Source organism: Diabrotica virgifera, chromosome 2 (genome assembly GCF_917563875.1).
Source record: "Diabrotica virgifera virgifera chromosome 2, PGI_DIABVI_V3a".
Taxonomy (NCBI): domain Eukaryota; kingdom Metazoa; phylum Arthropoda; class Insecta; order Coleoptera; family Chrysomelidae; genus Diabrotica; species Diabrotica virgifera.
Genome location: NC_065444.1, coordinates 77,451,997 through 77,524,085, shown reverse-complemented (window position 1 = coordinate 77,524,085; position 72,089 = coordinate 77,451,997). Strand labels below are relative to the sequence as shown.

The following is a 72,089-nucleotide window of genomic DNA, read 5'->3' as shown; positions in this document are numbered from 1 at the left end:
CAGAACAACCAATCGATTTGTTACCCTATCATTAAACTCTCATTCAAAAATCAGACTGCTATTACTAACCAACATGATTCCTGTTATTTGGCATGTTCTTCCTGTTTCACTCATTAAAATGCCCAGTTAGTGATAAACACCAGTCTAATTTTTCCATGAGGGTTTAATGAAATGGTAACAAATCAATTGGAAGTTCTGTCCGACAAAATATATGGAACGTTTTTGTAGTCTGACGTTCCAAATTTTTAACCTGTTCCACAATTAAAACTTCCCCTGTTTCAGTGTTCCCGTACATCAAAGTTTGTCTGACGAGACACCGTTAAGCTATTAACAAATTTTCAGCTTGCTATTAATCAACTTTTTGTTGGTACGCGGGATCCAGGCCTAGAAATACAATGCCACAAATGATGGCGTAATCCCTTTTCTATAGGTATAAAAATTTTGTAAATATCATTCATTTCTTAAATCTACACAACATTATCATTAAAAACCGTTAAGCATAGCTGTGAATATCGCACAACCCTCAAATAAAATGTATCATCATACCGGGCTTGTTCATGCTTAAAAATAAAATATGTAGACAAGATATAAATATATGTAATAGGTAAGCAGTTTTTGCAACGACAATCCAATCACAATCAGTGTTGTTTATAATAATAGTAATTCCGAACGAGTTCTATTAGCTTTTCTACGTCCATCTCGAAAACAAAACCGCAACTGAGAATTGAGTCACGCGTCCCACGACACCAGAAAACTGTACGCCGATGACAAACGTTCGCATGCTAGACCTGGCACTGTATTCACTGATATTAGGATGCGCAGAACTCTCTACGCACCTCGCCGGTGCCAGGTTGTGTTCACTTAGGATCAATTTCATCATCATCATCCAACCAATTCACGTCGACTGCTGGACATAGGTCTCCCCCAATTGTTTCCACACTTCACGGTTTTGTGCTGATTTTTGCCAGTTTTTACTAATCCGCCTGATATCATCTGTCCATCGTGTAGGCGGCCTTCCTCTACTTCGTTTATCTTCTCTTGGTCTCCACTCCATCAGCTTTCGTGCCCATCTTGAATCTTTCAGCCTGGCGACGTGTCCTGCCCAGTTCCATTTGAGCCTGGTGATACGTTCTACAACATCTGCGATACCGGTTGTTTGTCTGAGATCTTCATTTCTTATTTTATCCCGTAGAGTTACGCCCAGCATGGATCTTTCCATGCGCCTTTGAGCAACCCGCATTTTCGACGCTGTTGCCTTGGTTAGAGTCAGTGTCTCTGCTCCATATGTCATTACCGGTAGCACACATTGGTCAAACACTTGTCTTTTTAAACCGATCGGTACACTGCTCCTAAATATGTCTCTCAGAGCTCCGTAGGCTGCCCAAGCAAGAGTTAATCTTCTTTTTATTTCGCATGTTTGGTTATGTTAGGATCAATTTGCGCCGGCACTTATCGTCTTTTTGTTCTCAGTCATAATGTGATAAGGAAACGAGGTTTTAATGTGTTTATTATTTCAAAAGTCCAGGTTTAATCTAATTATATTGGTTTCATTTCGAATAAAATTAGTGAAAATACAAGGAAATCAGGTGAGCTCCTTTATATTTTTCCCTTTCCAATCTGCGAAAGGGTCTGTAAGTACTCTTGATATTGTGTTGTAGTTTTGGTATCCAGGACTACGCACATCATGAACAACTCTCAACCAACCACATCTACATTAAACAACTCCAATTCCAACCTAAAATCTTATGTCGCTGCCGCACTCTCCAGGCCTCCTCCCCCTTCATTCCCGAAACGGGAACAAGCAATTGTAATGCACTCCATTCCAAATACCGTTTTATTTAAATTTATTTAAGCGATTGGTGAAATAGTTCAACCAAAAAATATTTTTTTTCAAAAAATATTTCTTTTGCGTCTCGTATATCGAATAATCGAATATGGTTTTCCTCACATCGACCGAAATCGTTGATCAACTTCTGAAAACTACTTCTCACGTCACAATTAATTCCACCGTCGTACCTATCCGCAGGCTTATTTCTCCGGCCAAAAGAATTCTCATTTCAAATGTATGTCCTTCCATCCCGCATTCACTAATCGAACAGCATCTAAAAGATATTGGCTTACAGCTAGTCGCACCTGTTACTTATGTAAAATGCGGAACAACGGATGATCAATATGCACATATCATGAGTTTTCGTAGGGTTACATTTGTTATTCTCGACAAGGAGGACTTTGAAGTGCAATCTTCACTGCTAATAAACCATGAAAATGCTTCAAATAAAATATTTTTATCCACCGACAGATTGGAGTGTTTTCTTTGTAAACTTACGGGACATACTGCGGAGTCTTGCCCTAAAGTCCCCAGTGAAATAGACCATATACTTATTTCAGTTAATGCTCCTACCAATTCTTCACTTTCAGCTGACTCCCTAACTTCAGCAAAAGAACTTCCATCTTCAGAAAGTGAGTCCATCTCCGCTAACGACACACCTACCTCGGCTACCATTACGGATCTATCTATCCCTCCTCCAACTAATACTGAGCCCATTTTGACAGTAGGATAAAAAAGAGGACACCCTACTGACAGTCCACTTGATACTCCTACCATGCTCTCTCCTTCCATTATTCCCGAGCAATCAACTTCTCAAGACCTTTCGACATTCATGATGCCACCAAAACAGGCAAAAAAAAAGCCAAATCTGATCCTCCACCGAATTATTCAATGGGGCCTAATGGTATCTCCGATATAGAATCGGCTTACAAAGAAAATCCGGGTAATTTTACACTCAATTCTACTCAACTCATTGCTTTCCTTGAGAACTCTTTTGGATGCCCCAACCCTCTAGTAGAAGCCCAAAAATTCTCCTCCGACATAGATGGTATTCTGAAGGACTTATCACAGAATCACACAGGTACTAAGGAAAGGTCACTAAAAAACCGTATCACTAGAATCTCGAAAAAATTAAAACAGCAGCCTACTTCCGATGATACACAAGATTATATATTATAAGTGCCTCCTCCGATAACCCCTCTGATGTCGAATCTAATCACAGCACACATAATAAATAGTTCTCTTCGTATATTGTTTCTTTTTTGTATTCAAGTTAATTCAGTGGAATTGCGATGGGTCCTTCCCTCGGCTGGAGAGAATCCAACACTTAATATCACAATTTAATCCAAACATTACAGGCCTGCAAGAAACCAACGCAACAAATTCCAAACTTCCTCATTTAAAACACTTCGAGGGATACCATTATATAAGGACCAATTTGATCAAGATTTTTACACCAATGCTTCCTAAAGTGACTTGGGCGTTGGCTGTACAGTCACCTCTGAAAACAATCTCATTTGTGCTTCTTTTATTCCTTTTTTTGTAGCCTACATAATGGAGAATTATATAGTATCTTACAGGCTGTTAAGCACATTAACCCCCCGAACATAAATGTTGCCATTTGTACAGACTCTCTAGCTTCCTTATTATGCATTCAGGAATTATTTACCGATCATCCCCTTGTCCAAAATATCCATCACTGTTACCACCACCTTTCTACATTAAACACTAAGCTCACCTTCATATGGATTCCGTCTCACATTTGGATACCTGGCAGTGAACTCGCAGATCAACATGCTAAAAATGCTTCAACAGATACCACGTCAACAACGCATATATCCAGATTACCAAAGATTTAAAAACAGAAGCGTACAGATTCACCAGGAAATTATGGCAAACCCACTGGAGCTCTTTAAATACTTCATTACGTGCAATTCAGCCGTCATTGTATAAGCCTCTATACACTGGACCCACGGGACTTTCTAGACAAGACCTTACAATTATAAGAATAATCCGTATAGGCCATACCAAACTAACACACAGCTTCCTAATGACATCAGATGTCCGGCCTAACTGTCAAACATGCCAGTCCTACCTAACAGTCAAACACATTCTTACCGAATGTCATAAATTCAGTACAGTAAGGCGACAGCTAGAACTCAAACCGCAACTATGTGAAATACTCAGTGACTCCAACCAGATAGACAAAGTTATTCAGTTTTTTAAAAAAGTATAGTTGTATCATAAACTCTAAAACGTTTTTTTATGTTATTATTAATGCTACTACATTAGGATAACTTATTAATTATATTATACTTGTGTAATATTGTTTGTAATCGCCCCCGTTTGTAAATATTTGTGCGAGTGGCCATAGTTGTTGAGCACGTAAATGTAAATAAAAAAAAAATATTAAAAATTTTACTTAAAGTGTGATTGTAAAAACGTATTCATATAATTCGACTGCATTATAACTTATCCATCTCAGACAAAACAGAATCCCATACTCAAATAAACTGCTATTGTAAAAAAAACCTCACAGATTGCCCTGCTGTTCACATCTTTTCAAAATCACGCTCTAGTGCAAGTTTGAGAGAAGGCCCAAGATGCTGCACACTATTTTCTAACAAACAGAACAATTTAAGTGGGACATGTGTTGCGTATGTTGATCTGTTTGGACTCTTTTGGCATTTTAAGGCCCATCTGTACTATTATATGCACAGTCTGCATAGTGTTAGAACACCAAGAATGATTTCTTTCAGGGGCAGCTGTAAGATGCTTCTTTCTGGTAGTATTGGGTCTGGAAGTCATCTTTTGAATTCTTGTACTTCTGTGTGCAGAGCCTTTAGACATAGGCGTGCGGGGAATTTATTTGCTTAATGACAGCAAATTTCAATAAAAATATTACAATTAAAAATGTTCAGATGCGTCTATAAAAAAACTATAATAATAATGTTAAAGTTCTACTATCTACCAACACTGTGCTTTAAACAATATCATAGAGCCTCAACAGAAAGGATGCGCTAAGGGTTCTATGGGTTGCAAAGAACAACTTATCATCGACTCAGTCATTTCTAACCAGGCATTCACTAAAAAAAGGAACCTCTTTACTGCTTTTATTGACTACAAAAAAGCCTTTGATTCAGTGCCGCATGAATGGCTTATAGATATATTAAGAATATACAAAGTCGATGATAACATAGTGACTTTTTTAAGGCATATAATGACAAGTTGGAAAACTAAAATTCACCTCCAAATACCTGGTGAAAACAATATCGAAACGGAAAATATCTCAATCAACCGGGGCCTGTTTCAAGGAGATTCGCTGAGTACATTGTGGTTCTGTTTAGCTATGAACCCCCTATCACAGCTATTTAACTCCACTGACTCAGGTTTTAGCATTAAAAACAACAATAATGTAGTAGAGAAGCTTAATCATATGTTGTATATGGATGATTTGAAATTAATGGCTTCTACTCGAGAGAATCTAGAACAGATGCTAAAAACAGTAGAAACATTCTCTAATGATATTAATATGCACTTTGGACTAGACAAGTGCCGCGTTTTAAATATAGTCAGAGGAAAGATACAGCCCGGTGGATTCGATATGCTAAATGGCCAGAACATCGAGGCCATGGGTGAACACGATATATACAAATATCTTGGAGTAAAGCAGGCGCGGAAAATTGACCATAAGCAAATGAAAACTGAAATAACTACTGAGTTTATACGAAGAATAAAACAGCTGCTTCGTTCACAGCTTAACAGTAAAAATTTGTTTAAGGCACTAAACACTTACTCTTGTTCCGCGCTTAGCTATTCATTTGGTATTGTTAAGTGGACAAAAACAGATATAGAAAATCTTCAGCGAAAAGTACGAACACACCTCACAAAGGCACAAAAACACCATCCTAAAAGTGCAGTAGAAAGAACAACATTACCACGGAATCTAGGAGGAAGAGGACTTATGGATATAGGTGAGCAATTAGATAAAAAAAATTGCTAATTTAAGAACTTATTTTCAGATGCAGGCTGAGACATCTACTCTACATCGCGCTATCTGCGCAGTAGATGACACAACACCGATCAAACTGAGGGAACCAGAAATGCGCATAAACCACCTTACTAAGGACGAAAAAGTGCGCGCCTGGATGGGTAAACCTCTGCACGGGCGACATCCCAATGAGGTCAGCCAAGATTATGTCGACAATATAGCGTCGAACTACTGGTTGACATCAGGAAAGATGTTCCCTGAAACAGAGGGTTCATTACTGGCCATTCAGGATCAGGTTATACCAACCAGAAATTACCTGAAATATATCATCAAAGACCCTCAGGTTCAAAACGACAGATGCCGATATGGATGTCAAGCCCAAGAAACCATCCAACATCTTACAGGGGGCTGCCAGGCATTTGCTGCAACTGAATACAAGGAACGGCATGACGGAGTGGGAAAAATTCTTCATCAAGAGATAGCTATCAAGCTGGGACTCCTCCAAACGGACCATCTCCCGTATTATCAATACGTCCCTGAGAGTATGCTTGAGGATGGCAACTACAAGCTATACTGGGACCGCACTGTGCTCACAGACCAAACAGTGGCACATAATAGACCAGATCTCGTATTAGTTAATAAATTAACAAGACAAACAACACTAATTGATGTGGCGATACCTAACAACAATATCTACGTAGTAAATTTACTGAAAAGATCGCCAAGTACAGAGATCTAGAAATTCAAATACGAAGGCAATGGAGTATGCAAAGTACCCAGACGATACCGATTATTATGTCTACTACTGGAGTCATTCCGAAGACCCTCCTCGAAAGCATTAAAAAGCTGGGTCTGAATGAACATCTTTATAAGACCATGCAAAAAGCTGTACTACTCGCGACGGCCAGAAGTGTACGAAAATTTTTGGGAGATACACCTGCATTCCAAGTCACCTAGGGCTCGATAACACGGAAAGGGTCCCACCAGAGCTCAATCCTTTTGATACCGTAGGTATCTGGGATGAGTCAATTTTTCCCCTTGGAGGGAGTGTGAGCCGTATGGCTAAATCTGGATGTTAAAGTTTTATTCATCCAATGTAATAACATAATAATACCGGACAATTCAATCGCAACAGAAAATATAAATTTAGGTAAAAAAAGATGAACAAAGGTGAACATTGTAAGAGAGCAGTTAATGGTAGAAATAGTTGCTTGTAAAATAAGTAGCAACAGGATAAACCATAAAGAAAGCGAAGAAGCATATGTTTAAACATAGAACGGAAAGCAAATACGATAGGAGGAACATTTTATGGCAATTTTTCAAATGCGCTAAACGTAAATTTTAAGCTACTTTTTCAATTATAGGTTTTGTGGATGTGAAATGGTAGGAGTTCAGTTGCAGTATTTTCAACTATTTCCTTATTTGTTTAAATATAATTAAAATAAAATGTAGAAGGAAGAAGGTTGTTCTTGTAGCTTGTCTGCGGCTTGGATTAAAAGTACCTACATTTATTTCGAAAGTTCGATATTTCGTTAATTGTTTATATTTTCAACTTCGAATCAGATGTTAGATGTTTTTAGTTTATCAGAACTTTAAAATATTGCAATACATGTCACTTAACTTGCATGTATCTGTCTTATAATTTATTGACTTTTTGTTTTTGTTGACGTGATACATTTAAAAAAAATAGTCTTTTTTGTAATTGTTTTCTGTATCTAAGATCTTGATATCTGATCAATTAAATGTGTGGCATCTTGGGTTGGAATGGCGGAACAATAATTTTTCTGTTTTGCAGTTTCTTTTGTGCTACGTTATTCTTTGTTTCAACCATGACTACTCCACCAGAAATTCAACTTTTGATGTCTATTTACCGATCCCGTCTTCTGAGTTAGTAAATAAATCTATAATATATTCCGCAAAAAAACTATACAACCATCTCCCTTTACAACTTAAATCTGCAACATTTTTCCACAAGTGCCGTAAAATGACAAAAGCTCATTTATCTTAAAGACCATATTATTCATTCAGTAGAATAGTTTCTTAATGACTAACTAAGAAATTACAATAATGTACAAGTAACTAAAGTATATTTATCTATATTTGGGTGTCACATACAGCAGCTTAATCTTATTAGTTCCTTTGTGTTTTATTATATGTTGTATGTTCAATTTTGAAATTTATAGTAGTTTTGCAATATATTGGTTTTGTTTTTTGCTTCACTTTTTTAACTTGTTTATATTTTTTTTATTGACGATTTATCTAATTTCAGAAAATTGTATTTGTTATTGTTATATATTTTTTTGTGACTCTATGTTAATATAAGCTTTGTCCATAAAATTGTATAATTTTCAGTGACAATAAAGCATATTTCTATTCTATACACTGCGATGTTTACCCTATACTCCCCATCATCACATTCGGGACAAAAAAGTTAGTAAATGAGCTGACTCCGATTTAGAAGCGGTGGCTGGTCTTTAAGCTTTGAGAATAAGTTGTGCTTGGATATGCTTATTGTATTTACCTATTTTGATTTTAGAAATTCCACTCAGCAGCTCAAATATTATATTGTTGGTTAAGCCATTTATGTAGGCTAACTTTTTGTAAATAACGGGATCTGTTGGTCGGTTATCACATTACCCTTCATAGAAGTCTGAGTTATAGATTAGTTGCTTGAAATTTTTTTTGATAAGCCGTTGTTCAAAAATATGTTACTAATGATTTTAAAGTGTTTTGTTTAAAGATATCATTCTAATGTGTAAAATTCTATTCTTCATTCACTGTTATGTTTTTGGCTAGAGAAATAAATTATAAATCTTCCGGAGTCAATTGGTTTCTGAAACCAATCCAAAATGATCTTATTCTCTGATGTTCTTATGCCCTTTGTATCTAGGGAACAATTTGTTCTTGCTCAACCTCAACGGTAATTTGTAGGTGTTTGTGAAATCTATCGAAGATGTCCATTGTATTTTGTATTCAAACCGAGGACAAACCTCATTTTACCTAATTTGTCGAAATGCCGAAAACAAAATTTGTTTTTGACATTTCGACTTCGTCGATATCTATATATTTAATATAAAATGTATATATTTTCAAAAAACCTTTTTACCACATAGTGGTGTAAGACGACAATACATTACATACAATACAATACATTATGCTACATTATAATACAATACAAAAACAACTTAATCTTAAATTTAACGAATAACTGCTGTACATTTATATTATGTACAAATTTGACCCATTCCTTCTTATTTCTAGCCAGCATCCTTGCTTCTATCCACGTTGTTCCCATTTTCCCGATTATTTTGCCTAGTGTTCGATCCCATGTTTGTCGTGGTCTACCTTTCTTCTTTCTTCTTTGCGTTTTTGCCTGCCAAATTTCTTTCCCCGGTTTTGTCTGATCCATTCTCTGAAGATGACCCCACCAACTGAGTTGCCTTTTCTCTATAAATTCTAACGTTGACTCGATTTCCAAATCTTCTCTTATTTGAGTGTTCCGTAGTCTAATAATGTAATAATGTAATGTAGTCTAATATAAAATGTAACTTTCATTATTGAGGATTAACTTCATATAAACATAATATTTACTTACTTACTTAGTCCTAAGCCTTTCTACCTTTAGGTGTAAGGCTGGTGGAGTTGAGTTTGGCATTGTAGTTTCCATGCTTTCCGATCTTGCGTTAGGTTTCTCGCACTTTCCAATGTCAATCCCTTCTTCTCGACTTCTTTCCTGATTTCATCTACCCACATAACTCTTGGTCTCCCTCTTTTGTTTTTCCCCTGCACTCTCGTTTCGAACACTCGTTTTGTTAGCCTCTCGTTCGACATTCTACACACGTGCCCGAACCATCTAAGTTGTCCTTCTACTATTTTTTCATTGATTGGTTCTAGTTTTAGGTTTTTTCTAATTGTTTTGTTTCGTATTTTGTCTGTCCTCTTTCTGTTTGCTATTTTCCTCAGGAACCTCATTTCCATAGCATTAACTCTGGATTTTTGTCTCCCCGTCAATGTCCATGTCTCGCTGCTATACATGATTGTTGGTCTAACTACTGATTTAACGACTGCCGTTTTTACTTTTTCCGGTATCTCTTTTTTCCCAAAAAATGTTGTTTTCATAGTGTTAAATAAGCTTTCTGTTCGTCCCATTCTCTCGTTTATTTCCATGTCTTGTTTACCATTTGATTCGATTGTTACTCCTAGGTATTTAAAATATTCCACTTGCTCTAGTTGTTTCCCGTCTAATTCTATTGCGTGTGTCTTCCTCGTATTTGAAATTATCATTGTTTTTGTTTTCTCTGTATTAATTTTCATATTTATGTTTGATAGTTCTTCTTCAAGGATTTCAAGATTGTTCTGTAAGTCTTCTCTGTTTTCTGCTATCAATACCATGTCGTCTGCAAATAGTAGCTCCGATAGTTGAGTCTGTTTCATTTGCCAGTATCCTACTCAATCTTCTCTTGGCTTTCTTTATCGCTTCATCCAGTACCACTGAGAATAGCAGTGGACTCAGCACGCATCCCTGTTTGACACCTTGACTTGTAGAAAATTCTCTGGATTCCTCGTTATTGGTTCTTACTGTATTTGTATTATTTTTGTACATATCCTTTATTACTTCTATTATGTGTCTGTCGACTCCCCTTTCTGTTAATGTCTTCCAAACGTCCTTTCTTCGGATTCTGTCAAACGCCTTTTCCAGGTCAATGAAGCACATATGTATCTCTCTATTCTTCTTGATTACCTTCTCACTTACTTGTCTTAATGTGAATATTAGGTCTTGCGTACTTCTGTCCTTCCTGAATCCACACTGTGTGTCTTCCATAGTTGTTTCTATTTGGGTTTTTATTCTTGTCTCTATTATTCTTGCGAATACCTTCCCAGGGATACTTGATATGGTGATACCTCGGTAATTATTACAGTTTCTCTTGTCTCCCTTTTTGGGTATTGGTAATATAATGTCTTTCTTCCAGTCCTTTGGTAATTCTGCTCTATTTATGATATCATTCATTAGTTCTTTCATGCTATCCATTTCCTCTGTCCCCATGAATTTTATCATTTCCGGGGTGATATGATCCTTGCCTGGTGCTTTGCCCAGTTTTACTCTTTCTATTGCTTTCTCTAATTCCTCTTGTTATGGATTCCATAATATTTAAATACCTATTAATAGAGAAGTACAACAATGCTATGTTGTCGTCTATATTATTCAATTTGTACTTTGAAGCAGTCTTCAGCAAAGCGTTGAAAATATACAAGAAAGTGTAAAAATTAATGGAATTAAAATACCACATCAGATATCGTCATCCCTGTAAGTCTAAAACATTAAATTTTAGACTTTTGATGGCATATGTTAACACCATCCGAAAGCTATGTACGGTCTGCTTTCTTCTATTTCACCAGATTTTGCTAAAATTGAAATTTAATTGAAAATGAAATCTGCGTAAGTCCATTAATGTTAAAATGCATATGAAATCTGAGCAAGTCCCACAAGTCCGTTCTTGTTAGTGGCCAAACCGTTCAAACGTATCGGTGCTTTTCTGATGTTCATACAATAAAAAATCATTTCATTGTAAACGGGTGAATACCTACAGTAGTGTTGCCCAAATGCAAGACCAAGACGAGACTTGGACAGTCTTGGTCTTGGTCTTGCACCAGTACATCTGGTCTTGGTCTTGGTATTGCACTCCCAGTCTTGGTCTTGGTCTTGGTCTTGCAGCAAGAGTCTTGCAAGTCTCGCAGTTACCCACTAGCATATTGCTATTTATTAATAAACAACTCACATTAGGTGGGTTTGTAGCCACGATCTAAACTATCCCTGCCTATACTCTAACTAACTGGGCTATCTACCATGTCCCACGGGAGTCAGTCTCTACATCATCTTCTTTTTTGGTTGACCATATCGGCCTTCGATCGTAATCCATACATATTATATTATACTAATACGTCGCTAAAGGGTCCCAAAAAACTACTGTTTTTTATATAAAAGTAGACTAAAAATCTAAAAATTAAAGGAATAGCACAGAAAACACAAAAATCGCCGATATAACTTAATTAAGCTATGAAATGCCAGTAGTGTCAAAATTTCATAACAGAGGAGCAAACTTGGCGGATGTTGGACCAGTTACAAACTAGCATTACTGTGCGGTAAATTTGAATCCTCTTTTGAAAAAATTCCTTTTTTAACCACTTTTTTAAATTAATTTTCCATTTCCAATTTTTGCGTTCCAATTTATTTTTACGTAAGGAATCCAAATCTGCAATAAAAAATGGGGGATACTATTTAAAATTTTAAAGTACTGATAAAGTACGATCTGATATTCATTTCGCGAAATATCGCGAGGTTCGCATTTACAATTTAAAATTTACCCCCCACCCCTCTCCGTGGGTGGTCGTGTTTAGTATCATTCGATAGATTTTTGAAAAATATTGAACGGATTTTTTAATTTTTCGATCTGACATTCATTTCGCAAAATATTCGCTTTTTTGTCAAACTTTGTGACTCGCCATTTGCTTACGCCCCGCACAAATCGTCAGATTTTTTAAATATACACTGTTTTGCATGTACATACTTAACTTACCTTATCTTAATCTGACGATTTTGAGTTTTTCTAAGGATATATATTTTTTTGGGCCTCCCTTAACGAATTCCCCTGTATTAAAAGCCAATATATGGTAGAGGTACATTTACAGGGTACAAGGTTTCTCCCCATGCGATAATCTGACTCGCTCCAATAACTGCAAAAATCCCCGCTTGGGCTCCCTACCATTAAATACATCATTTTATTTCAATTTTTTATAAGATTTTTTTTGCTTAGAATATTTCTTTTAATAGAATACTTACTTTTTGAGTCATTTGCGCAAAAACCGTCGAAAAACGTATTTTTTCTTTATTGAAAAATGAACATATTCAGTCGCAAATAGCTCGAAAAGTATTGACTAGGTGTAGATTAATAAAATAGAACAAAAGTTGCTTAAAATTAGTCAGTTTATTCAACCTTGACTTATTTTAAACCTTTGTTTTTTAACCCCCCAAGAAGGGGTGAAACTCATCCCCAGGGCAAAATCACACATAGGCCAATATCTCTTTTTATATAATAATATCTCTTTTTTTTGAAATTTGAAGGTTTTGTAACATTTTACCGTGCGTGAATGGACTATACAGGGTAGCCAAGCATTATCTTATCTAGTGCTTTTTCAGCAAAAAATTTTGTTTGGCCGATTGATCTATTATCTAATTGCACACCCTGCAAATAGTTCATAAGTAGGACGTTTAGTCTTTACGATATGGATAAGGAATAACAATTGAGTGGTTGTCCGTAACACTGGATATGCTATTCGTATTATATTTTTATCACCTGAGGCGACATACTTCTTTAAAAGTTTCAATGCCATATTATTATACTGTCGTGTCGGCGTCACACAACACGAGAAGATTATTTTATGAAAGGTTAGCTATTCTCAAAATTTAGACAATTACTCAATTGTAATTAATTTCGGAGCGAAGGCGTCGTCTGATATTAGGAAAGAATGAAATATTTTATTTTTACATTGTATGATAATTTATTATGACCTCTGAGTACGTATCCAATAAATAAGAGGGTTCTTATATGAATATTTTAATTCGGTATGTATGTTTATCGTATTGTTCATAATGCGGATAAATCCAATTTTCCAAATTAATCCAATTTTCCAAATTTTTATTACATATTTTTTTGTATCTCATAGTCTCTAAGCATATACCCGAACTAATATACATACATGTATTAATCCATAAAACAACACTCAATCCTAACTGCAAGACGCAAGAGTCTCGCAGGCTTAGTCTTGTTCTTGCTCAAGTCTTGCACGGTCAGTCTTGGTCTTGTTCTTGGCAAGACCAAGACTGCAAGACCAAGACCTATTTTGGGCAACACTAACCTACAGTGTACCTACTGGTTAAAATATCACAACGCATTGTTTGATAATTAAAGAAATTTATTACTAAAATGGGCTTGTGAAGTTTTCACATTATATTTAGTTGTGTACAAGTGGAGTTAAGCACAGTTAGTTGTTTGTCTCTCCCGTAAAATCAGGTATTTTGGACTTATGCACTTTTCATATTAGGCCTACGATATGCAAACGACACCATTTGACGGAAGTCTCAGACATAAGCCTTCAAATGCTTATCGACAAACTCAATCACAATAATAAGACCAAAGTGGTGACCTTTTGATTGAATTAAAAAAATAATTGAAAAGATAATTGAAAAAGAAATGGCAGACCACAATCTTTCGGTACTGGGACTCTCTGAAACTCACTGGAGAGGTAAAGGGCATTTTAAAACAACCACTGGCAACGTCGTCTATTTTTCAGGCCCAGATAACAAAAGTACAAATGGAGTCGCAATAATTGTACCCTCTAAACTTAATGACTGCGTAATTGGATATAATACTATTGATGACAGGATAATATTCCTTAAAATGAGAATATCCACCAATACCCTACACCTTGTCCAGGTATACGCTCCAACAACAGCTGCACAAGAAGAAGACATCAACAGGTTCTATGGTCGTCTAGAAGAAACTGTTCGCGCTATTCCGAATCGTGAACTCATCACAATTCTAGGAGATTTTAACGCCAAAGTGGGGTCATCTAATGAAAATATTGAAGGAGTGCTGGGCAAAAATGGACTGGGACAGAGAAATGAGAATGGCGACCGTCTAGTGGAGTTCTGTGTCGAACAATATCTTACAATTACAAACACGTTATATCAACATCATCCACGGAGATTATACACATGGCGCAGCCCAGATGGACGACCAAGGAATCAAATAGACTACATCCTAATAAGATCAAGATGGAAGTCGTCGGCTATCAACTGTAAAACATATCCTGGCGCAGACTGTGGAAGCGATCATCAACTCCTGGTATTGAACGTTCGACTTCGTTTTAAAGTTCCCAAAAGAAGACCCCAGAGAAAAGTCATGTCTCTAAATCCATCAAAAATCAATGACTTCCAACACAACCTGGAAGAAGCTCTCTCTTTAGACCAAGTAGATAGTGACCCCGAGAGCACTTGGATTTATTTCAAAGATCAGGTAATCGAGGCTGCAAAAGACTGTGAGGCAGCGGTTTCCACTGGCCGTAAGCCATGGATATCCGATAATACGTGGACTGTGATTCAATGCAGAAAAGAACACAAAACTAGACACGAAACAAACGATGAATACAGAGCGTTATCGAAAGAAATCAAAAAACAGTGCCGCAAAGACAAAGCTGATTACATCTCTCAAATATGCAGAGAGATAGAGGAACATGGCTGTCGAAATGAATCGAGGGATTTATTCCAGAAGATCAAACTCCTTACCAGAGAATTTAAACCTCAAACGTGGTCTGTAATAGATAAGGAAGGTAATCTAAAGACTGATACTGACAAAATATTGGAAACATGGCGAAACTACTGTGACGAGCTATATAAAAATAACGAGGTATCAGCAGAACATCAGTGGCCCTCTGACTACCCTAGAGAACCTACTGTCTTACTCGCTGAAGTCAAAGATGCAATTAAATCACTAAAGAGAAATAAATCCCCAGGCATTGAGTCAATACCATGTGAAATACTACAGTTACTAGGTGACAAAGGAATACATATCATCCATTCTATCTGTGTCGCTGTTTGGAATTCAGGAAAATGGCCATCTGATTGGTGCACCTCAATTTATATCCCGCTACACAAAAAAGGAACTACTACCAGATGTGAAAACTACCGCACACTGTCACTAATAACACATGCTAGTAAAATCTTGTTGCATATCATCAAAAACAGATTAAAAACCTATCTACATTACCAAATACCTCAGGAACAAGCGGGATTTGTAAAGGGTAAAGGTACAAGGGAACAAATCCTGAACCTGAGACAACTTATTGAAAAGTCTAGAGAATTTCAAGTACCTATGATTATATGCTTCGTTGACTACTAAAAAGCATTTGATTGTGTAAGCTGGATAAATCTGTGGTCAATTTTAATAGAAATCTGCGCACCAATGCACCTGGTGACACTTATTAAAAATCTGTACCAGTCTAATATAGCGACAGTACGACTAGATCAGAAGTTCTCAAACCAATTCAAGACCGAGAGAGGTGTTAGACAAGGATGCGTGTTGTCACCTGACTTATTTAACATTTATGGTGAACATGTCATGAGGATGGTTTTAGAAGGATGGGCCGGTGGAGTAACAGTAGCCGGTAGGAAAATCTTTAATTTGAGATTTGCTGATGACACTACACTTATAGCAGCAAATGAGCAAGAAATGTTTCATCTTCTGCGAAGAGTTGAGTACGAAAGCAATAAAGTTGGTCTGAAAATCAATAAAACTAAGACAAAAATAATGGTGGTCGACAGATCCGACACTATTCAACTGACTAACATGTTACAGGAATACCAGATAGTAAACACCTTTGTCTATCTCGGGTCTAGTATAGCTAACGATGGCAACTGTGAAGCAGAAGTTCGGAGACGTATTGGTATGGCAAAAAATGCGATGAGTCGCCTAACTAAAGTTTGGAAAGACAGATCTATCTCTCAAAATATCAAGATGAGAGTGGTGAATGCCGTTGTATTCTCAATATTTCTATACGGAGCAGAGACTTAATTTCTTCGCGCAAGCGAGCGCCAAAAAATTGATGCCTTTGAGATGTGGTGCTGGAGAAGAATGCTGCGCATATTATGGACAGCTCATAGGACAAACGTTTTCATTCTAAACCAACTCAATATTAAAAAAAGGCTGTCCACAATATGTCTGCAACGAATTCTGCAATTCTTTGGTCACGTGGTTCGCAGAGGTGACGACAGTTTGGAGAGATTAATCGTTTCTGGAAACGTTCCGGGGAGAGGATCAAGAGGACGATCACCAACTAGATTGTCCGACCAAATAAAGAATTCAGCTGGAAACTCATTCTGCGAAGCTCTTAGAGCAGCTGAAGATAGAGACCAATGGAGAAACATTGTTAGGAATATTGGAAGAAATCACGATCCTCAGTAATGGGGAAAATACAAGAGAGAGAGAGGTGACCTTTTTGTCGATCTCGAAATGTTCTAATATCTATCACATCAAATAGTAAAATCTTGGAACAAGTAAAATATAGAACCTGGGTACTACAACTGCTGAATAAACGACCAACATATTAAACGCAAAATTGAACAAGTAAGAGACGCATTCATACAAGTAAAAGAACTACAATGCAATCCACACATCAAATTAGGACTTATGATACGACTACTTAAATGCTGTGTTTAGCAAACTATGTTATACGGAGCAGGATAATAGACGCTCATAATTCCTACCATGAACAAGATTTAAAATGAGGCTTACAGGAGAATATGTATTGCAAATTACCTGGACTGACAGTATAAAAAATAGACTGGTTTATTATCGTTCAAGCAAAAAAAATCGAGATGTGGTGCTACCGTCGAATGCTGAAGATAAGTTGGGTTGAAAGAGTCACAAACCTTGAAGTATTACGAAGGATAGGAAAAGACTGTCACTCTTCGTCGATGTTACCAGTTTTTATACTCTATATTACTTTTTTGGGAAGGTAAATAAATACTTTATTTTCCTAAATTAAAGAAAAAGATGTATTAAGAAAGCAAAATCGAAGAAAACAAAATATTTATTCTTATTTACAAAACTATAAAATTAATAAAATATATCTGTAATTATTTAATCTTAATTATAAATATAAAAAAAAAACAAAAGAAAGAGATAAAAAGCTCAAATAAAGTTTATGCTTGCCTCGAAGAATATTCTTTTTAGCGTACGCCAATATTAAAACTATGTAATAATATGTTACTATTTACAAAAACCAAAAGAAAAACAAGTTATCTAACTACTGTATCTGTATGTGGCGGTGGCGGCTTAGACTGGTAAAACAACGTTTTCTTTTGTTGTACGGGAAAAAAAACACAACACTCTAGTTTCTTTATTTGTTTCCACGGACACTTAATAGTTTCTCCACGTATATATCGGCCCTGGACAAGGTGTCTCAAAAAAACCCACAACCAGGGGCGGCCCGTCGGGGTAGGCAAGGTAGGCGCCGCCTACCTTCTTCAAATGTAGTACAATAATATAAATTATTAATATAAATTACTTATTTCAAAATTGTAATTTATAAATTTTGACACAATACCTACAATAAAATAGCAAAAATTATCCAAATTATTTGTAAAAATATCCAAAAAATTTTCTCCGTAGTTATAATTATTGTACGCTCCTTGTAGTATCAGTAGTACTGTATAAGATTCTATATTCTTCCTGGGTCAGGCACTTGAAAACGTAGCCTGAAATAGAACGACGCCAATACCGAATTGACGTGCGATCTCTCTCTGTTTACGCGAGCAGCCCTGCTGCAGGTCTCGCGTATTCTACGATTTTGAAAGGGCGCATAGGCACAGAGTCTTATAGCCGGACCTCCAAAATTTTATCAGTTGCTTCTCTTGTGTCTTGTGAAACTGTTTTAAATAATTTTGTTTTTTGATTTTGGCTGTTATTAGTAGGTTAAGTATTGAATAAAACTAGGTAGGACAAATTAAATTTGTTTATGAAAACTGAATAATAAACAGGTAAATTTGAGATCGGTCTATTGAAGGGCATTTTAATTTTATATTAATTTAGTAATAATTCACTAACGACAAATAAATCTGTGAATAGTTATTTGTCAGTCGTCCATTATATTTTATAGATATAGATATAAGTGTTATTAGAATTTATAGATAATTAAAAATTTAAAGCGAGGTTAATTGTTAACTTATCAATTTATTCGAAGAGTAAATTATTATTTGATACAAAAATAAAATAAGTAATATTTGACGTTGTTGAAACGTAGGTGTGTTAGTTTTATTGGAGGAAAAACTTTAGTCATCGAATATGAATATTTTAAACGATGTAATATGCAGTTTGATCGAGACGCCAAAATCAAGAAAGGTCAGAAATTATTTCAATGGGCCGGCCTTTACAAAATTTAACAATTTTATCCACAGATAAGACAAAAGACAATCAACCATTTTCGAGATCGTTTAAAACAATATGGTATGAAAATCATAAATGGCTAAGCGGAAGTTATTTTAAAAATTCACTTTTCTGTTGGCCTTGTCTGTTGCTCTCAAATTTGAAGCAAAATGTTTGGGTGAGTCAGGAATATTCAGATTTGAAAAATTTATCAGCTAGTGTAAAAAAACATGAATCTTCGAAAGAACATTTAAACAATTGCTTAGGTTTAAAACGGTTAGAAAAAAATAAACAAACTATTGACAGTGCTTTAGCTGGACAAATTTCTCTATCTAATAAGATATATAATGAAGAAGTTGAAAAAGATTGAAGAAGTTGAAGAAATTGATGTTACAATTCTGTTAGTAAAACAAGAACCTGCATTTCGCGGTCGTGATGAGAGCCATAATTCTTCAAACATGGGTAATTTTAAAGAAATTTTTAATTTAGTAGTTAAACGCGATCAGGAAATCCAGGATCATGTTAAAAAATAGAAGGGGTGTTCACGGGTTTGTCAAAAACAATACAAAATGATTTAATAGATTGCCTTGCCGATTACGTAAAAAATGAAATTTCAACAGAAATTAATGAAAGTCAATTTTTTTCTATACTAGCGGACGATACTACTGATATAACCGAAAAATCACAGTGTACTTTAACAATCCGTTTTGTTAAAAAAGTTGGTCAGGTAACAAAAAGATTTTTAGGGTTTTTTGATGTTAGCGAGAATAGATCTGCAGACGCTCTATATAGTTTAATTTCAAACGTGCTTGAGCCATATGATTACAAAAATAAATAAATTGTTCAATTTTACGATAGTGCAAGTGTAATGGCTGGCTCTTTAAACGGATTACAATCAAAAATTAAAGTAGATGCTCCAAAAGCAATTTTTACACATTGTTGCGCTCATAGATTACATTTAGTATTGCAAGACGGCTCAAAATGTATTACAAATTGTAGGATATTTTTTATCGCCTACCCGCCTACCCGAAGTATATGTGTAGCCTACCCGCATACTGAGGTCGCGAGCCGCCACTGCCCACAACATACAATAAATAGGGGAGAAAGAAAAATGGCCTGAAATAAATAGATACATCAACATGAAGGTATAACTTTTTATTAAAAAGAAAACTACTAAAGGTTTCCGTTTAGACACCGAATCAGTGCTAAAAAAAACAAGGCTTACCTGAAGGATAGCGTTTGGCCAACAAAGAGGAGGTCATGAAGACCTAAATATCCGAGAATTATAAATCCTTGACAAGCAAGATACTCTAAAACTTCAGAAAGTTCAATATTTCTTGGTTAATTCTCAGGATGACTTCTGATTTAAAATCCTTACACAATTTTATAAGACAATACTTGTCCTCATGAAGTATCAATCAAAAGTGAACAAAATATGACGCTAGACAGGCAAAGACAAAGAGATGACACTTACTAGACAGGTAACAATTTATACCTAAAGCCTACTTCATGCCTGATTTCCTATATGATTTCGGACTTAAAAATGGCTTGATAGCAGCTAATATTCAAGACAATATAGAAGCTTGAGTTTTATAATTATTGTTTAGGCCAGTACTTGGCAAAAATTATGACAATCTGTTTATTAAAAATTGTTGCTAGTTGCTTAGCGACTTTTAACCCGTAACAAGACCCAGAAATTTTGTTAACGATAAAACGAAGAAAACTCCAATATCTGGGTCACCTAATGAGAGGACGTAAATACGCATTACTTCAAAATATAATGCAAAAAAAATAGGAGGTAAACGCAATCCAGGCCGTAGAAGAATGTTATGGTTGCGGAATTTGAGAGAGTGGTTTGGCTGCACCATTAAGGAACTTTTTAGATCAGCTGTAAACAAGGTCAGGATAGCCTTGATGATTTCCAATCTCCGATAGGAATAGCACAAGAAGAAGAAGCAAAAAAAAGAGAGCTATTCTACACCATCAAAGTCAACAGAACATCATACCTTGGACACCTATTAAGGAATCAGAAATATTTCCTCACGAACTAGTAATAGCAGGCAACATTGAAGGAAAACGCGGAGTCGGAAGAAAAAAACTCTTGGATTCGAAATATACGGCATTGCATGGGTTTAGTTAGGGAATAGGACACAATAAGAAGAAGAGAATAGAGAGATATGTTTTTGAAATTGCATTTTTACAAAGACAATATTAATACACTTCCCCAGACGTTGAATGAATTTTCTATTGCTATTGCTAGATATAGATAGATCATCAAAACAAAGAATATTTTGATAAAATAATATTTAAAGTAATTTCATCCAATAATATTTCAATTTAATCATTTCAATACTACATATTGCAATAATTATTGGACCTAGATATTGCAAAGAGAGTTTGTAAAAGTACTAAAAAACATAAAAATAGTTTAATTGGTTTGGAAAGTGGCGAGCGATCTTTTAACGAACCTAAAACTAACGTTATATTTAAATATAATTATTGTCGTCTGTACGTTTTTTCTTCAATTAGTAATTAACAGTTACACCGAGTTTCTTTGACCTTTCGACTTACCTTACTAAGTACTGTACAGGGTGATTCAATAACATTTCATATTATTCTATCACCATAGTTTATATAGTATTCATTGTTAAATGTTTACAGGCTAATATAACAATATTGTAAAGACTGATAATTATCTGGGCTGATTATCGGAGAATAGGCCATTTTTGGGAAAAGTTATTTACCAGCAATTTTATTGCTGGAATCGAATTATAAGATCCTATATATTAATAATACAGGTATGCAAAGTCCTCAGATAGTGTGCTACTTTGTTTATAAACAAAATGGCGCACGAAAATCGTGTTTTTTTCAATTATTGCTCTATAACTCCGAAGCTTTTAACTTTACAACAAAAACACTCAAATAAAAATTCACCGTGATTAAATTCTGCATAGAGACGTGCTTTTCCCGATCTGCTCCGACGAACATTTTCCTCGGAAAATGCGGGTTTACCCAACAAAATCTTTAATTTTCAAATAAAGTTTAAGATAAGTAATTATCTACCAATAATTAAATAATTTGGTGACTTAAAAGCCTTCTTGGTTTAGATTATAGTTCCAGAAGCTGGTGAAAATTAAACGAATATTTTAGCCACAATTCAATTGTTAATTAATAATTTATGGTCGCAATAATAACCAAAATAATTATGATACACTGATTAAACTTTGAAATCTTATAAAGATGAGAAGCCTATTTAACATTTTGTCGACAAAATATAATTTTTTTATTTTTTTGCATTATCTTTAAATGTTTAAAAAAATAGTTATAAACAAATTAACGTTTCTCAGAAAGTTTTTATTATATTATAATTTTAAAAAATAGCTAGAATGCGCATTTCAAATATCTTGAAAATGAATGTTTTAAAACTTTTTTGCAACCATTTGCAAAAAAGTTATGAAACAGCAAAATAAACATACGATTACTACGGTGTTTATAATTTTTTTTAATTCTTTCAAAGCCTAGAAGTGAGTTTAAAGTACAAGCTAATTATTTACAAAAAATATCGATTATAAGTTTAATGGTTATATTTTAATTAAAGATTATAAATATATTCTTTTGTAATTTACACGCGCGAAAGTAGAATAATACAGTACTGTAGCTAAAATTTTCACTCGGAGCAACGACCGGCGGCCGCGCGACGTACACTTTTAATAAATAATGTATGCTGCGTGTCAGTCGATTCGAGTGAACATTTTAGCTCCGACTCTGTATCAGGCCTACTTTTGCGCTAAAAATTACAAAAAAAAGTATTTTTAATCTTTGATTAAAATATAACCATTGCACTAATTTTTGACATTCTTTGTGAGTAATTAGATTGTACCATAGACTCACTTTTAAGCTTTGAAACAATTAAAACAAATTATAAACAACAGAGAAATCGTATATTTACTTTGCTGTTTCATAACTTTTTTGCAAATGGTTGGAAATTTTTTTTAAAGCATTCATTTTGAAGACCTATGAAAAATTAGAATTTAATAAACAATTTCTGAGAAATGTTAATTTGTTTAAAACAATTTTTTTAAACATTTAAAGATTATGCAAAAAAATGAAAAATTTATATTTTGTCGACAAAATATTAAATAGACATCACACCTTTATAATCTTTCTAAGTTTGATCAATGTCTCATGATTATTTTGGTTGTTATTGCGACTGTAAATTGTTAATTAACAATTGAATTGTTGGTAAAGTATTCGTTTCATTTTCACCGGCTTCTGAATTTATAATCTATACCAAGAAAGCTTTTATTTCACCAAGCTATATAATTATTGATACATAATTACTGGCCCAAAAAAATTATTTGAAAATTCGAGATTTTGTTGGAAAAACCCACATTTTCTGAGAAAAATTTTCGTCGGAGCAAAACGGGAAAAACATGCCTCTATGTAGAATTAAATTGGGGTGAATTTTTATTTGAGTGTTTTTGATGTAAAGTTAAAATCTTCGGAGTTATAGAGCAATAATTGAAAGAAATACGATTTGTCGGCGCCATTTTGTTTATAAAAAAAGTAGCACACTATCTGCGGACTTTGCATACCTATATTAATAATATATAGGATCTTATAATTCGATTCCACCAATAAAATTGCTGGTAAATAACCTTTCTTTGTACTTTACTAATTAGACCAGGGTATTATAACTATTTTTTTTTCAAAATTTAAAGATTATGCAAAAAAAGAAAAATTTATATTTTGTCGATAAAATATTAAATAAGCATCTCATCTTTATAATCTTTAAAAGTTTGATCAATGTATCATGATTATTTTGGTTATTATTGCGATCATAAATTGTTAATTAACAATTGAATTGTTGCTAAAATATTCGTTTAATTTTCACCGGTTTCTGTAATTACAATCTATACCAAGAAAGCTTTGATGTCACTAAGTTATTTAATTATTGATTAATAATTACTTACCTGAAACTTTATTTGAAAATTAGAGTTTTTGTTAGGAAAACCCGCATTTTCCGACGAAAATTTTCGTCGGAGCAAATCGTGAAAAACATATCTCTATGCAGAATTTAATTGCGGTGAATTTTTATTTGGGTGTTTTTGTTGTAAAGTTAAAATCTTCATAGTTATAGAGCAATAATTGAAAAAAATACGATTTGTCGGCGCCATTTTGTCTATAAAAAAGTAGCACACTATCTGCGAACTTTGCATACCTATATTATTAATATATAGGATCTTATAATTCGATTCTGCTGGTAAATAACTTTTCCATGAATTTTGCTAATTAGCCCAGAGTAAATATGTTTTGTATTTGTACACATGACAACTGAGTGACAGCTTTCGAGCTGTCGGCTTATAAAGCCGAAAAGATGGTAAGGTTAAAAACCTTACCCAGAATCATTCTGCATCGTGCCATCGTCCCCTTCAAATAACCTTGCTTTTTTAACGTGTTTTATGTAATTGTCCTTTGTGCCATTCTCTCTCTCTCTCTCTTGTCGTTTCCCCATCATTGAGGATCGTGATTTCTTCCAATTTAAGTAACAATGTTTTTCCATTGGTCTCTATCTTCAGCTGCTCTAAGAGCTTCGCAGAATGAGTATCCAGCTGAATTCTTTATTTCGTCGGACCATCTTGTTGGTGATCGTCCTCTTGATCTTCTCCCCGGAACGTTTCCAGTAACAATTAATTTGACCAAACTGTCCTCACCTCTGCGAACTACGTGACCAAAGAATTGCAGAATTCGTTGCAGACATATTGTGGACAGTCTTTTTTTTATCTAACAATAAAACACTGAAAACGTTTGTTTTCTATACTTCCACAAAATTTATTATAACTAAGTGACTACAGCTGTTTCGGCGGAGTGCCTTTCTCAAGTGATATAGTTTACAATGTGTTTGCCTTTTTATCTTGAGTTCGTTTAGAATGGAAACGTTTGTCCTATGAGCTGTCCAAGGTATGTGCAGCATTCTTCTCCAGCACCACATCTCAAAGGCATCAATTTTTTGGCGCTCGCATGCGCGAAGAGTATAAGTCTCTGCTCCGTATAGAAATATTGAGAATACAAGAGCATTCACCAGTCTTATCTTGATATTTTGAGAGATAGATCTGTCTTTCCAAACTTTAGTTAGGCAACTCATCGCATTTTTTGCCATAGCAATACGTCTCCGAACTTCTGCTTCACAGTTACCATCGTTAGTTATACTAGACCCGAGGTAGACAAAGGTGTTTACTATCTGGTATTCCTGTAACCTGTAACATGTTAGTCAGTTGAATAGTGTCGAATCTGTCGAACACCATTATTTTTGTCTTAGTTTTATTGATTTTTAGACCAACTTTATTGCTTTAGTACTCAACTCTTCGCAGGAGATCAAACATTTCTTGCTCATTTGCTGCTATAAGTGTAGTATCATCAGCAAATCTTAAATTGGAGATTTTCCTACCAGCTACTGTTACTCCGCCGGCCCATCCTTTTAAAACCATATCATTCATGACATGTTCACCATAAATGTTAAATAAGTCAGGTAACAACACGCATCCTCGTCTAACACCTCTCTCGGTCTTGAATTGGTTTGAGAACTTCTGATCTAATCGTACTGTCGCTATATTGGACTGGTACAGATTTTTAATAAGTGTCACTAGGTGCATTGGTGCGCCCATTTCTATTAAAATTGACCACAGATTTATCCAGCTTACACAATAAAATGCCTTTTGGTTGTCAACGAAGCATATAAGCATAGGTACTTGAAATTCTCTAGACTTTTCAATGAGTTGTCTCAGGTTCAGGATTTGTTCTCTTGTACCTTTACCCTTTACAAAACCCGCTTGTTCCTGAGGTATTTGGTAATGTAGATAGGTGTGCCATTCTAGACGTTTTTAAAACAACTTTTCACAACCAAACTTTTGCAAACAGTTTTTATCCGAAAAGATAAAAATACGACACAGTGTTTGTCAGTTAAGGAAAGACCAGCATTTACATTAAGGTATCTTACCACTGGAAGAAACTTTGAAGATCTGAAGTTTTCAGCAGTTATATCACCATCGTCAGTTAGCGCTGCTATTATTGAGACTTGAGAGATGCTTATGTTCTCAAAGATTACTTGCAGCTAAGCATTATTTCGTCATCCTATTGTCTATCTATCTTTTCGTCTCCTATGGCGTTACAGCCCAAGTTGGGCCCTGGCCTCCTCCAGCATCCGCTTCTAAGTGTCTCTGTCTCTGGCTGCTCTCCTCCAGTTGTCCACCCTCAATATCATCTCTTTAGTATCGGTTCTCACTGCGCAGTGTCAAACTCTTCTTCTTCTTCGGGTGCTATGTCCGTTTATCGAACGTTAGCGATCATGTTGGCTATCATAACTTTATTCGCAGCAGATCTGAACAGCGATTCCGAAGTGTGACCAAACCATTGCCTCAAATTTCTTAACCAAGATGTTCTTCTTCTTCCTCGACTTCTTCTGCCTAATATTTTACCCTGCATAATTAGATGTAGAATGCTATATTTTTCCGGATGTCTACAAACATGCGCAAAATACTCGAGTTTTCTAGACTTTATCATTTTTATCAGTTCTCTGCCTTTCTTCATCCTGCTCAGAATAATATCATTACGCACCCTGTCCATCCAGCTTACTCTCAGCATTCTTCGATAGCACCATAATTCAAAGGATTCAACCATCTTAAGCATTCTTCCTGTTAAGGTCTATGACTCAACTCCGTAGAGAAGAACGGAAAACACGTAACACTTTAAAATTCTTGTCCTAAGACTCAAATTTATGTCATGACCGCATAGAATTTTCTTGTAACAGAAAAATGCTGATTTGGCTTGAGCAATTCTGCAACGTATTTCGGTGGATGGATCCCAATTATAAGTGATTCTGCTTCCCAAGTATGTTATAGCTTCAACTCTCTTAAGTTGTACATCATTAACGTGAATTCCAGCATCGATGACATTATCCTTACTGACGACCATATATTTTGTTTTTTTTTTATGTTAAGGTGGAGACCATAATTACTGCACTGTGCTACCACAGAATCCAATAGATATTGTAATTCGGTATCACTACTGGCAATCAGTACAGTGTCGTCTGCATATCGGAGATTATTTATCAGTTTCCCGTTTATCACAACTCCACCTTGTGTAGTACTGAGTGCCTCTTCAAACATCTTTTCTGAATAAATGTTAAAAATTAATGGTGAAAGAATACATCCCTGTCTTACTCCACGTTGAATTTGAATCTCTTCTGTGTGATCACCGTCTACTCTAACTGTGGCTTTTTGATTCCAGTACAAGTTAGCAATGATTTTTAGATCTTTATCGTCAATATTAGTTGACCTTAGAACATCTAACATCTTAGTATGTGATACTTGGTCAAATGCTTTTTCGAAATCAAGAAAACATAGGTACACATTAGCATTTACATCTCTACTCCTTTGTACTAATACCTACAACCCAAACAGGGCCTCTCGTGTACCTAGTCCATTTCTAAAGCCAAATTGAGTTTCGCCCAAACGTTCTTCGATTCTTTTATATATTCTCGCATGGATCACACGCAGAAAGACCTTAAGTACGTGGCTCATTAGGCTAATGGTTCGATGGTCATGACATTCTTTTGCCTTCGCTTTCTTGGGAATTGGTATAAAAGTAGATTTCAGCCAATCATGTGGTAAGTAACCATGATTATATATAGCATTAAACAAGTCAACCAATACTTTACTTCCGCAATCTCCTAGTAGTTTTAGAACCTCTGTGGGTATTTCATCAGGTCCCATGGCCTTCTTTGATTTTGACAAGCTTATAGCATCTTCCACTTCGCTTTTAGTTATAGGTGGTCCACTATTCGCGTCCGTTATGTTATGTTGTATTGGTCGATCATCCTGAAAAAGATCATCAATATTTCCTCCATCGGTGCAGTTTTTGTTTGGTGTCAAACAATAGATTTCCATTTGAATCAGCTATCGCACGACTACTTATATTTCCACACTTTGCTAATTCTTTTACCTTCTTATGCATGTTGAAAGAATCATATTTTCTTTCATACTCCTCGATTTCGCTACATTCTTGGGAGAACCATTGCGCTTTAGCACTCCTCATTTTCCTTCTTATTTCAGTGTACAATAACTTATATTGGTCTTCATTGCGATTTCTGTGTAGTCTTCTTCTTTCCATCAAATCGAGAATTTCCTGCGTCATCCATCTTTGATCTGGATCAGCTTTCACCGTCTCCAATTTTTCCCTTTTATATGAGTCTGAATGGTATCTCTTATATTTGTCCATATTTTTTCGATTCGATCTTCCGGTGATACTTCAGTGATACTTTCGATGTTTTCCATTTCTCTTTCCAAGTCTGTTACAAATATATGCTTAACGTTTGGCTCTTTAAGCGCTTCTAGATTCATTTTAGGTTTTGGCTTTTTCCTAAATATGTGTTTTAATCTTACAGTCATCTTAGCCAAGAGTAAATTGTGATCTGATGGCACATGTGACATGTGTTTGACAGTGTCAAACTAGGGAAGGCATAAAATATGCATTTTTCAAAAATTCTTTGAAGCTGCCAACACATAATTTGAAGCCTTGCAAATATTAGCAAATTCTTTATTTTAGAAATAAGTTTATTTAAAAATTTTTCTTGCAATTTTCTTCCAGATCGGATGTCCTATGTAGCCCGATCAGGGAACGTAAAATTTTACGAAAACCTCCAAAAAAATAAAGGAAGGATGAAAATTTGGTAATAGGTACTTGAAATTGTCTATTATTATATAAGGAAAAGTTTACAATTCTACATCCCCTCCACTTTACAAAAACTGGAAAATACGGGGTGAAAAAATATACGTTCAAAATAAGTCCGGAATTGGATAAAATGACTAATTCTAAGTAACTTCTGTTCTATAGAGTTTTTTTACTAAGTCAATACTTTTCGAGTTATTTGCAAGTGAATGTGTTCATTTTTAACCAAAAAAAAAAAATGTTTTTTGGACGGTTTTTCGGAGATAACTCAAAAAAGTAAGTATTTTAGCGGAAAAAATATTCTTAATAAAAATATAGCTTATAAAAAATTGAAAAAAATAATGGTGTATGGGTGAGGTCTGAAGACCCAGTAGAAGCAGAGTTGCAGTTAATGAAATGTAGGTTCTTCTTCGTCAAATTCAAAATGGAATATTTCAATGTGAAATAACCAAAAAACGGAGCACTTTTCGGGGAAAATTAATTTAAACTTTTTTAAAGTGTTTAAAAAAGGTTTATTTTTGTTTTTTAAAAAAACTTCTAACATAAGTGAGTTACGCTCAAAATATTGTTGGTCCCTTTTATTTTTTGGTAAAAAATGGCGAAAATCACCCCTTAATTAGCTTCTCAAATAAAATTAATCGTTACCGCTTTACAAGTTACTTTACTTATGTAATGTTTATATGATCTATAAGTTTCATTGGTTTAAAGTGCTCAGTTTTAAAAAAAATTGGGTTTAAAATAAAACATTTTTTTTTAATTAAAAAAAAATCGTAATTGTTTGTGGAATTAACTTAAAAAAAAAATTAGGAATACCAAAAATCTCAAAGAGTAATAAAATGTACGTTTTGCTTTTCTGAATATTTTTGATTTTTTGTTTTCTTGTTAGACAAAAATTGGTTATGCTATGGCTGTTTAAAATTTGCCCAAACTCGTGATTAGTTACTCGTTCAAGCCATTTTAACTACAGCTTTTTCAAAACGAAGCACTTTGAACCGATGAAACTTACAGATCATATAAATAATCCATAGACAAAGTAACTTGTGAAGTGGTAATGTTAAAATTTATATGTGATGCTAATTAGGGGGTGATTTTCGCGATTATTTTACCAAAAAATAAAAGGGACCAACATAATTTTGAGCGTAATTCACTTACTTTTAATATTACAAGTTTTAAAAACAAATAAAAATAAACCTTTTTTTAAACACTTTAAAATAGTTAAAATGAATTTTCCCCTAAAAGTGCTCTGTTTTTGGGTTATTTCACATTGAAATATTCGATTTGGAATTTGATGAAGAAGAACCTACTTTTCATTAGCTGCAACTCTGCTTCTGCTGGGTCTACAGACCTCATGTATACACCATTTTTTTCAATTTTTTTTGGGGCTATATTTTTGCTAAGAATATTTTTTTCGCTAAATTACTTACTTTTTGAGTTATCTCCGAAAAACCGTCCAAAAACATGTTTTATTTTGTTAAACATGAACACATTCACTCGCAAATAACTCGAAAAGTATTGACTTAGTGAAAAAACTCTATAGAAGAAAAGTTGTTTAGGATTAGTCATTTTATCCAATTCCGGTCTTATTTTGAATGTATTTTTTCATCTTCGAGAGGGTATGTAGAATTGTAAAGTTTTTCTTATATAATAATAGACAATTTCAACTACCTACTCCCAGATTTTTATCCTTCCTTTATTTTTTTGGGATCAGATTGTTCTTTAATCGGGCTAATGATCACACATGTATAGACGAATGAAAGTATTTAAAACATTAATTTTTATTTAAAAACAAATTGCAACAGATGAAACAATTAATTATTTGATTTAATATATGAAACATTTAAACTACACAATTATTTTTAATTATACAGAAATGAAATATTTTTACTCATAACCTGAAAAAAAGTTCGCCAGTGAATCAGATTGGTTCTAACTTGAGTGATCCTTGGTCTTGTTGAGATGGCCCGTAAGCAGGGATGTCCACACTACTCACCGGTGAGGTAACCGTTGAAGAAGGGTATGAAAACCCATCGTTAATTTTCACAGAATGTCTGTGTAATGTACCTTGACTAGCCTCAAATAAAACATCATTAATTGCTTTCTCTGCTAAATTTCTTTGCTGAGGATCTAATTGCAGAAGCTTTTCACCCCAAGCTATAGCGATATGGGGGATTTGTTGTTCGTTAGTAGTTTTGGAGCTCCTGGCTCTTTTGAGCGTTGGCTCATGAGGTGGTACTATTGATGAAAGTGATGAATTATTTGCCATTATTTGGGAAGAATCCTCATTGTCTTCATCGTTTTGTTCTTCATTGACTTGTGCCTAAAATATTATGAATGTTACACTTTTGTTTTTAATATTATACTTTTTTCTATATGAAAGACTTTTTCATGTTTTAGGGAAGGCTCTGCTCAATAAAAAGAAAATCACCAGACGGACGAAGTTGAAGGTCTTTAATTCCATCTTCTAAGTGTCGACACTAACCTATAGCATGGATAATAAACCAACGGAATGCTTCGAGAATACAGGCTGTGGAGATGGAATACCTAAGGAGAGTACTTAGAGTCTCCAGGAGGGATCGTATCAGAAACGAGAAAATCCGAAAGCTTGCAAACAAAAGCAATTATGGATAGAGTTAAAGAAAATCAGCTGCGATGGTTTGGCTACCTGAATCGAATGCCAACTAAGAGACTTCGAACAACACTATAGAGAAGGCGTTAAAAAAATATAAACTTCAGGCAAGTAAAATCTTTGACAAACAATATAAGAGAATGGAGAAGAACTTATACTGCAGCCCCATGATAATAGACGATAAAAGAGTTATATGTAATTTATTTTTAGATTTTAATTATGCTGTATGTAGATATAGGAGTTTATATATTTATTTCAGAAATGCAAAATTTATTTTCCACACTGGCGTCAGCTGGTAAAAGAAGTAAAGATTATGTATGCATGTGCTTTTTTCTTATTACAGCTTCCAACAACATCTGAAGACTGGATCGAAATAGCCCAAGAATTTTTGGACCCACTCCTGTTTTGGAACACGCTCAGAGCAATTGATGGAAAATTAATGCAATCAAGAAACCAGTTAATTCAGGTTGTTACAACTACGAAAGATTTTTCACCATTGCCTTAGTGGTATTAATCACCGCAAAAAAGAGTTCATCATGGTTGATGCAGAGATGAAGGGTGGTGGTGGTTTGTACTACTCTAAAGTACCCCGCACAAACCTTATGGAAATTAGGTCCCAGTGGATTTCGTTCATACTTTGGGAAAATACTCTTTAAAGCATCCTGATACGTCTCCCCAATTAGTTCGGATTTGCGGGGTTCTACTGTATATCATGAAGATAACGCAGAAGATACAAGAGGGCAGCATACCTTGCAAAACTTAACTGTTACAATTTAAAATCAACAATTTGTTAAGTTTGCTACAGCATGGAAAGGGCAAACATTAAAAAAGTGGTTGGAAGAATTTGTTTGATGGCCATACATTATATTTAGGAGGAAAGTTCCTGATTTCTGTAGTGTAATACATAATAATGCCGAAGAGGAAGTAACCCTCACCGCTGGACTCCACTTGCGATTTGTAGTCGCGAAGATTGAAAACATTGTTTCAAATACAAGGAAATCCATGATTATTTAGTCGCAAATGGATTGACTTGTATAGGGCTTTTCATTCACAGTCATTTGTTTCAAGCTTCTGTCATATTTCGTATAATCCGTGTATATTAATGTTATACACGGATTATACGACATTTGGCAGAGACTCGAAACAAATGACAATTGATGAAAAGCCCTATTTGAAACAATGTGTTCAACCTTCATGACTGCAAATCGCAAGTGGAGTCCGGCGCTAATACCAAAACATTCCATGTATGTTGCTAGAAGGTACACACAGGACATTAAAAAAATTCCTGGAATATCCCCAAAAGCACAAGAACGTTCCCTGAACATCCCAGGAAAATTCTGTGTCAGCATTTTAAACATTCCCTGAATCCATGAATGTCCACGAATGTTCTTGGTCATTCAAAGTATATGTTTTAGACATTCCCTGGATATACCAGAAATATACCCCTTGCTGATGTGACAATACCTTCTATCTGTTTTTTCATGAGTTTTGTAGGAGAGTCGAAAAACTTTTTTAAGGTCACATCCTGTTTTCATATGTAAGTTTTGACTTGTTTTGTAGTAAATAGATAGTGTAATTTACTACAAAACAAGTCAAAAAATATCATATGAAACAGGAGGTGACCCTAAAACAAGTTTTTAGTCTCCCTTACAAAACACATAAAAAAAACAGAGAGGATGTATTGTCACATCACCGACGATATGTGGCCATACCAAATAATACATCCTTGATAAATATAAACATTTTTATTGCACAAAATCTTTTCAAACATTTTTAATGTAATTTACTGATATTCCTACATATTTTTAAAAAAATGTGTCACATTTGCTTTGTAATCATTTCTTTTGCTTTTCGTAGCCACATATTCCACTCGCTTCCTGGTTTTTTGTACACCACTTCTCTCAGCTGATTCTAAAAAAAATTAAAATGGTAATTTTTCTATCCTTTACAATTAACAATCAGAAGAAATATTATTTACAGATAATAATATGCATAATAATAATAATAATGAATATTTTGTATTTTGACAACGACATCTGATGTGGAAGTCAAAACATTAATAAAATTACTTTTTCAAGTTAACTTTCACATGCGTGTCTTAAAATTGTACTTTTAATACTTATATCATAAATAACTATTAAAACTATCTTAAAACATTGTAATTTGCTAAACCAGTATATTTTACTCTACTACTACTCTACTACTACTCTACTAGCTACACTAAACTAGCTACCTCATTTTCCACTGTTTCTAAAGACTTGTTTACATGGGTAGAGTTTTGAGGAGAGTAGAGTAGCAGTAGTACTCTACCAAAAATGGCTTGATACCATTCACATGAGGAGAGTACAAGTATAGTACTGATTAGTGATGTTGATTATAGTTACTTTCGAGTATTCGTTACAAATCGTTACTTTTGTATAAAGTAATCATTTACAGTATTCGTTACTTTGATTACTATGATTACTTTTGTCACTTTTGTATTTGAGTACCGGTAATCATATCGAAAATCGTATTTCTCAGTAGGTAGATATTTTGTATAAAGTAATCATTTACAGTATTCGTTACTTTGATTACTATGATTACTTTTGTATTTGAGTACCGGTAATCATATCGAGAATCGTATTTCTCGGTAGGTAGGTATTTTTTATAGGTATTCCGATATAACAACGACCTTCACCGATCTGTTTAAGGGATACAAATGATTTGATTACTATTATTACTTTTGTTACTTTTTTATTTGAGTACCGATAATCATATCGAGAATCGTATTTCTCAGTAGGTAGATATTTTGTATAGGTATTCCGATATAACAACGACCTTCACCGATCTGTTTAAGGGATAAAAATGATTTGATTACTATGATTACTTTTGTATTTGAGTACCGTTAATCATATCGAGAATCGTATTTCTCAGTAGGTAGGTCTGTATAGGTATTCCGATATAACAACGACCTTCACCAATCTGTTTAAGAGATAAAAATAATTTGATTACTATGATTACTTTTGTATTTGAGTACCGGTAATCATATCGAGAATCGTATTTCTCAGTAGGTAGGTATTTTGTATAGGTATTCCGATATAATAATGACCTTCACGAAGTACGAAGTAATCAGAGTAATCAAAGTAATTAAAGTAGATACAATAGTCGTTACTCGCTCTGATACGATTGGTACGAAGTAATCAGAGTAATCAAAGTAATAAAAGTAGATACAACAGTCGTAACTCGCTCTGATACGATTGGTACGAAGTAATCAGAGTAATCAAAGTAGATACAATAGAGGTTACTCGCTCTAATACGATTGGTATGAAGTAACGAAGTAATCAGAGTAATCAAAGTAATCAAAGTAGATACAATAGTCGTTACTCGCTCTGATACGATTCGAACAAAGTAATCAGAGTAATCAAAGTAAAGATTTGCCTCTCTGTGCAGTAATCGTTACTTTCGGTATTCGTAAGTAACGAGTACTTTGTAACGAATGGTTACTTTTTCAACATCACTAGTACTGATGCTAGTACAGTGAAACCGATTTTTTTATTTTTGTATTTTTAAACACTCTTGATTATAAGTGCACCTTAAATTCTTAATTTTTTGCTTGAGCTCGTTTACTCCAAAGCCCCCTTTGCCATTCTTTCGACGATTTCATCCTCCGCAGCTTGCCTCATACTTTTATTTTTGTAGTATACACTACCTAAATTCCATAAACACCGGTATTCGCCGTATTATAGCTCTACAAGTTTTAAAGTTTCATCTTCGGTGAACTTCATTTTCACTATTTACACAAAACATAATTCCAGCCAGAATGACAGCGCCCCCATGTACTCTCCTACCTACTCTACTCTGCCATAATTGATCGTGTTCCATGGGTAGAGTGCGCAGCCGAGTAGACATTTTGGCAGTGGTGGTGGTCGTAGAGTAGTTACTTTGCCATATGTTGCTAGTCACTCTACTTTAACTCCTACTATACACGCTACTTGCTATTCTACTGTGCTGAGCATTTTTACAGGTAGAGTTACTCTACTCTATCAAGTACTTGCATCATTACTCTACCCGTGTAATCAAGTCTTAAATCTACTGAAGTAACAGTAACCTACAATCATTAATGAAAAATGTCTAAAATCATTTACCTACCTAGTATTTGTAGAATTTAAGACAGTCCAGTGCCTTATAAATAATTTCAATATGAATATTTTTTCTTTTAATTCTCCTTTGATACCACTCCATTTTAGATTTTGGGGAAATTATTTCATTGTGTTTATAGCCCATATTTATTGAAGAAACCCAATCTGGATTTTTATTATCGATTAAGTCGGCTGGTTTTCCTATAAGATTAAAATGTTAACATTTTCAAAAATCGTTACTGTTGTAATTGTAACTTACCAGATATAAAATGATTACAGCAGACATGAGAATTTTCATTTCGCTAGTTAAACCTTTACATTGTATAATTGTATTGCATTTAACCATTGTTGTCTCTCAGATGATACCTTATTTAGTTCAGTTTAAAAGTGAACTTTATCACGATTACTTTGCATTTCACACTTCAAAACACAACACCAATGAGGCATATTATCTTTCTAAATTAATACTTCAGAGAAAATGTTAAATTAATCTTTGTACAACACAAAATTACAAATAAATACAACTAAAAATATCTAAAACACATTAAGAACAGATATAATAACATTTATGTTTTCCTCCCAAGTAGCCATATTGATTTAATTTTGACAGCATGTTGGAACGGCCTATAGAAATGAATTCCAGTGACGAAGAGTTACAGTTTTTTTTTATTTTTTATCGAAGAGTGGATAAAGCATACTTCACGAACTGTTTCATAAATAACTATTTGAATTTTATTTATATAGATAATCAACCAAGGGAAGTGAGGTCTTTCATTTATTACTATGTTAAACTTAATGATATGTATTAAGTGTATAATATATGCTTTTCAAATTGCCCGCCAAACCCAGAGACTGACTCTCAATTGTCTAGAAGCTCGCCAGCATAGTATTAGTGTTCTCTAGCCGCAAGTGTCAAATATTACATATATTGGTTGATTTGTTGCTGGATGTAGAAAATATACTTTATTGGAATTAATCGATAAATCAACTCCAAGTTGTTTAACCATGCTAATATTTGATGCTGCATCATCAAATGTTAAACTGGTAATTTTGACATCAGCTTCGTGCATTATTTTTAAGCACATTTTTATTAGATTACTTTTTTGAACATCTGATAACCCAGCGATTAAAAATTAGCCCATCGTCAGCTTTCATGAATCATTAAACTATTAATTAAGAAAACAATTGCTTCTTTTGCTTTAATTTCGGAAGAATCGCTTTGAGGTTTACTTCCTATGTCAACATACCTAAAATTAATGTTTTCAATAAATTATTTATATAGAAAATATAATGTTATGATACTTTTTATAATTGCTAATAAATATTAAGCTACACCTACCCTAAAAACTTTTCACCATCCCATTTTATTTTCTGGTGTATAGACATTTTTATCAATCATCAAAGCACAGATACATGATTTTCCTTTATTTTTAAGTTCAACTACTTTTTGTTTTAATACATTCACTGCTTCTTTTTGAAACCCAGGCTCACAAGCTACTACTTGATACCACTTTTGAAGAGTTTGTGGATGACGCAACATGTTAGGAAAAGTTTTTCTGACATACAAGTAAGCATTTGGTAAATAGAAATTAAGAGTGAGAGCAAAGCTTTTTAACTCCGGTGGATAGGTTTTAGTGCTCTTAGATTTAAGTAGCTGCTTAAAGATAGTTTTTGCAGAAGCATGCATCGTATATAGTGTTGCCCAAAATCGGTCTCGGTCTTGCAGTCTTGGTCTTGTTCTTGCGCTTTCGCAAGACCAAGACCAAGACTGACCGTGCAAGACTTGAGCAAGAACAAGACTAAGCCTGCGAGACTCTTGCGTCTTGCAGTTAGGATTGAGTGTCGTTTTATGGAATATATTAGTTCGGGTATATGCTTAGAGACTATGAGACGCAAAAAATATGTAACAAAAATTTGGAAAATTGGATTTATGCGCATTATGAACAATACGATAAACATACATAGCGAATTAAAATATCCATATAAGAACACTTGACATATTTATTTGATACGCACTCAGAGGTCATAATAAATTATTACAATGTAAAAATAAAATATTTCATTCTTTTCTAATATCAGACGACGCCTTCGCTCCGAAATTAATTATAATTGTCTAGATTTTGAGAATAGCTATCCTTTCATAAAATAATCTTCTTGTGTTGTGTGACGCCGACAGTATAATAATATCGCATTAAAACTTTTAGAGCTGATAAAAATATAATACCAATAGCATATCCACTGTTACGGATATCCAGTGCCGCGCCAGCACGTGGTAGCGCCTGTGTGCAAAACATTTAATGGCGCCCAAAATGAACAATTATTTATTGTAACCAAAGAAAATAACTAAAAATTAGTTTATTAAAGTAAGTAAAATAATTAAGTTAAAATATATGTTTGGCATAACAGCATAAAAAACTGTACTAAAAGATAAGATATAGGTAGGTAGGAAACATGAAATACTTAGTTATTTTATAAAAAAACTTTTCGCGTCTTCAGTTTGAAAAATCTGTTTATATTATGGTAAATATCAATTTGATTTAATACTGACGACTCTATAAAGATGGTAGATAAATTTATCAACCGCTCTTGACTGATGATCGATCTCAAATAATTTTTTAAATTTCAATTTCAGTTTATAAAAGATCACTCAGCAGTGGCATCAGATATAGGCAGAGTGAGCAGAATGCAAAGAGCTATTGCTAAATTTGTGTAGACTGCAGTAAAATCGTTTAAAAATATATTTTAAAATTTTACAAACATTATTTAATTCTTTTTCCTAGCTGTTAAATAACCTAGAAAAGAATAGTAAAGACAGCGCCAAACTATTTGGACACCTAAAAGCTCAACAAAAGCACAGAGACTGAGATGGCTGGGACACAAAGAGAGAAGGAAAAACGACCTACTGATTAAGAAGATCACCAGATGGAAACCAGCAACTGAAAGACCAAGGGGAAGACCCAGAGAGAGATGGGATGACCAGGCCATGAGAGATATCAAAATTGTGGAAGTGAGAAACTGTAGGGAACTATGCACATATCGAAATGGGTGGAAGAAAATTGTAACGAAAGCCAAGTCATACAACAAACTTTGACAACATACAAGTGGAATGCGGAGTGATTAACCGCAATAAGTGAATCAGAGAGCTCTAAGTAAGATCCGCAAACATTCCACCCGGAATGAAAAGCCCTGATGATGATGATTTAATTCTTTTAACAAAGGCTGTTAGCATGCTATCTGTCTTTAAAAAGGCAACCAAATGTAACGATGACAGTAAAATTCTCGCGTTAGAGATTCCATAGTAAATCACGAGGGAAAACCAGGAAAAAACATTTTACATTTAATTTACTTTCAAAAAAGTAATACCAAATTCTGACTTTAATATGTTTAAATTATAAATAATATTAATAATACATAGACATACAATAAGTAATACTAAAATATAAAATTTGTACTAGCTCGATATGTTATTGAGTTACTAATCGCGGTATTTTCTTTCTATTGACTTCCTCTTTCAGAATGGGTAACCACATCCTACTGCATTCTACCGAGGAATTTGCGACACAATTGGTTTCATTTAGCATAATTAGAGCCGCTTCTTTGATTTTTCTCTTTTTACTATCTGATTCTTTCAGGACTATACTTGAATCTCTCCATTGAACTCTATGTTCATTATGCCATGCATGTTGACATATTTGAGATCTATCGAATTCTCTATTTTTAATATAAGACTGATGTTCACTTATTCTAACGTTTAATGGTCTTGATGTTTCACCTAAATAAAATAGTTCGCATTCACAAGGTATTTTATAAATGCAATCCTTTGTTCTTTCTTGTTCATTGTTAGGTTTAGTTTTAGATAGAATAGATCTCAATGTGTTTGTTGTTTTGAATGTTGTTGAAATGTTGAATTTAATTCCTATTGTTTTAAGTTTCACGGATATCCTTTTATATATGGTATTTATATTTTCCTCGTATTATTTCTTGTGAATGTTGTAGGATCCCGTTCTAAGTTGTTCTGTTCCATTCGATCCAATCTTGACAATTCCTTATTTATAAACGATAAAGGATAATCATTTTTTAATAAAACAGATGTTAACAATTGTTTTTCTTCTAAAAATGAATTTTTGTTAGAACAAGTAATTTTGGCTCTATCATATAGGGATTTAATGATTCCCTTTTTAACGTTGATGTTGTGATTTTATTTGTAATTGAGATATCTGTTGGTGTGTGTTGGTTTTCTATGCACTTGATTCTCATATCCAGTATCCTTCTTTGAGACTAAAACATCGAGGAAAGGTAAAGTGTTATTGTATTCCTTTCCATTGTAAATTTTATTGTCTCTTCTTGATCGTTTATAATATTCAGGAATGTATCCAACAATTCTGATCTATGAGGCCATATTGAAAACATATCATCTACATATCTCCACCATACCGTGGGTTTTAAATTTTGTTTAGAAATGATATTAGTTTCGAAATCCTCCATAAATATATTAGCCAATAATGGAGATAAAGAAGAGCCCATTGATAGACCAAAAATTTGTTTATAGAATTCATTATTTAGTTGAAAATAGGTATGGGCCATTCCACGAACATACGCCTGTTTTGGATTACTTCGACAACGAATATTTTACTTTGCAACATTAGAATTACGAAAGTAAATGGCGCTAATAATTATTCCAATAAACAACAATGTAATTTGCAATTTACTTTCGTTCTTCTTATTTTGCACTGTAAAATATTCGTTGTTGAAGTAATCCAAAACAGGCGTATGTTCGTGGAATAGGGTATATTATTAGTACATAATGTCAATAACTCCATTATAGCTGATACATTTATGATACATATGTATATGATACATTTTTATAGTCTTGTCCTAGTTGTCAATGTATTATCATTCTTTAATTTCGTTTTGATTATGTTTAAAGTTTTATCTAATGACACATTTGTAAATAAACTTTTTATGTCAAAACTTACTAAAATATTATTTGGATTAAATTCAATATTTGATAATTTGTTTAAAAAATGTTGTGTATTTTTTATAAATGTGTCATTATTATTTGCAAAATGGTTTTATAATATTTAATAAAAATTTTGATAATTCACTACAAGGAGAATTGATGGTACTACAAATGGATCTAAGTGGAATATTCGCTTTATGACTTTTCGGTACTCCATAAAAATGTGGTGTCGTACTATAATGAGGTGTCATTAATTGTCTTTGATAGTACGTTAGATCATTTTTAAATTTGAATAAAGTTCTATAGATTTTGTTTTCTAGTGTCTTCGTTGGATCCTTCGTTAATTTGGTATAAGGTCCATTTGTAATTAGATCTGTAATTTTGTCCTCATATTGTATTTTATCCATTATTACAGTTGCATTTCCTTTATCCGCTGGTAGGATTGTTATGGAGTCATCATTTTTTAAAGTTTTTAAAGCTTTCGTTTCCTCTTTGCTGATGTTCTGTTCAATTTTATTAGATTTTTCCAAATGCTCATGAAAAGAACCATATACTATTTTGTTCTAAAAGAATATTAAATTTATTTAAATGTATATTTCTTTGTTTTTGATATGAATTTTGATAAATTATTTGTAAACTAAAATTGTGGCTTATTTCCCATTATAAATAGTTGATTATAAAAATGCCACAAGGAAATAGCTTCAGAACAACATCTAAAGTAATATTTAATAAATAGCAATATGCTAGTGGGTAACTGCGAGACTTGCAAGATTCTTGCTGCAAGACCAAGACCAAGACCAAGACTGGGAGTGCAATACCAAGACCAAGAACAAGACCGGGTGTATTGGTGCAAGACCAAGACCAAGACTGTCCAAGTCTCGTCTTGGTCTTGCATTTGGGCAACACTAATCGTACCTATCCTAATAAAATAAAAAGCAATCATCAAAACTTGATCGACTAACTACAAACAATATAAAATAATAAACTGTTATATATGCCAAAGCTAAACAGATCACTAATAAGAAGTATTCATAATTTTCCTTACCGAAAGTTTCAGGGAGAAATCTTCATCGATCATCTGCTTTTCTTCAAGATGTTCTAATAAAGATTTTAAGTTATTAACTTTTTTAATAAGCCTTCTATTTCGTTGTTGCAACATTTTGATTTGTTTGTTTTTCTTTTGAATGCACTTGTTTACTACTACTTTATATCCTTGGTCTCTGTTAGGTGATCCTTGTTCAAAGTCACCAAGATAGTGTCTTCGCTTTTTCAATGGAGGTTCTAAGGTAGTTTCGTCTGAAATTTCTACTGGAGTCTTTATGGTAGTAGATTCACTCGTTGTTATATTTATATTTTCCCTTTTAGATCCTGTTGGTTTATCTAAGACAGTTTCTCTTTTTACTGGTAATTTTCTAGTTGTAACTTGCTTAACTAAATGGTTTGGAAAATCGAAAATGCTGGGTACAGCATCTTTTTTGAGTTGTTTTTTTGAACTCCAACCGCTAGTAATATACGAATCCGCTGTGAAATGTTTTGAGCAAATTTTAGAACTGTTTGTTGGTTTAAAATTTTCACGGCGCATCGCTATAATCCATTTTTTTTGCAATGATGAATCTTTAGGAAATCTAAAACAATTGATTTACTTAATCCATCAGTTTTCAATCTAATTATAAAATAAAAATTATCTCTCTCTCTCTCTGTCTCTCTCTCTGTCTCTCTCTCTCTCTCTCTCTCTTACTCTCTCTCTCTGTCTCTCTCTCTCTCTCACTCTCTCTCTCTCTCTCTCTCTCTGTCTCTCTCTCTGTCTCTCTCTCTGTCTCTCTCTGTCTCTCTCTCTGTCTGTCTTTCTCTCATATGTATCACTATATGTATATGTTACAGTTCAAGTTGATTCTCAGTTAGAGTTGACTCCAACTAGTTGGAGTCAACTCCAACTGAAACGAGCAGTAAAAGTTGATTTTAAAAATTTAAATCGACTTTTACTAGTTGGAGTTGACTCTTCCTGGATCGATTCAGTAAATGTTGATTATACGAGAATCTCAAGTGCATTTTTGATGAGTGTGCGTTTCTTTGTTTTGACCGTTTCAACTACTTATTAGTATAGTCTGTAACGTCGCCCCCGTTAGGTAAATTATTCTGATTCGATTTTTTGCACAAACTTACTCAAAGAAATATATTCGTATAACAATCCTTATAACAAATACACAGGGTGTCACGCGGTACCGCGGTCGAAAAATTGTTTAACCAATTTTTGTTAACCAAATTCACAAAAATAATTTTTATCTACTCTATCTCATATTATGTAAAGCAGCGGCTCTCAATCTGTGGTACATGTACCACTGGTGGTACATATCATTATTTGCGGTGGTACACAAAACACACAAAAACTTAAAATAGTAGTACATAGTAAGTCTTGATTATACAATCTAAAAATATAGAAATATAATAAAAGAAACTTTAGATGGTACATGACTCAAAAAGATTGAGAACCGCTATGTAAAGGTTTTATTGTGTGAAAATTGTAAATATAGATAGCAGTACATGAAGGGTTTAAAGTGTGTCTGAAGTAACAATGTATTTTAAATCGGTTTTTTTTTTCGTACTGTTTTTTAGTACACTTTCATATAATTAAACATCCTTAACTTTCGCCTTCGGGAGGAAATCAGACACGCCCTTGCAAGGGCAACTGAAATGCTCACAAAACAGCGATCACGAAAGCAAAGATGGATGACAGAGGAAATATTGGATTTAATGGACGTCAACTAAAAAAAAACAAATCTGTAGGAAAAGATGAAATACCAGCTGAGCTATTGAAGTTAATCAACGAGGAAAACTTAGAACTTCTTCTTGGACTATTTAATAATGTTTACAATACAGGGACTATCTATAAAATATGGCTTGAATCTGTTTTCATACCACTGCCTAAAAAGAAGAACGCCAAATTATGCCAGGACTTCCGCCTTATAAGTCTATTAAATAACATTCTGAAGCTTTTCTTGCGTATCATACAGAACAGAATATATTATAAAAAATGTGATGAGGTCACCGGTCAAGAACAATTTGGCTTCAGGAAAGGTATGGGGACACGACAAGCAATATTCTGTCTTCAAACTCTGGCACAAAGATACAAAGATCGGCAAGCAGACCTTTTTATCTGTTTCATAGATTTTGAGAAAGCGTTCAATAGGGTGAACCACAAGACCTTGATAGAAAAATTGAACAACATCGGAGTCGACAAAAGAGATTCTAAAATTATAGAGGCTATTTATTGGCATAAAGACCAATGGTAATACGTCAAGGCCAATTGAAATACAACGAGGTGTTAGACAGGGTTGTGTGCTATCACCCATACTTTTAACGTCTACTCTGAGGTAATATTTGCGAACTCTTTATCGCACTCTTTAGAAGGAATCATGATAAACGGGCAGAGAGTAAATAACATCCGGTATGCAGATGACGGTGTCGCGAAAAAAGGTCGCCAACAATTGGTCGAGCGAAAAAATGTCGCGCACATTTGAGCGCGTATCAAAAGGTCGCCGGCGAAAAAACAGCGCCGACGAAATAAGGTCGCGTGCAATTGATCGCGCGAAAAAAGATAGCGTCATGTTTTACATTATTAAAACCATTCAATTGGTTTTCAAAAAGGTTCTAAAGAAATTCTATTTGCATACTTTAACTTTATGCATTATGAGCCGATTAGTCTTGGAATTCCATCTAATTACTTTTTAATGTATTTTGGATGTATAAGAAGATGGGAAAAATAACGTATATCTAAATACTTTTTAATGTATTTTGGATGTGTAGGAAGATGGGAAATATAGGAGAATGGGAAATTATTTCATATGGTATTTTCAGGTTATTCAAGTGAATATACTTGAAAATTGAACAATTTTTAACATGAAGAAAGTATTTTTTTTGTTCTACGTGAATAATTTTAATATATGGATCTAAATTCAGAAAGGTACTTTCCTTCACACTTTTTACAGGCTTAGGACTGTCAGCAAAAAACTGGCGTGTTTAAAAGTGTTTGCTCTTCCTAATCGGATATCGTTAAAAATGTACAGTAATAATAGTTCTATTTACAGTATATATTACATACAAACGAATACCAGGTACCAGTTTACCTATTTTTGGTATTTTCAGAGACCGGTAATTAGCATAATTGGTTCTTAGTAGAAAGTCGTTATGCAGATTAGTGAAGAATAAGTAGTTTAGATAAGGGCACCTTATTGTGTAGGTATTTATTAGGAATTCCATGAAGTCATTACGATAAGACATTATTGGAAATGCTAAAATAAATATTGTACAAAAGTTCTTTGTCTAATTGTGCGTTATTCACTAATGTGGTAATTATTATTCCATATTCGTGAAACGTACTTTTATTACTTTTTAATGTATTTTGGATGTATAAGAAGATGGGAAAAATATCGTATATCTCATTATTCATTAGCTTGTCGATTTGTCAAGATGGTCTTAACTTACGTAAAGAGTCAAAAAGGTGCCAATATGTTGGTGTATAATGGATATATCCATAGAAAGGAAAAAACGATTGATCAAAAGACAATTTGGAAGTGCGCTCAGTACAATAAGCATAAATGTACCGGGAGAGTTCACACAGTGGGAGATGAAGTAGTGAAAAGTACAAGTCACAACCACGTTGCCGATGCGTCAATATTAGAAGCAAAAAAGGCTTGTAACAGAATGAAAGAACTGGCTCATCAAGTTGAACTAACAACACAAGGAATCATAGCTACCGTTTCACAAGAAGTGTCTGTGGGTGCAACTGGGCAGCTACCTTCTATTTCATCCCTAAAGCGAACTATTCAGAACACACGCCAAAGAGTGGAAGCTATTCCGGCAAATCCAAGAAGCTTAACAGAGCTTATTATTCCGGAAGAATACACCAGAAACAATAACGGCGAACCGTTTCTTTTATTTGACAGTGGTCCAAACGAACAGAGAATTTTAATATTTTCCACTGAAAGAAATTTAACTTTGATGGCGAGCTGTGAACACTGGTATGCCGATGGAACATTCACATGTACTCCTCTATTGTTTGGTCAGCTGTATACAATACATGGCGTACAGTATAGCAACGTTATTCCAACTGTTTTTGCTCTACTTCCTAATAAAACTCAGGCAACATACACTCGACTCTTCCATGAATTAAAAACGTTACGACCAGGTTTACGTCCTACAACAATAATGGTGGATTATGAAAAAGCAGCAATTAATGCTTTACAACAAGAGTTTCCTGAAGTCAGAATCCGTGGATGTTTCTTTCATTTCACACAATGTTTGTGGAGAAACATGCAAGGTACAGGACTGCAACAAGTTTATACAGAAGACGCGAATTTTGCTCTACATCTGCGACAATTGGCAGCCCTAGCCTTCGTACCTGAAGTAGATGTTGTTGCAACATTCGGAGAGCTACTGGACAGCGAGTTTTACACTCAAAATGAAAATTTACTAACACCTTTAATAAACTACTTTGAGGATGTATGGATAGGCAGATTGGATCGACGACAACAAAGAAGACCGCCAATGTTTCCAAGGAATCTTTGGAATTGCTTCGAATTTATAGAGGAAGATCTACCGCGTACTAATAATGCTGTCGAAGGTTGGCACAACAGCTTCTCCTCGATATTAAATGCAGCACACCCAAATCTATGGAAGTTTATTACGGGGCTAAAGAAAGAAGAGAGTTTAAATCGATTAAAAGTGGAACAATACATAGCTGGAAACCAACAACCTCAAAAAAAAATTTATAAAGATACAGCGCGGCGAATAAAAACGATTTGTTTGCAATACGGGAACCGGCCAAATCTAGAATATTTAAGAGGAATTGCCCAAAATTTTCAACTGCAAGTATAAAAAACTAAAAAACAATTAAAAAAAAAATTAAAAAAAAACAAAAAAAAATAAAAATTAAAAAAACACAAAAAAATAAAAATAAAAAAAATAAAAATAATAAAAATTAGAAAAAAATAAAAAAATTAAAATTAAAAAAACTTTTAAACACGCCAGTTACTAACTGCCAGTCCTACGCCTGGATAAAGTGTGAAGGAAAGTTAAAGTATGCAAATCTGTTATTAATATAAATGTATTCTTTAACTATGATATCTTCAATAAGTACTCACCAGTGACAATGTATTAATGAAATTGTGCCTGTTATATAATTTTTAACCACAATATCATTATTTTATTTGGGAAATTTTATTTTAATAAAGATGGTAGCCCTTAACCTACCCTATCTATATGTAGTATATAGCCTGTAAAATATATTAAGCTTATATTAAAACTTACTCTTAAATAACCAAGGGTAAATTTTGCGACACTGCCAAGTCGTGAAATAATACCTCTAGGTACTTTCCCTACAACATTTACAGTTAAAATTACCTTAATTCGACCATTAAATTGGTCGAACATTTTACATGATCAATTTCAAATAGGATTATTTACTTCCAATTATTTTCCTATTATTTAAAGTGGAAAATAAAACTAAAGTCATTTAGAAGTCAATATTGGGTTGACGAAATATTTTTTACCAATAGGTTAAAATGACTAATAAGAAAATATTTAACTGTTTGGGTCATTATTTAACAGCAATCCTTTAGTTCTATTGCATCATCTAAATCTGACCTAAGCCTGGATTAAGTGTGAAGGAAAGTTAAAGTATGCAAATGAAAACATATTTTCTGACGCGATCTTTTTTCGCGCGATCAATTGCACGCGACCTTATTTCGTCGGCGCTGTTTTTTCGCCGGCGACCTTTTGATACGCGCTCAAATGTGCGCGACATTTTTTCGCTCGACCAATTGTTGGCGACCTTTTTTCGTAGATCCGCAGATGACACAGTATTAATGACTGATTCGGACCATAGTCTGCAGATACTGTTGGATAGGGTTACTGAGAGTTGTGAAAAAATGGGGATGAAGGTCAATACTGCGAAAACCAAAGTTATAAGAATATCAAGGAACAAAAATTTACCTCTTCCAATAAATATGTACACCAATAAATAAATACACATTCCAATAAATAGAATACACCACCAAGATTAAAGTCGAAAGCTTACAGGACGACTCCACAAGATACCTATTCCAAAAAAGACTAACGGAAAAAAGCAGCAACACGTATATCACAGAAAGTGACGGAGTCGAAGAAAGCTGGGCAAAAATTAAGTCTAATATCTTAGCCTCAGCCAAGGAAGTTCTTGGTGAAAGAAACATTAATAAAAATAAATCGCTTCCAAGACGAAGAACTCCATGGTTTTGTACAGAAGTGAAGGAAAAATGTAAAGAGAAGAAAAAAGCTTACCTAAAATACATGTCAACTAAAACACAAGAGGCATACGATTATTATAAGACTATAAGAAACGAAACACATTCATTAGTAAGAAGAATAAAAAATGATCACTGGGAACGTTTTTCGAAAGAAATGGAACATGATTTTTATGGTCTCCAAAAGGAAATATGGCGCTTTATAAGAGGTCAAAGAACGGAGGTAAAGGAACTAATAGAACCAAAACACATAGAAAAGGATACATGGATTGACTCCTAAAAAAGCTCTATGCAGAGGAAGAACGAATAATGCTAGAACCGGACACACCAGAAATTACCACAAATGAAGATGTTGTTCTGAAGCTATTTTCTTGTGGTATTTTTACAATTTTAACTATTTAGAATGGGAAATAAGCCACAATATTATTAAAAAATGATTTTTATTAACGTTTCGACGCCCAAATCGGGTGCCGTTGTCAAAATACAAAATAATATTATTAATAGTATTTTGTATTTTGACAACAGCACCCGATTTGGGCGTCGAAACGTTAATAAAAATCATTTTTTAATAATATTGTGGCTTATTTCCCATTCTAAATAGTTAAAACAAATGAAGATGTTATATAAGTGCACAGGAAGTACGAAAAACACTCGAAAAGCTGAAGAACAGAAAAGCTGCAGGTAAGGATGGAATACCAAACGAATTACTGAAATATTGTGGAGCAGCAAAGACAGAACAATTAACAACAATAATTAACAAAATCATAAAACACAATAAAATACTGGAAGAGTGAAGAACGAGCGAACTAATTCTACTATTCAAAAAAGGAGATAAAAGGCAGCCAGAAAACTACAGAGGTATCAACTTGTTAAATACTACCCTAAAACTTACAACTAAAATCTTACAAGACGTAATGAATCAGAGGATAAGTTTAGCAGATGAACAACAGGGTTTTCGTACTGGAAGATCGTGTACAGATGCAATATTCGTCATAAAGCAAATTACTGAGAAATCACTAGAGTATAATAGACCAGCATTTCTATGTCTGATTGACTTAAAGAAAGCATTTGACAGAGTAAGATTCAAAGATGTAATCCATCTTCTGTATAATAGAGAAGTCCCTCTAGATATCATAAAAACTATTGAGAACATCTACCAAAATAACAAAATGGAAGTCAGAATAGATGGACAACTTACAGAACCTATAGATATAGGCAGAGGAATAAGACAGGGAGACTCATTGAGTCCTATGCTTTTCAATTTATCATGGATGAAATCATTAAAAACGTCAACAAAGGAAGAGGTTATAGAATGGGAAACAAAGAAGTAAAAATACTCTGCTACGCAGACGACGCAGTATTGATAGCCCGAGATGAAGATAGTCTGCAAAGATTATAGTCCACAGATTTAACATAAGAGCATTCAAGAATTCAATATGACAATTTCATCTCAGAAAACCAAAACAACAGTAATCAATAAAGAACCAATCAGATGCAAAATAGAAATTGATGGCATCAGTATTGAACAAGTAATGGAAGTAAAATACCTTGGAATTACATTGTCAAGTTACGGAGACCTAGACAAAGAAGTGAGAAATCAAGTACAAAAAGCAAATAGATTGGCAGGATGCCTTAATAACACTATATGGCGAAACCGACATATTAACACTGAGATGAAGTCAAGAATTTATAAAGCCAGTGTAAGACCAATAGTGACATATGCATCAGAAACAAGACCTGATACAGCCACAACACAAAGACTATTGGAAACGGCAGAGATGAGAGTACTGAGAAGAATTACAGGAAATACGCCTCGAAAGAGGAGTGAAGACATTAGAAGACGATGTAACGTACAGTGTATAAACGAATGGACACTAAATAGAAAAAAAAAATAATGGAATAACCACATAACCAGAATGGGTGAGACACGTGTGGTCAAAATAGCAAGAAATAAATCACCAATCGGTAGAAGAAGTATCGGCCGACCGCGCAAAAGATGGAGTGACAACCTTCCATAGAGGTATCAATCCGCCAATGAACAAGCAGAATTGCTTATAAAGAGGAAGAAGAAGAAAAATAAATATGTGAAACACCAACAGCTTGAATACGTAAGCCAGTACAAATATCTTGGTTGCTGATTCAACCATCAACTTGATTATAAACAAGAAGTCAAGAGCGAGAATAGAGGTAGCCCGACAGGGGTTTATCAAAATGAAAAGCTTATTTTGTAACAGTAGCCTTAATATCAGCCTTAGATGTCGTTTTCTGCATTGCTATGTGTGGTCAATACTTTTGTATGGAACGGAGGCCTGGACACAACAAAACACTGATGAACAAATTGGACGCCTTTGAACTCTGGCTTTATAGAAGAGACTTGAAAATACCTTGGACAACCCACACCACCAACGAATATGTTCTGAGGAGAATAGGTACAGATAGGGAACTGCTAAAAATCATTAAAGTCAGAAAAGTTAGCTACCTGGGACACATAATGAGAAAAAAATGTATCGTCTCACGCAACTGATCATCCAGGGTAAGATTGAAGGAAAACGGGGGTCCCGGTAGGCGCCAGATTTCATGGCTTAGAAATATCAGAGACTGGACCGGCCTGCATCAATACGCTCCTAGCGCTCATTGTTAATAATTAAAAATAACCGCTTAGTAATAAAATAATAACAAAAATTTCTTCAGTATCTTGTAGGGGGGTCGTTAAAATTCGTATGACAGTATGACAGATGACTTTTGCATATTGTATACCTATCTAATTACTAAATCTGTAAAGTTTTGATTTATTTTGTATGAATATAATTGCGAAACACTACAGAATTTTACTTTTTGACATAAATTTTATTAATAATAAGATAATTTTGTACAATATTTTTAATAATTAAAGTAAATAAATTTTAATTTCACTCAAATAAATAATCGATTGCTGCCATTGACCACTTACATTCAATCTCGGTTAATTTGATTAATAATCGCGGCAGGTAAAGTAACATTCTTCTTTCAATACAACAAAGTGTTACTTTACTGCCGAAAATGAGGGCAAATGAGTACAATAATGGATGATTTTAGTGACGTTTGGCGATAAACAATGATTTTAAACAAATTCGCAAAAATAATTTTTTCACTTCGTACAATTTTTTTTAGATCTTATGGGACTTTTTTCTTTAAAATTGACTGTTGTCGAGTTATTAGCGACTTAAATTTTGAAAAACGCCAAAATAACCATTTTTAAGGTTTAATAACTCGGTTAAAGATAATTTTTGTGAAAGTCGAGCGAGCGGCCGTGGAGTAACGGCATAATCGCTGGCCTCATACGCCAGTGCACGTGGGTTCGAGCCCTGCCAAAGACAAACCATTTTCATTTCCAATAATGACACGAGCCGTCTCACCGTGCCTCGGAGAGCACGTTAAGCCGTCGGTCCCCCTGGGCTAGTGTACATCGACGCTAGTTACTTGAAACAGGGTTAAAGATGTAATTGGCGCCGGAACTGCCCGAAAGGCAAAAATGCCATACGATATTATATATTATCAAAGTCAGAAACTAAAAAAAAATCAAAGATTAAAGCTACCTCTATAAGATCCTGAAGAAATTTTTGTCATTATTTCATTAATAAGATATTATGTTTAATTATCAACAATGAGCGCTAAGCGTGTATTGAGGCGGCCGTCAATGTGAGTGCGAGTGAGATTCACCATTGGACGGCCGGAATGGTGCATCTCTTTAGCACTCACCATTGACGGCCGCCTAATACTCACTTAGCGCTCATTGTTAATAATTAAAGATAAAGCTTAGTAATAAAATAGTGACAAAAATTTATGCTGGATCTTGTAGAGGGGGCTATAATCTTTGATTTGGTCACTTTCTGACTTTCATAATAATGGATTTTAACCGAGTTATTAAGCCTTGAAAATGGCCATTTTCGCATTTTTCAAATTTTAAATCGCGTATTATAACTCGACAACAATCAATTTTAGAGAAAAATCACAAAATACATTTTTTTGCTCAGAATAACCCAAATGATCTAAAAAAAATTGTTCGAAGTGAAAAAATTATTTTTGTGAATTTGTCTAAAAAAATTGTTTAAACAATTTATCAATCAAGGTACTGCCCAGCACCCAGTAGATTTGTTATAAGGACCTTTTTTTGAGTAAGTTTGTGCAAAAAATTTGAATCGGAGTAATTTACCTAACGGGGGCGACGATACAGCCTAGACTAATTTGAACATATTCAGTAACATTTAATTTCTAGAATCGGCTGTTTGTGTGAATCAGAATCAACTTTTACTAAATGGCATTGGGAAGAGTATACTTTTTCTAGTTGGAGTCTACTTTTACTAGTAAATGTTGAATATAAATCTTCATTTTATATTTTATAATCAACTTTTACTGAAACCAACCGTTAGAGTTGACTCCAACTAGTTGGAGTCAACTCCAACTGGATAATCAACTTGAACTGTAACATATATATATATATATATATATATATATATATATATATATATACGAATTTCTCTATTTTTGGGTATAGAAGTCAAACTGGGGCCTTAAAGTACACTATTATCCAATATTCAAGCTTTCGGAAATGTTTATTTCCTTTCTCAAGAATTTCTACAATGCAATAAGATAAAATTTAGAACATATGTATGAAAGAATAAAAAATATTAATGAGTAACTTACCAGAATTTAGATTATAAAAGAATGTTGATTACAATACATAATTAAAAATACTATTACTAAAACGGCTGTTTAACATTTCAAAAAACATAGAAACAATAAAAATTCTTCAGAAAACATTTTAGAAAAGATTAAAAAATTGATTAATTTTGAAGTTTTGATCTAATTTTGATTGACTTTTTAAAATTTATTTATAAATTATGATTTAGTTTATATTGGTCAAACCGGTAGAAATTTATCTAGTCGCATAACATCTCATAAAAGTGATTGTAAAATTCTTAAACCTTCATGTGCCTTAGCAGAGCACGTTATTCAAAATAACCACATTATGAATTTTCATGATCCAAAAATATTAGATATTGAAAACAATAAACATAAACGTACCTTTCTTGAGATGGTTCAGATCAGCAAAGGTTCGAACACAATGAACAAAAAATCTGAAATTGACAATCTTAGCAAAATTTATAATTACATCCTTTCTTTTGAAAAATAATCATAGTTACATCAAATCATAATTTTTTTTTTATAATCTACACTTTATAATTTGGCATTAAATGCTAACAAAATTAATTAATATCACCAATATTTAAAATTAATTTTTTTTTTTTGCTTTTAAACATTTCCTTATTTTTATTATCAAAAAATATTTTCAATTCCTTGTAGATGTAGACACCGATATGCTATGACCATATTTACATTTAGTCTTTGTCAGCCATGTATTTAGAATTTATAAATAAATTTTAAAAAGTCAATCAAAATTAGATCAAAACTTCAAAATTAATCAATTTTTTAATCTTTTCTAAAATGTTTTCTGAAGAATTTTTATTGTTTCTATGTTTTTTGAAATGTTAAACAGCCGTTTTAGTAATAGTATTTTTAATTATGTATTGTAATCAACATTCTTTTATAATCTAAATTCTGGTAAGTTACTCATTAATATTTTTTATTCTTTCATACATATGTTCTAAATTTTATCTTATTGCATTGTAGAAATTCTTGAGAAAGGAAATAAACATTTCCGAAAGCTTGAATATTGGATAATAGTGTACTTTAAGGCCCCAGTTTGACTTCTATACCCAAAAATAGAGAAATTCGTATTTCCTAATAAGTCAATTAAGATACTATTTGTATATATATATATATATATATATATATATATATATATATATATATATATATATATATATATATATATATTTTAAACACTTTGGAAGGGAAAAGTAAAATAATAGGTGCTAAATTTCTGGTATGTTTTCTAAGTTTAATTTGTGAATTGACTTACCCATGAAATGATATATCTGTCCCTGTTATTTGTCGCTGTGTACAATTAAATGCACTGCAAGATAAAACCATAATTAAAAAATTAATGTATTGGAAAAATTTTAAATTGTTCCCTTTCAAAACTTAACTGTAACACTTTAAATAGTTCACAACGCCTATAAACACTTCTATCTCTAACGATTTCTGCCGTAAACTGACGTCATCCACAGCTGTGTGAATCGTTTTATGTTGGCTTCACTCTTCGAGACGAGAGAATAGCATTACGGCGCGGCGTGTCTGTCAGTGTTTATGGTCTAATGCAGGGGTGGGCAAACTTTTTTTAGTAAGGGCCACATAATATTTTTGGTCTATTACCGAGGGCCGCAATTAACGTGTTCGAATTTTTAACTTCCTAATTTTGTTAACGGGTGGGGGGATGGTTAAATTAAATAAACATATTCAGTACAACTCAAAGATTATTCAAAAAACATTCAAGACCAAATATTGAAAAATAAGCCAACGGTGGCAAATTTTTTCAGGCAGCTCCAAGAAAAAATGGATTTTGCAGTAGAACTCGTCAATGGATCATATGAAACAAAAAATTCAAAAATATTTTATTAGCTTAATGAGTTTCTCGAGGTAACGCTGTTGAGTTTTTTAGTTTTAACGTTTTTTGAGTTTTTGATATCACTCAAAATACTAGTCAAAATAAGGAAATTTTTATAACAAAGGGTGAAATTCAACATATTTATTATAGTCTGGGCTGATTATCGGAGAATAGGCCATTTTTGGGAAAAATTATTTACCAGCAATTTTATTGCTGGAATCGAATCTTATTATTGTATGTATTAATAATATACGCATGCAAAGTCCGCAGATAGTGTGCTACTTTTTTATAAACAAAATGGCGCCCGAAAATCGTGTTTTTTTCAATTTTTGCTCTATAACTCCAAAGATTTTAACTTTACACCAAAAACACCCAAATAATAAAAATTCACCGCAATTAAATTCTGCATAGAGACGTGTTTTTCCCGATTCACTTCGACGAAAACTTTCCCCGTAAAAAGCGGGTTTTTCCAACAAAATCTTTAATTTTCAACTAAAATTTTAGATAAGTAATTGTTAGTCAATAATTAAATAACTTGGTAATCTAAAAGCCCTTTGTGTATAGATTATAATTCCAGAATTCGATGAAAATTAAATGAACAATTTAGCAACAATTGAATTGTTAATTAAAAATTTATGGTCGCTATAATAACGACAATAATTATGATGCATAAGAATAACTATGATTTTTTTATAAAAAGACACTATACCTATCTAATGTACTTTACAGAATTGAAATTGGACTATTTAAGCGGCCTCAGGAATATTTTAAAATTATAAACAATTTTTTGGCCTATAAACAAATAGAATATCTCGGGAAATATTCAACTAAATTAAATTGTAAAAACGGCATTCGAAAAACAGCGACAGTGAGCTTCTTTTAAAAGAAAAAAATGTTTAATTATGATGAGTAGCTCCTGAGATACAACCGGTCAAAATTGACCGGAATTTACGGCAAATATATAAACAATAGGATCATAATTTTCAAACCATCAACTTTTTATTTTTTTCTCCTTTCTCCACACCAATTTTCATATCCTTAAAATACTCATAACATATATTATTATAATAAAAACTATCGATAATACGTGTGAAAATTGCCAAAAATAGCAAAATTCCAATCAAAAATTAGGTTGGAGAAACTGTAACCCTCAAAGTTCAAAATCGGTATACGTTAAAAAAATGCATTTTCTCGGCTTCCCATGGAGCAATTTCCTTCATTCTTTTTTTGTTCCCAAGTAACTCGAGTAGAGCCATCGAACTAATGCATTATTAAATGTCAGACTTGCTTTTGTTTTGTTATAATTAATTAATTTATTTATTATAACACAAAATTTTAATTTGTTTAAATAAAAATTGTTTAAATAATTATACAGCTTTCAAATGAGAATATTTATGTTTTTAACTTTAAAAGGTACACTAGTAGTAAGTTTATGTAAAAAAAGCCTACAACTGGAAAAAATATGTAGTTTTCTGTTCTTATAAATAAATTAATCTATTATAACAAAACAAAAGCAAGTCTGACATTTAATAATGCGTTAGTTCGATGGCCCTACTCGAGTTACTTGGGAACAAAAAAAGAATGAAGGAAATTACTCCATGGGAAGCCCGCAAAATGCATTTTTTTAACGTATACCGATTTTGAACTTTGAGGGTTACAGTTTCTCCAACCTAATTTTTGATTGGAATTTTGCTATTTTGACAATTTTCACACGTACTATCGATAGTTTTTATTATAATAATATATGTTATGAGCATTTTAAGGATATGAAAATTGGTGTGGAGAAAGAGGACAAAAATAAAAAGGTGATGGTTTGAAAATTATGATCCTATTGTTTATATCTTTGCCGTAAATTCTGGTCAACTTTGACCGGTTGTATCTCAGGAACTACTCATCATAATTAAACATTTTTTCTTTTAAAAGAAGCTCCCTGTCGCTGCTTTTCGAATGCCGATTTAAAATTTAATTTAGTTTAATATTTCCCGAGATATTCTATTTGTTTATAAGCCAAAAAATTGTTTATAATTTTAAAATATTCATGAGGCCGCTTAAATAGTCCAATTTCAATTCTGTAAAGTACATTAGATAGGTATAGTGTCTTTTTATGAAAAAATCATAGTTATTCTTATGCATCATAATTGTTGTCGTTATTATAGCGACCGTAAGTTTTTAATTAACAATTCAATTGTTGCTAAACTGTTCATTCAATTTACATCGGCTTCTGGAATTATAATCTATACAAAAAGGACTTTTACTTTACTAAGTTATTTAATTATTGATTAACAATTACTTATCCAAAATTTTAGTTGAAAATTAAAGATTTTGTTGGAAAAACCCGCTCTTTACGGGGAAAGTTTTCGTCGAAGTGAATCGGGAAAAACACGTCTCTATGCAGAATTTAATTGCGGTGAATTTTTATTATTTGGGTGTTTTTGGTGTAAAGTTAAAATCTTTGGAGTTATAGAGCAAAAATTGAAAAAAACACGATTTTCGGGCGCCATTTTGTTTATAAAAAAGTAGCACACTATCTGCGGACTTTGCATACCTATATTATTAATACATACAATAATAAGATTCGATTCCAGCAATAAAATTGCTGGTAAATAACTTTTCCTTGAATTTTGCTAATTAGCCCAGAGTATTATTGTTAACCAAAACATAACTCGATAGACATAGAGTTACCTCACGAAATGGCCAAAGAAAATCTATGAAAAATTTCAGGTGGATCTGTCAAGTAGGTAGTTTTTGAGTTACAATATCCACCGCCTTTGAAAGAAGCAGTTTTGAGAAAAACGCGTTTGGTTTGACAACTTTTATTTCAATTTGTTTTTTGTCTGTCAAATCATAAAGTGATGCACGCCGGAATATGTTTTTGAATCGTAGAGTAATTTACAAAAGAGACGGGAACAGCTGTTGAACGTTTCTCACTACGTTTAAGCTACTGCAAAGTGAGTCGAAGGTAGGGATATTAAACATGCTTTAGTTCCGGTAATTTTACTCCGGTCAAGTTGAAAATTTTAGAGAGTATTCTTAAAGTTTATTTATTTATTTATTTATTTATTTATGTACTTTCAATTAAATTAATAAAAAAAAATCAAAAATTTCAAAAAATTAATTTTTTTCAAACCGTACCCGTCCCCGCTAAACAGCATTCGCACTTAATTAAGCATGGTATTTCCCTCAAATATATGTGTATCTGTATCTATATATTTATTTGTTTTTATATTATCTCTGAACCTATTTCATTTTTCCCTAATATTGTTCTGAAGCTATTTTCTTGTGACATCTTATGCAATTTACTATTTTATTTGGGAATAAGCCACAATTTAAGTTTGAAATTAAATTTATTTAACGTTTTCATTTCCACTTCGGAAATCGTTATAAAAATACAAAACATTAATAAATTAAGCATTTATTTAATTAGTTTAATTTATTAATGTTTTGTATTTTGATAACGATTTCCGAAGTGGAAATGGAAACGTCAAATAAATTTAATTTGAAGCTTAAATTATGGCTTATTCCCAAATAAAGTAGTGAATTCTATTTTCATATTGCTATTAGTTACTTAAATATTTGAAGGGAAATACCGTGCTTAAAGATGCAAACACGCATCATACGTAATATGCAACACGCGTCATTTAAACCAAAATAAACAAAAGTATAAATTTGAAAAATCTTAGATTCCCTTCCCTTCATTGTTTTTGTTTTCTTTGAAAGAATTAAATAATATAAAAATATGCAGGATGATTTAATCCCATTGAATGAATAATTAACAATATCAGTTATAATTGAAATGACGTTGGCGTTGACTACTTGCAAAACATATTTGCACAATACTTGCTCATGGATTAAGCAGTGAAAAATAATAACTAATGTTCTGAAAATTGTTCATGGACGTAATCTTTAAGTTTTCTCAACATTACAATATTTGTTCCTCTTAAATTTGGTGTTCCGTCAGTTGTTACACTTACTAGGTTACAGCGTTAATTTAAAATTTTCCAAACAGTTCCAGACTACTTCAAAAATATCGTTTCCATTTGTTGAAATTTCGTGGATTTCATTCAGGGAGCCGGAAACCCAAATAATTGCCCGCGTTATGTTGAAAATTTGCGGAAAAATCACCCGCTGCGAAATTGTTAATTAATAGCTGTTTAATTAATAAAAAAAATCTTTAAATGAAAATAATTCACTTTTTTTCCGCGGGCCGCAAAAAAATGTATAAAGGGCCGCATGCGGCCCGAGGGCCGCACTTTGCCCACCCCTGGTCTAATGCCTCCACTACACATCGGCAGATGCGTCTGCGGATGTATGTATATGACGTCAGCAGACGCATCTGCAGCACATCCGATACTTGCCGGGTTTTTCAGCACAGATCAAAGGATTTCAGTGCCACAGACTGAACGACCTTCAGATATGTGGTCACCCTGTTCAGGTACATCCGCGGACGCGTCTGCCGATGTGTAGAGGAGGCATACGTCAAGAACAAAGCGGCTTCAGAGCAGGAAGATGCAGATTATATGCTTAGAAAGCTCAAAGATGAAAAATGGGGGATGAGTATAGCCCCGATAAAATAAAATCACAATATACATACATATATGTATTAAGTAAATCAAAATATAATTCCGTACAGGTTGGAATAAATTTTTTATCAAACTTTAGAACAAGACAAAAGCTATTTTCAAGAAAGTATATGATTCATATGAGAGGATCCTTGTTTAAATAAGTAAAAATGGGTAATTTTTGCACAAAATATAAAACAAATTTCCACAAAAATTATTTGCATTATAAATAAGTACTGTAAAACATTTTGTTTTGCATAAAAAGTTGCGCGGTAGTACCAGTATAAAGTATTAAAACATTTGTTGATAAATATTCAGTAGATTATGAGATATTTAATTTGTTTATTAAAAATGACCATTTCTTCAATTGCAAAAACGCGGTAGTTGCCGATAGAGTATACAAGTTTTTAGGGTCTCATTTTTTTGCTTTTATGTATATTTTCGACAAATGCATTGACAAATCAAACTTTCAATTAAACTCCCCTCCAAAACAGTTTGAAAATTGTAATTTGTTTAAAACTTGTTTTTTAATAAAATTGCCGGGATTAAAAATTTTGAAATGATTTTTCGATATTCGTGTTCCTGGTAATTTTTGACACATTTACAAAAGAAACATTTTTTGCTAGAACCGTTTTGTTGTCGACATTTCCAAGTTTAAAAATTCATAATTTGTTCATTTATCAATATTAACATTCAAAAGTGCGTAAGTACATAATTTATGAACACTACTACTCAACAATGCCATTTATACATAGAGTAAACATTGTAGAATGGCATAAAAAATAATGATTTTCGTAGCGACCTTAAATTAATAAACTAAATCGTAGTTTGCCTGAAAATTGGCGGAGGAGGATTAGTTTGCAATATCTCCGTTAATATTGGGCCAATTTCAATGTTTTTTTTTTAAATTTGGGGTAGCATATCAAAATATACATGACCCTTTTTGCAATAAATATTCATTAGTTTGATATAAGTAAACAATTTTTTTCAATTTATTTTTCTCGAATATTGTGATAAATAAGAGTTGGCACCAAAGATAACCACAAAACAGTATTCAAAAAATTTTTATTTTAAAAATTTAACAAAATTAAAATTTTTTTAAAGAAACATAAAAACTTTATTGTTTGTACAAATCATTGGCAAAGACACGCAAAGTTCAATGTGAATACAAAAGAAAATATTTAAAAAAATGGACGACAACCTCTATATAAATTTATATATTATATAGTCGGAAAAATGAAAGAATACCCATGAACGATCACATCAATCACTTATTTTGTATTTGCTGTCTTTTTCTATAAATAACAAACGTTTGTTATAGAAAAAGATAGCAAATACAAAATAAGTGATTGATGTGATGGTTCATGGGTATTCTTTCATTTTTTCGACTGTATTTATATAAGTGAATAAAAATTAACAAATATATATGTTGTACTCAACAACCTAATTCAGCCACTGACCGAAATTTATACCCACAACGCGTTGTGAATTCCGTTTATTTCTCACATCACGTTTGGGGCATTTTTGACAGGCACAGAACGCGTTGTGGATATAATGCGAACACCCACAATGTGAAACTACGAAGACCGTCGGACACACACGACAATGTTTCGCGTTATGGGCAATACAAATATCCACAAGGCGAAACTTCTAATTGTATTATTTAAAAAATGCAGAAAAAATAAGTTTTAAACACAAACATTTTTATAACCAATTTTCTTTATTTATTTTTGCATGTCAGCGATCCATGACACTTTGAATTACTTTAGGTTTGTTCCAACTCGATACAAAACTGTTCTTGAATCGTTACGATCATGCGCAATAACGAATGATTATGCTCAGTAACACATTTTTCGTTACTGCGCATACTCGTAACCGTTCAAGAACGGTTTTGTATCGAGTTGAAACAAACCTATTGTTTGTTCCTAAAAATTATTATGTCTAATAATTATTAGCTCCTTATAATTACCTGACATCTACAGTCCATATATTTAGAAATTATAGGCTTGACAACCAAGCCTTTCTTTGGATTTTTTTTCTTCAACTGACAAAACTGGCATTTACTAAGGTACAAGTTTATAATTTCTCGGGTTATATTCGCATATTTTTTCTTTAACTCATGCTCCATTCCTATATACAATAAAAAAATGTTTAAAGACTTTTTGACAAGAACTTGCACAAAGTAATCTTTGTATATTAAATATTCTAGGTACCTAAGTTAATGGAAAATTGTCGGGAATACAATAAAACCAGTTCTTTATAGATTTTAAGCGGGCATATATGATAGTATTCTTCGAGTGGAGCTGTGAATGTCATGGCAAAACTTGGTATACCAAAGAAAATAGTAAATCTAACAAGAGATCAAGCGCACAAAAGAGAATCGCAGACAGAAGAATTTTTAGAAGAATATATGGACCAGCTAGAGTTAGAAGAATTATACAATGAGGACCTTTGAGTTGGAATAAATTCATTATCTAGAGAATGAGCGAATTTGAAGAGAAATCCTGAGACAGGTCGATTTTTATTTTTAAATTATGACTTTTTGGCATATGAATCATATTACTGACGTTATCCATCTGGGTGTGTTGACGTAATAGTCCTGTCGCCAGGGGGGGTACAACGGCCTCCTTAATTCAGATGGACTTACTTAAGTTTTTTTATGCGTTTTGACCCGTAGAACACGAATTTTTTGGGTAACAGTCGATCCGGATGTCGATAAGATTGTTATAAACAAAGAACTTGAGGAATCACATAACAGCGATTTTTCGCAAAACAAAACATTTTTTTGTATTTTTTGGGCCACTCTAAGCAAAAAATAATTTTACAAGTTTTTTCGTAGGGTGCATAGTTTTCGACATAAACGCGGTTGAACTTTCAAAAAATCGAAAAATTGCAATTTTTGAACCCGAATAACTTCTGATTAAAAAATAAAATAGCAATTTTGCTTACTGCGTTTGAAAGTTCAAGTCAAATTCTATCGGTTTTGATTATCTGCATTGCTAAAAATTAAGTTTTTATTTGTTAAACAAAGCCATAAACACATAGTGTTTCCCGTGCCCAATGCATGCGTTTTAATGTACTTAATCTACGTAGAAATTGTATGTATGCGCGCCTACTCGTTCGATTTCAAATGAGAAATGCATTGAAAACATCATTCAATCACTATGTGTTTACAGCTTTGTTTAACAATAAAAAAATTAATTTTTAGCAATGAAAGTAATCAAAACCGATAGAATTTGACTTGAAATTTCAAATGCGGTAAGCAGAATTGCTATTTTATTTTTCAATCAAAAGTTATTCGGGTTCAAAAATTGCAATTTTTCGATTTTTTAAATGTTCAACCGCGTTTATGTCGAAAACTCTGCATTCTACGAAAAAACTTGTAAAATCATTTATTGCTTAGAATGGCCCAAAAAATACAAAAAGATGTTTTGTTTTGCGAAAAATCACTGTTATGTGATTCCTCAAGTTCTTTGTTTATAACAATCTTATCGACATCCGGATCGACTGTTACCCAAAAAATTCGTGTTCTACGGGTCAAAATACATAAAAAAAACTTGGGTAAATCCATCTGAATTAGGGAGGCCGTTGTACCGCCACTGGCGACAGGACTATAATCGATTATTTTTTAAATTGTGTGATAGCTCATTTGAAAGGATATTTAATTATATAATCACTAATATAAACATTAACATAATTATTTATAAAGGTTATACAATAGTTATTTATGAAACAGTTCGTGAAGTATGCTTTTTTCGAACGCACGACATGTTTCGAGTACGAGCGGCAACGGAGCGAGTGCTATACATTGCGTAAGTTCGCAAAAAGTACTTCACGCACAGTTTCATACAATATTTTATCTATGGTGAACAAATAAAAAACTGTAACATCTTCGTCACTGAAATTTTATTTCTAATCTACAATTTTTAGAACTTTGACATAAAAATTCTAACTTCTTTCAAACCACAAAACTGTCAAAACTTTTGTCGTTATTTATTGCTCATGATGTCATCACCATGACAACGCGAAAGTTAAGAATATTTGATTATATGAAAGTGTGCGAAAAACAAATAAACATTTCTTTCTGTTTTCTGAGAGCACTCAAATGTATTTTAAAATAACTGAATTACATACATTCTTCTTTTTGTCTCAATTAATTTAAATCAAAAACAATTTTTTGGATACCCTTTATAAATAATTATGTTGACGTCTATTTTACTGAATAGAGAATTAAATAACGTTTCAAATGAGCTATCACACGATCCCTACTCTTATTCAAAAAATCATCGATTACATCATCAAGCCCAGATGGATGTTTTAGGATTTCTCTCCAAACTCGCTTTTTCTCGAGATAATGAATTTATTCCAACTCAAACGTCCTCACTGTATACCCAGCCAGGTATACGGTATGAGCTTCGCTGGTGGCGCTCCTAGCGGATTACTAATTCAACTTTCACCGGTAATTTTTAAATTTATTATTTAATTGTTATCGCTTAACATTTACAACGCAAAAAATTAATTAAATTGTAATCGATTTTTTTAAGATTTTGCTAATCATTTTGACGTTCTATTGATAAAATATGAATTTCTTACTTCGGATAATTTCACAATTATCGTGTAGATGGCGCTAAGATTTTTAGATTAAATTATAATTACAACGTTACGGAACATTAAAAAAACTTAAATTCAGTGTTTAAAACGTAAGTATATTTAAGGTAAAAATATATACCACAACTTTGACCAACTAATATTTTTTATAATTAATGTTTTTAATTTTAATTTTAAATTAATCACTTTGACATTTATGTCAAATTTCCGGTAAACGTTTACAGACTTGCCACTACGCTCGCGAATTTGTAAATATCCCCTCTACGTACGAGCTCACAGCGTATAGTAAATAATTACACTTTTATAAAAAAGAACTTTTTATAATCAAACGTTTTCATTATTTAAAGGACCCAATATAAAATTATAAACTCATATAAATCAAAGAAAATATCTAAAATGGTATACAGTGATGAGCGCGCTAATAACCGGCAAAATAGCACAAAAGATGGAAAACGTATTAAGTTGTGAGATAAAAAGAAATGAAACTAGTCAAGCTGGGAAATTTAGCGATATTAACATATAAATTCACATTATATTGATTGTTTCCCACCTTTATACGCATCAGAGGAGTATGTCAACTAAAACTGTCACTGTGACAGTTGCTAAACTCCTCCGATACGTCTAAAGGTGGGAAACAATCAATATAATGTAAATTTTTAGGTTAATATCGCTCAATTTCCCATCTCGACTAATTTCATTTCTTTTTATCTCACAACTTAATACATTTTCCATCTTTTGCGCTATTTTGTCGGTTATTAGCACGCTCATCACTGTGTATAATATTTATAGGTACATATATTATAATAATTAACTTATAAAATATGAAGTTTTAGTAAGTATATTAACTTTTTAATTATTTATTAAAAAAAGATACGTACAGCTGGGTTCGAACTCGGGACCTCTCAATCTGCAGTCTAATGATATACCACTGAGCCACCATCGATTTGTTGATATAGATTTGTTGACGTACTTTAAAATGGAATCTAAATGTCATTGCATTAGTCACATTTTTAAAATAGTTTTAAATTAAAAAAATCTATTTATGAATATAATAGCAGTTATATATTGCATTGGTAGCTAGTTCTGAGCTAATCTGAAAATTTCAGGTGCCGATATAGCCTAGAAGTATTTTTGAAATGGATTACAAAATTTGCGGACATAATAACATAGTTACAAAGACCAAGCCAAGTATAGAAAAATGTTTTAAAATAATAAAGTCGCAAAGATTAAGATGGACCGGATATGTCCAGAGACAAGAGCAACGTGTCATAAAGCTGAGCTGGAAAGAGAATCCGAAAGCAAAGCGACCGCTGGGGAGACCAAGGATGCGGTGAAGAGATAATATTGCAGCAGATTGATGCACTCTCAATATTGGAGGAACTCAAGAGGAACTACCGATGGACGACTATAAGTGGAAGCAGATTGTTAAGTCAGCGAAAACCCACGCGAGAGAGAGAGAGAGAGAGAGAGAGAGAGAGAGAGAGAGAGAGAGAGAGAGAGAGAGAGAGAGAGAGAGAGAGAGAGAGAGAGATAGAGAGAGAGAGAGAGAGAAAATGCCTAACGCATAGTTAAAAAAACGGAAATATGTACCTACCTCTTTCACTTTTATGTCCTATATTTATGTGGGCTGTATGCACAATATCAAATAATTGTTCACGATAAACAAAAAATTTAATTTCCTCTTCGTTAGTCTGTCTTTTGGCTATCAGATGTTCATTTTCTCCAATGTTTAATACTTCATATCGATTGAGCCTTCGATATTGTTTAGATGATAATCCTTTGCCGAATCTTCGCAATTCTTGTGCTTCTTTAACCTCATAAATTAGTTTTTTATAGTCGCTTTCTAAAAGTAGCGTAGACCTACTACTTGTCTCCACGTAAAGTTTATTCAAACCATCCTCGAATTCCTTTTTAAGGTTTTCAATTGATTCACCCATTGTATTAGAAATTATCACAAACTGCACTGAATAAAACTCGTGTTACCGGTAAGATTCGATATGCGATGTCTGTAGTCTGTATTTCCCTTTGTGCGCATTTGTATTGGGCATAAAGCGAAATTCGTCGTGTGTTTCCGACGGCCTTCGTAGTTTCGCATTATGGGTCATTGCCACAACGCGTTCTGTGCACGTCAAAAATACCCGAGACGCGATCCATGTGAGAAATAAATGAAATACACAGCGCGTTGTGGGTATAAACGGTCAATGGCCGAATTCAGATATTGAGTACAAACAACATACACAAATCTGAGTGTACTACCTGTTATAAAGCTTATAAAATTAAATGTAAAATACATTATATATTTTATTATTATACAAAGAAAATAGTTATTTTCCTAACAAGTGCAGAAAGTCATTCTGTTCCGCACGCGACTGCAGTTTGCCGAACGACGCGAAGCGGGAGTTCGGCAAGCAGTCGAGTGCGGAAAAGAGACTTTCTGCAAGAGTTAGGAACAATATTTTTTCTAAGAGTCTTTAAAAAATTACCAAATCTTAATCAATTAATTTAATTAATATGAAAACACATACACAAATTAATTCTTTGACAAGGTTGTCAAAACCAAACTTTCAATATAATTAGTTAGCATGACGACGATCTTGGTTTCCATGACGATGATTCAAAACGACTGTTATTATCTACAGATTTGACTTTCGAATATTATGTCAAAATAATTTTATTTCATCGAATTGTCGCGTTAATTTCATTAAAACAGGAACACAATAAGATATATTTGAAATAAATTAGTAAATAATATCTAAATATTAGTTTATTGCATGTATTATAATTACTTTAAGGCATATTAACATATCTAAATTAACACGCGTGCGGAAAAGTAAAAACCGCGTGCGGAAAAGTAACACGCGTGCGGAAAAGTGAAACTTTCTAAACTAAAATGCGTGCGCGAAAGTAGACATTTTTGCACGCTCGTAGAAAAAAGTTATTATGTTTCTTTAACAAATTTTTAATGCTAATTCCGTAGTATTTTGTTAATTCTGTTATAAAAAAAGTTTATTTTAATACTATTTTGGGGTTATCTTTTGCTCCAATTTTCATTTAAGTGTCACATTTAGAGAAAATTTTTTCTTAACTTGTTTATAACTAGGGGTCGACAAGACAAGAATTCTTGACAACAATTTCTTGTCTTGTCTTAAGAAAAAATCAAGAAATTTCAAAAAATCTTGTCTTGACGTTTTCTTGACATCCTATATCTTGTCTTGGCTCAAGAAATTTCAAGATCTTGAAATTTCTTGATTATCCGGACGGGTGATTCGACGGCGACCTTTTTATTGCGTTGCGTGCTAACAAAGCCTCCACTGTCACTGGGGGGAGTCCCTGATCTGCATTTGTTTCCTGACGAACCCAAAATTGATGTGTAATTGCATGCTTACAATAAGCATTTTGTATATACGCACTATTCTAAGCTTAGCTGTCCAGGATTTCATAAAAATTGCTGAGCCAAATCGAAACAGTTTAGAAATCGAAAAGGATTTTGATTATTTGGAGGATGAGATTGAAGTAGAAAATGCTACTACTTTAGATTTTAACTCTCCTGTAAGTAAAATTAAATACCTTGTAAGAAAAATCAAAAACTCAGGGCACATGCAACTTAAACTTAACAGTGCTTGCGAGGCAATAAATTGTAAGATGACTATGCCCAACTGTAGTTAGTTTTTCGATTCCTGTACTTCTTATTATGTGTTCCAGAGCTAAGTTGAAGAGTTGTGGTGAAAATGCATCTCCCTTCTTTAGTCCATTGTTTATTTAGAATGTCTCCGAGTATCGTTGTCCAACTCTCACCTTCATCGTAACCGTTCCATACACATCCGTATCAATCTGACCCCCTCCCCCAAACCCGACGCTCGAAATAGTAAATAGTGTAACTTTTTACTGAACTATATGTGGACCATATAGAATATAGAATATAGAACAATTTGGTGTTAGACGATAAATTTTACTTTTTATGTCAGGGTTTGGGTCTAATTAATATACCATACTAAATATGATAAAATATATTTTTATGAATTAAGTGAATGAGTTTTACTTACTTGTGAGTTCCCAAGTATAACAGGTTGTTCGAGTTGGTTAATAAACTTAAGTGCGTGGAAAACCCATGATGTTGGTGAATAGATGTCGTCGGCTCCAGCCCCTGATTTTTTCGAGTCCTCTATTTTTTTCAATTCTTTTCTATAATTACACCTCAGTGTATTAATTTTACGTCTGACGTCACCTATTGTCGCCCCAGGCTTACAGTTTTTGTAAATCGACAGCAACTTCGTGAGTGCCGCATTCCTTTTAATTTTATTTTTATAACTGGGATCTGTAGGGTTCCATAATAATGGTAACTCTTCATAGGTTGCAATAAAATTTCTCAAAACTCCGTCACCGTCACCGATTTTAACAGGTTCGCCCTTCGGGATCGACATGTTCACCACGCAACTTCAAGAGATACACTGAGTAACGATAACGATGTGGAAGTCAACGCACCGTACACGATCATTAGTAATGACAGTATCCCCTCCCGTTTACAGTAATGATGCGTTGAAATCAGGGCCCGGATTACGTACACTCGATACGCATCGTATCCGCCATGTTTTCCCATAGCGTCTTACGGGAAAACATGGCGGATACGATGCGTATCGAGTGTACGTAATCCCTATGCGGATAATTTAGATTCGCATCGTAATACGTACACGATCATTAATAATGACATTACCAGTAATGACATTAGTTGCGAAATTCACATCATTCCATATTATCATTCAATCTTACACAATCATTTTTACTGTTATTACGTTTCTTCAGTATATTTGTGGTTTTTTGCGATCCCGTTATAAAGTATAATATACTTTATAACGGGATAATCATATTACTATTCAAACAGCGGATATAGGTCAGTGGTAGGGAATTCGACTGCAGATCGAGAAGTCCCCGGTTCAAACCCCCTGTTGTTTAATATTTTTTTTATTTTTTGTTTTAGTTAATATTAATATTTTAATATAATATTAGCTATATCACAATTATTCTTTCGGAACATGTTTTGTTCATTTTTTACCGTTTTAAACATTTTCTTTGATTTATACGAGTTTAATAGTTATTTTCCTAACAAGTCCAGAAAGTCATACTTTTCCGCACGCGACTGCAGTTTGCCGAACGACGCGAAGCGGGAGTTCGGGAAGCAGTCGAGTGCGGAAAAGAGACTTTCTGCAAAAGTTAGGAACAATATTTTTTCTATGAGTCTTTAAAAAATGACCAAATCTTAATCAATTAATTTAATTAATATAATAATAATTTTATTAATTATTAAATATATTAAATTAATATAATTTAATTAATACATACACAAATTAATTATTTTACAAGGTTGTCAAAACCAAACTTTCAATATAATTAGTTAGCATGACGACGATCTTGGTTTCCATGACAATGCATGATTCAAAACGACTGCTATTAGGTTTGTTCTAGCATCAGTCTCAAACGGTTTGAAACTATCAGCGAATAGCGGACCAGCGCGAGTAGAGGGGATAGCACTGGTGACTGTATTATGTTCCCTCACTGACCAACTGTTTGCTGACGGTTTCTGACTAGTTTGACTGTTTGCTAGAACAAACCTAATGTCTACCGATTTGACTTTCGAATATTATGTCAAAATAATTTTATTTCATCGAATTGTCGCGTTAATTTCATTAAAACAGGAACACAATAAGATACATTTGAAATAAAATAGTAAATAATATCTAAATATTAGTTCATTGCATGTATTGTAATTATTTTAAAGCCATAATAAAATATCTAAACGCGTGCGGAAAAGTAAAACTTTCTAAACTAAAACGCTTGCGCGAAAGTAGACATTTTTGCACGCTCGTAGAAAAAATCTATTACAAAATTCTTTCATGACATGGGAAATGAAACTACAAAATACACTAAACATCAAAATTAACGCACCACCTAAAAACATTTTTGATGTCTTGTATTTCCTAAACCTGTTGCCTGATTTTAGTGTTTTTTAAATATGTTATAGCTTTATTCTTCAAGAATATCGATGTAATAATAGTGTTGCTAAACATATAAGTGTCATTGTATACCGGGTGTAACAATGATAGTGTGTTTTTTCCTCAAAGTTTGGAACACCCTGTGGAATATTCTGGCGTATATAAAATATTGAAATTAAAACTTAACTGTAGCCTTAGTCTTTCTTAACATTATGCTTTTTGATTCATTCGCTTATGTTGGATAATAAAAAAGTTAGGTACTTTAATAACTATCAACGTTCTTCATCAATACAGGGTGTTTCTAAATAAGTGCGACAAACTTTAAGGAGTAATTCTACATGAAAAAATAATGACCGTTTGCTTTATAAACATGTGTCCGCAAATGCTTCGTTTCCGAGATACGGGATGTTGAAGTTTTTCTAACAAACTGACGATTTATTTATTGCTCTAAAACCGGTTGAGATATGCAAATGAAATTTGGTAGGTTTTAAGAGGTAGTTATTGCGCATTTTTGGCATACAATTAAGAATTTTATATTCACCATTGGCGTGCATACGGGTAATATGATCGGGTAATAAAATAAAAATAAAAAAGGGTAAAAATTGTTATTACAAAAAATATCTTTGAGGTAACTTTAAAGTAAATTTAAATATTCAAATATAAAGAAAATAAACAAGATAGGCGATTTACGGGGGATTTTAACTCTGCAAAATGCGCTTGCATGGGTGCCCCAGGATTATTATCAGGGGGTGCATCTGAATCGATACGTACTATTAACCAATATAAAATATACAACTATACATGTATAATAGCTCTGTACTTTCTTTCGGACAGGGGGGTGCAATTGCTATTTTGACAGGGTATTTTTTAATATTAAAAATAAGTATTCTAAAAATTACTCGCGCATTTGAATCAAAAGTACTATAGGAAAGCTGCAGTATGAGAAAGAGCGTATATCGATAGCTGTTTGCGTCCTCAATCGCAGATATTCCATTCGCTCGAGCAAAATCACTAATGATACCCTTTAAAAAAAATGTTAACAAAGTCTGATCTACCTACTTTGACTCTGTGCAAAGCCGAGATGAGACAACGTCTGCCAAGAACATGGTATAACACGAGCATTTGACGAAACTCATATTGCAACTCCCCAGGACCTCGATTTTTGACCCTTCGCTTCGTTATCGAACGTATTCGCTTCGTATCTGTTTAGTGTACAGATAGCGAATGATCGATAACGAAGCGAAGGGTCAAAAATCGAGGTCCAGTTCTTGAAAACCCAACGGAAATGGATGGATACTAAATATGGACAAATTAGATTTTAATTAGTTTGAGGGAGATTGTTTGTCGCAATCACTTTATGATGCTATAGTTCATAAGAGAACCAGAGATAATTTCGGAATGTATAATTGAAATCTTTTTTCTTTTAATTAATTCCATCTTCTTCTTCGTTGGCCTTCTAAAAAGGATAGGTTTTTTGGTGAGATTTTCTACCTACCAGGTTATCTAAAAAAATTTGAATAGGAAGCGCTATAGGTAAGCTATGCAATTCCCTGAAGTTCAGATGCACTCCTTGAAAATAATCCTGGGGCATGCAATCATCTTGCAGAGTTAATATCCCTCGTAAATCGTCTATCTCATTTATTTTCTTTATAAATGAATATTTAAATTTACTTTAAAGTTACCTCGAAGATATTTTTTGTAATAACAATGTTTACCCTTTTTTTTTAACTTTGGGGGGATTGCCGGGGAAAATGACCGCTACACTCCAGCCAGACCGGCAATTTTGTATTAGGCTATCATGGAAGAGTTACCTGAAAATTTTTCAGATTGCCTCAAATACCTATCCAAAAATGTCTAACATCTCTCGGGGTATTATTAATGTTGGTCTGTGTCCATTGAACTGGCATGAACCACAAGTTTTTATCGAGCAGGGAACCATGTTGCCCTGTGAGCACTCCTAACACATTCAATCTTTTAACATCGACTTGGAGTCGCTATAAATATTATATAAGTATCATGTAAGTAAACCATATTTCTCGATGTTACCAATTTCATAAAGTTGCTAGTTTCATGTACTAAGCAGAACGCACTGAAGATGATCTGATCTAGATCGAAAACGTTTTGCGAATCCTTTTGGATGACTTTTAATGGTTTTTAGTAAACTTTTTTTATACCATTGTACAAACGAAGTTTTTTACTTCTGTATGATTTTTTAATTATGGTTTACAGCCAGCTAGTAGGATTTCCCCATTGACGTTATTATTAATGTAGCCTGATAACGTAATGTTATTGTTAATGACCGTGTAAGGGCCGTGTGAGGCAATAACAAAAATACTGGAAGGAAGTTCTTCTTTTTCTTCTTTTCATTCTAGCATAATCGATCATGTTAGTCGGCAACTGCCTGTTCATTGCCATCCAGTCTTCCCCGGACGATGAGGTCCAGCATTCTCGTCATCGCTTTGGTGATCTACCCTGTGGTCTTTTACCTACTGGGTTACTCGTTTTTGCGCTTTAAACGGAGTCTGCTGTCTTCCATTCTTCTTCTTCACGTGCCATATCAGAATTATCCGACGTTGGCGATCACCATTGCGAAGGCTTCTCGATCTTCTGCAATATGGAATAATTGTCCTGGATTTGATATCTGAGTCCATTCACGAATGTTTTTTAACCAAGAAACTTGTTTTCTTCCTACACCTCTACGGCCCTCTATTTTGCCTTTAAGGATCAGTTGTAATATTTTATATCGACTTCCCCTCACTATATGTCCCAGATAAGACATTTTTCGATGTTTAACAGTCTTTAGCAGTTCTCTATCTTTGTTGACGTTCCTTAGTACTTCTTCATTAGTTTTTCTTGCTGTCCATGGTATCTTCAGCATC

At 33.4% G+C, this 72,089-nt stretch overlaps 1 protein-coding gene across 2 annotated transcripts; it reads right to left on the bottom strand.

Annotated features, from left to right (window-relative positions):
• Positions 1-30,324: 30,324 nt before the first annotated feature.
• LOC114330403 (KRAB-A domain-containing protein 2-like) lies at positions 30,325-67,658 on the bottom strand. Of its 2 annotated transcripts, XM_050643812.1 has the most exons (3): positions 64,818-65,219; positions 60,585-60,745; positions 30,325-30,842 (listed from the first exon to the last, which is right to left on the bottom strand). In XM_050643812.1, exons 1-3 carry the CDS (start codon positions 65,158-65,160, stop codon positions 30,441-30,443), a joined length of 906 nt encoding a protein of 301 aa, XP_050499769.1. In that variant the 5' UTR covers positions 65,161-65,219; the 3' UTR covers positions 30,325-30,440. The 2 variants fall into 2 exon arrangements, with proteins under 2 accessions (XP_050499769.1, XP_050499770.1); XM_050643813.1 differs by lacking the exons at positions 60,585-60,745; positions 64,818-65,219 and adding an exon at positions 67,267-67,658.
• Positions 67,659-72,089: the final 4,431 nt, after the last annotated feature.

What these genes read in the sequence shown, in the direction of transcription:
- LOC114330403 (XM_050643812.1), bottom strand. Translation starts at nt 65,160, where the DNA reads ATGGGTGAATCAATTGAAAACCTTAAAAAGGAATTCGAGGATGGTTTG. An exon ending in AGGACATAAAAGTGAAAGAG is followed by an intron (nt 60,746 to 64,817) that starts GTAGGTACATAT and finishes TATTGTATATAG; the next exon opens with GAATGGAGCATGAGTTAAAG. An exon ending in ATATGGACTGTAGATGTCAG is followed by an intron (nt 30,843 to 60,584) that starts GTAATTATAAGG and finishes ATAATATTTTAG; the next exon opens with GCACAAGTCAATGAAGAACA.